The following is a 53043-nucleotide window of genomic DNA, read 5'->3' as shown; positions in this document are numbered from 1 at the left end:
ATCCCTGAATTTTTATCTTGTTCTCAATAATTTTCTCATATCATTATTAGAGTGAATTCTGATTGATTTATGATTTTTAGTGATATGTTTTTGAAGTAAATCATAGGTAATTGTGCATTGATTATTTAAACTTTAAAGACATTAAAGAATCAAGCATGAGAAGTTGACTTTTGAGAATTAAAATTGCTAGGTTATTTCTCTGAATTGAGGTATTATCTTGAAGTTTTGAATTTACAGGATTGACATCAAATACCCATATATTTCGTGAGATTTTGAGCCTTTTAGAGCATATATCTTTCTTGCTCACTAATTTTATTGGTTATGAGTGAGTCAACATTGATTCATTATTCTAGAACTTTCTTCGATTATACATGTCAAGGCCACCTATTTGATTTTATATACGAAAATGATAAAGGCACTTAGGTTTTAACCCATTTACCCCATAAAAGCCTACCCACATAATTGACCCTTAGTGAACCCTTTGGACCTTAACTTTTATTTCTTGATTTTACCCTTAATAATAACCCACAATTTAACCCTTTTTGATTCATTATGAATTTCTCCCTTTTCATTGACTCATTTTTATCGAGATTTGATTTAATTAGTTACCTAACTTTGTTCTTTCATTCCAGTTGCTGAATTATTTCTTTTTATGTATTTTCCATCATTGTACTTGTTCTTATTCTTAAAAAAAAAACCGTATAGTTACAATTATTTATTGAGCTTGGTTAAGTAAAGTTATTATATTGAGAAAAAGCTCTCATCATTTGCTTTAGATAGCCGAATTCTGACACTTTCTTGTAATTTAACAATTTGCTTCATTCTTCTAAGTTTGGTAATTTATTAAATTAATCTCGATTCTAACATTTTTTTGCAGCCTTTATCCATACCTTTAACCCAAGCCCTATTACAACCTTGCTTAAGACCTTTTGATTTGTGTATCATCTCATTCAATGTGGTGGAGATTTGATTTTCATGCAAGCTTATGGTAATAACTTTTCATATTTGGCTAATGAGTGCTTAATCATTGAACCTTAAACACACTAAGTGATTTGAGTGAACCTTTAGTGAGGATATCAATCAATGTCAATTTGAAATTAAAGATAATTACTTAGATAAAGGGGGATGCCTATAATTTTATGATTAAAATGCTCAACTTTGACTATTTGAAACCTTAATGTTCTTTTAGTTAAATTTTCAATGTATGACTGCTTGTGGATTATTTTGAAACATTATTGATGAGAATTATAAGTTGAGAAGAATTTATTTTGATTATGAGTTGAGGATTTTGCTTGAGGACAAGCAAACGCTTAAGTGTGGGGTATTTGATAAGTCATAATTTATACATATTTTTATCCCATGCTTAGCACATTTTGGATGAATTATTATTAGATTTGTGGAATTTGATGCTCTTAATCCTTTAATTTCTTGTTTTATACTTAGGTGAGCATATGAGAGTAAAAAGAGCGAGAACGGGCCGAAAACGGAGAAAATGGGTCAACATGGGAAATCAACATGGCCTGAACTTCCTTACACGGGTAGACCACATGCCCGTGTCTATTTAGCAGACTTTAACACAGCCAAAGCCACCCCACACGGGCGTGGCACATGGCCGTGTCCCTGTCGAGCCCAAGTCTAGTTCTACTCGGAAAAAGCCACTTTTGAGGGTTTTGAAGCATTCTAAAGCCTATATAAACACCTGAGTGAGGCACCTAGAGGGCACACACGGAGTGGGAGGCAAGAAATTACTCGAAGAAAGCTGATTGATTCATCTCAGAAGCCGGATTCTCCTTCAAGACTGAAGATCTCCCTTCAATTTCCTTCAGGGTTTTTGGGTTTCTTTATGTTTTGTTATTATTATTCTTCTAAGATGTTTTCTTTTACACATATGAACTAAATTCCCTAAATACCTAAGGGGGATAAAACCTAAGACGGATCTTGTTACTATTTTCTAAATTATATAATAAATACTTGATTTGTTCTTAATTATGTGTTCTTAATTCTTGCTTTAATATTCTAGGATATTGATTCAAAGTATTGATCTGCTTATTCAGAGGAGCAAAAGTCACTGTCTAAGAGTAGATCTAGCATAATTAAGCGCATTTGATTGCACCCCTAGACATAGGGTGACATAAATCTGCTAGATTAGGGTCAAACCTAATAAGGAAATTCATAGATCGAGTTAATGCAACACTAGGGGTTTTAATTAGAAAGAGATTTCAATTAATCAACCTAGGGTTAGACGTTGTTAGTTTTGAGAGAGATAATAATAAATTATGGATTTCTACGGATCGAGTCAAGTGAATAAATCGTCCAGTTCAGAGTCAAATAACAAGTGAAGTCTAGGTGGATTCTTCCTTGGGTATTGTCTAAATCAATCAGTTTTCCTGAAAGTATTTCCCCAATTTACTTCCTGTGCATTCTTAGTTTAGTTAATTAGTTCAGATAAAGTAAATCCCTTTATTTTTAGGCTAGATAATAAAAAGAAGGTTAATACTAGTACTTTTAGTTCCTGTGGGTTCGACATTCCGGTCTTGCTATAAGCTATACTACTGTTCGATAGGTGCGCTTGCCTTTATCGTGATAATAGTTAGTTTTCAAGTATGATCAATCATAAATATAAAACTTATCACGAACATCACTTGCATATACATATGGCCTCAAATTTGCAACATCTCATGCATTTCAAATACACCAAATTCATCTATACAACTATTCCTTTTTGCCATTACCAAATTACCAATTCTAACTTCCAAAGTTAACAGGTTCATACCACATACAAAACCGACCCAACCTAGGTACATGTCATATAATGAACCAAAAAGAGATTATACAAACATTGTTGAGTCGAGAATCTCTTGTTGGATACTGGAATCACTTCTTAGAACCTTGAAATGTACCTATACCTACGTATGGGAAAACAAAACATACATTGAATTATAATGCTCAATGGTATTTCCATGATTCAAGTTAGTACAATACAAGTTTATATCCATTACATACATTCAATCTCAAATTCAAATATCAAGCAATGCATATACAATTCATGATAATCTGCAATCACATACCAATACGTATATATACCACAAAGAACATAAGTTATGTAAAAGGAAACAACTATACATTGCCTCAATTAATAAAAACTAGATGCACATATCATACCAATGTTATTAGTGTTTACATTTCTATTCAATTTAACACATCCAATCATATCCTATTTTTTATTTCCGATATCGAATCAATTCATTTGCTAACTTTCCAAATCGGCCCTCAAGATCGTTTAACCGATTCGCATGGTCTTTCACATGCTATCGATAATCATATATTTTATATATGTACATGTGGTACAATTTCATAATATTAAATCATTTTGAGTATCATTTAACCAATTCACAATTTATATCATTTATTAAAATGACTTAGACTCGAATAGATACACATATCCTAACCATCACACCAATTTGGCACCCAATGCCTCATTGGAATGTCTGAAGTGAACAGAATGCACCCAATACTCATTGGTATAACCAAAGTAAAAGTTGTGCCTAGTACTTATTGAAACGTCTGAAAGAAAATAAGCCCAACGTTCACCAACATATAGTCGAAATAACTTGTACTTTATCAATCCTATGGCATGCCAACAATATTCGACGAGCAGGTCGGGTATGGGGATGTTACACCTATTTTGAACTTTTAGGTTTGATATTCAGGTGTCTCGAGATAGAGAATTCTTGTCTCGAGACATGTTCAACATCTCTCAACATCACTACTCAGGTACACTTGAAATAGTCATTTTTATTCTTGAGGTCTCGGGACATGACCATAATGTATTGAGACCAACAGATTAAATAACCTAAAATAAGCATTCCCAAACATATAACTTTCAACCAACTACGCACTAGCTTGCACTAACCTATAACCGAACTTATATGCATCAAATTATTCTACCAATCATGATTACACGTTTGCCCCATTTAGCATTAGGTGTACATAACCGATCCAAGCCAATGATATAAAAAATGATCAACCGTTCCTTGTATATATTCAATTCAACATGGTATATCATACTAATACATTAAGTATTAACAATTTCATAAACTATTCTCTAAGTACCTCAAAATTCCCATCCTTACAATTAGGTCTCCAAAAACACTTAGAAGTAAATAAAAAATTCAAGCTTGATTCGAGCTGGTATCAACAATTCCCACTAGATTTCCAACATGATCTAAGCTTAAATCTTCATTAATTATTAAATTCTAAGCTTTATTTGAATGAAACTCAACAATGCCATCTTAAACTAGTTTACATAATGGCTAAAATTAATGAATAGTTTAGTTAAACCAAGGTTTCGAGACAAGAAATGTATAGAAAAATTACTGACCTTAGTAACGGCCTTGGATGAGGGCTCAATTCTTTCTTTCTTCTTATTTACTTTCGGTCCATGGAGATGAATAAACGATGATAATACCCCATTCTTTTTTTTTTTCCCACTTAACATACATCATTAGCAAATAAAGAGATTAATTATAAAATAATTCAATGGTTAAGATCTCACCAATTTAAAGTAACGGAAATGAGTGGCAAAGAAGAAGCGGTGCCACTACTCAATTTCAACTATGATCTAACTACATTTAGGCCCTTGGTATAATTGCATTTTTAGGATTTGATTGAAATTACAAAGTTTATTTCGCTAGGTTGAATATTTTGAACTTTGTGCTATTTAATTATATTTTAAAATAGATTTAGACAGATGTACGCTTACATTTAAATGAATTGTTCAGGTTGAATTAATCCCCACATTAGGGTTCATTAATTAACGAAATAATTTAATTTATTTATTTTTTTGTCACGGATGACTCAATTGCGTGTGCCATTTACCCAATCATAAATAGTTACAAGAAGTTAGCAGCAACCTTTGGGCTTAATTGAATTACAGATATTCCTATTAGATCGGGTCGGGATCAAAATCTGGCCAAATCTAAAACCCTGCCCAAATCTAGAAAATGAAAACCCTTTCCCTCTTTCTCCCAAAACCCTTGGCCTTTTTCTCTACGATGATGTTCTGTCGTCTCCTCACCAGAGCTTCCCATTTCCGTTTTCTGCCTCTTCTTTCCTCCAAATCCCTGCCATGTCCTTCCTTCTCTCAACCCCATCCACTTTCCCTCGTCCGTTTCCTCTCAACCAACAACAATGACAATAGGAAAGATCAGTCATTTTCCAATCCCTGGAATTTTTCCGAAGAAGCTAACGGCAAATTCGGGAATCTTTTCCCCGATGAATCGCAAAAGAAGAGCGGGGAAGGGGATTGGTTCGTTGGAGAGGAAGACAAAGCGTGGAGCTTTGGAGAAGAAGACAAAGATGATGGCGTGTTTGATTTTAAAGAAGAAGCTGTACAAGATGTTGGTCTAACCATTGATGGTACCGATATTGCTTTGGGTGTTGATGAGGTTGAGGACCGGGAGAAGCTTGAAGAAGAAGAGAAACAACTCACTGCCGTACTCAAAGGCTAGCTTTTTTTTTCATCGCTTTTTTTATATAGATTTGATCCCTTTTATTACTATAGTATTGTTTTTTATGGTATTCAAAAAATTAAATTAAGGCTTATTTTGGCCAGTTTTGTATTATTTAGTGCTGCATTTGCTGCTAAATTTAGCTGTGTTGAATGGGTTTTTTTTTTGTCTATTAGAATTAAGAGTAGGATGAGAAGTGAGAAAAAGAAAAAGAAATTATAAATTTAGTGTTTGGCGTTCTTGATTATTTGTCAAGAAGATAATTTCCTTTTTCTCTTTTACTTGAATTATCTTTTTGGGTTAACAGGAAGATTATTCCCTTTTGTAGGCCCGAATCGTGCATTTGGTGACCTTATTGCAGCATCCGGTATCACAGATGCGATGCTTGACAGTTTGATAGCTCTAAAGGATCTGGAAGGGGTTGAGGGGTTGCCACCTTTAAGTGTTATAGAAGACATGCGTTATGGAAAGAATACGAGGAAATCCACAAGAGCTGAAATGGAACGCCAGAAGCTGGAGGAGATGGCCAAAGAAAGGGTAAGACAAGTAGATGATAAAGGAAGGGCTTATGGGACTGGGAGAAGGAAATGTAGTATAGCTCGTGTTTGGGTTGAACCTGGTGATGGGAAGTTCATTATCAATGACAAAGAATTTGATGTCTATTTCCCAATGCTTGATCACCGTGCGGCTCTTCTTCGGCCATTCTCAGAGACCAAGACCTTGGGCCTTTGGGACATCAAATGCACGGTTAAAGGAGGTGGTCTTTCTGGTAAGCTTAAGGCATTGGAGTTGCACTTCCTTTCTTTCTTTCCTTAAGCATTAAAAACACTAACTATAATAGCAATGTCTCTCAATTATTTTGTCTGACATTAAGGTTGAATCTTTTCTCCCATTTTACTTGTAACCTCAATATCATTAATATCAAGCTGACTATACAAATAGAATAAACCGTTCTGGTCGTTAAATTTCACTCCACTTATTATAAATCCTGTCGCTAAAACCTATTTATTATGAGATGTGTGTAGTAAAAAAACGTGCATTGGTATTGAATTCAGCCAGTCATACTGGTAATACTGAAAGCCTTCAGAATAAGAAATAATCTGACGTAATGAAAGATAAAAAAAGGACAGAGAAGGGTTTAGGTTTCTTTATGAAGAATAAGCAAAAAAAAAGTTATGCCTGTAGTGAACGAGCTGTCTGTTGAGCACAGATTAAATACAAGTTATTGAATTTGATTGTCTATGTATTTGCTATGTATGTTAAAGGCTTCTGTTATGATGATATATATTCATGCCACTCTTAAAAATTGTTCAGCCTTTCTATGTCATGCCCTAAGGAGAACATATCTGATATGTACCTCAATTACCTTAGCTCAATCATATTTTAAAACGTGAAAGCCCTTTGCCCAAGTCAAATGTAATGGACTCCTAGTTTTCTTCCTTATATTTAGAGCTGACTATTTGCTCCATCACAGGTCAAGTGGGAGCAATTCAGCTGGGAATCAGTAGGGCCTTGCAAAATTTTGAGCCGGAGCTACGTCCTCCCCTTAGAGCCGGTACTTCCTCTTTTTTTATCTTGCAGTTGTCTATCGTTATATATACAATTATATTCCATTAGACCACCTGTAGGGTTTGGGGAGGTCTTTTATTTGTAATCTTTTTGGGATTATATATAGATCTTATGGTTGTAATATAACTAAAAAGCAATTGTGTCCTACCAGCTGGTTTCTTGACAAGGGATTCACGTGTGGTTGAAAGGAAAAAGCCAGGGAAGGCAAAAGCAAGGAAGAGCTTCCAATGGGTCAAGCGTTGATGGTCAGTTTTGTTGTTGCTCAGATTTTTCCTCAAAGGGGCTTCTTTTCTTTCCTTTTTTTTGCATTGGATGAAAAGCAAACCTTTATTTTGACAATGCTGCAATAATTTCTTTCACAAGGTTTGGTGTTAGTTATGTAGCCAGCAGTGTTAGGAAGATTTTGTTGAGCAAGAATTACTTTTAAGATATTGCCACTATAACAAGGGAGAAATTGGCTCTTTATTTTTATTTTTATTTTTGGTGAAAGAAGGAAAACCGGTTGGCACCTCATTGACTCATATCTTGCTGCACCGTTTTAGGTGTCTGCCATTATTCGGAAGGAAAGTTTAGCAACTATTCATATTATGTTATAATATTGAGTCATAATCATGTTGCCAAGAATTTTGTATTATAAAAAATTTGATATGTTAATATAATTGACATTATATATGATTTTGGACATGTCTTATATATAATGTTGTATTCTTACCTTTGTATTCGTGTATTATATACTTTGCTTCACTTTGGATTAATTATTTTTGGGCAGAATTATAAAGTTCAATTTTTTTAAGGAAAAACTCAAGATAAACAAAGATCAGAAGTTCAACCAAGAGCCAGGACCACTGGCTCGAGCAATATACCTATTTTTATGTCCATTAGCTTTGTTTGATACCATCAAATGACTATTCGAAATACAACTTTAGCACGTAATATAGCTACTTGAGCAAGGTTGTGACTTGTGAGCCACCCTGTACTACGTGTCCATTAAGAAAACAAAGAATCAATAAACAGGGCGAAGTCAGAACAAATTTTTAGGGGGTCGAATGAAATTTTAATTTTTTATAGTTTATATATTTATAATTTTTAAAGGATTAAATAGAATTTTTATAATTTTAGGGGGGCCAAAATATAATTTTACCTTTATTAATTTAAAATTTTAAAAAAAATTTAAGGGCCTAAACATATATTTTCCAATTTAGGGGGGCCAGGGCCACTGCCACCCCCTTGTATTCGCCACTGTCAATAAACTGCCTTGAGTTAAAACAATCATCTAATACCCATTTCAGAGTCCTCTTCTGCCGGATTAGTACAAGCTTCTATAACTGTAGGATAATTCGTTTTCATGATGATAGCAGCGATTATCTTGTCTTTAAGCCATGAAAGGGCTTCACGAAGCGCTAAAGCCTCAACCATGTTGGCCTTCATGCACCCATCCCCAAAACCAAAACAACATCCGACAAAAGAGCGAATCGAATCCCTTAACATCGCAACCCACTTAGGGTCTGTTCTGCAGTGCTTAAAAAAAAATACTTCTAGTTCCAAAAGCACTTTTTGAAGAAAAGCTATGCTAAACAAGTTGCTTTTGGCTGAAATTTTTAGTTTTTTAGAAATATTTTTTAAAAGTATTTTTGAAAAAGAGAAACTAAAATTTTAACTTTTTCGCTCTTAAAAGTACTTTTAACGTTTAATTATTTTTTATCCTCTAATAACATAGTATTTTTCTTTTTCTGTCTTAAAATTATTAATTAAAAATAAATAAAAAAATTAAATACTAATTACAAATAATTAATAGTTATATTTAAATATTTAAAATATAGTTTATATATTCTAATTAAATTTTATAAATAATTAATATTTATTGCTTAAAAATATTTAAAATTTATATTTCATATATTAAAATATTAACAACAAGTTATAATAAGTTTTTTATATTTTTACTAAAATATAATAATATTAACTAATTTAAATATTATTTAAATGCCTATTTGGTACTTAATAATAACATGTCTAAAATGGACATTTTATTTTTCAAAAGTACTTTTTCACAGTAATGCTAAACACTCGAATTTTAAACTAAACTTTTCAAAAACACTTTTTAAAAACAGTTTTCTACAGCACTTTTTTAAAATATTGCGAAACTAGCCTGTAGTCATATTTGCCTCCTGAAAAACAGCTGCATTTGTATTACATTTCAGCGTCCCCTTTGGAGGTTGGATCCATTGGCTACGACCATCAGCTCCATTTGTGTAAACAACCTGCAGTCGAGCAAAGAGACGCGGAGCATAGTTCCAATCGTGCAGCAAAGCGTTTGCAGGCACATCTTTTGATTTCCATACTATCATATTTCTAAAATACTAGAGCGACTACGACAAGGTAAAAAAACGACTAGAACAACCACTATCAGGTCTCAGCGGTGCCGTTTCAATTAGGCTAGGCATCGATCCATGCAACATCCGAAGCTGGCACGATCCTACACCTCACGAACCGTAGCGCAATCACGGAAAACATGTTTGAGACTTTCCTCCTCCCCATACCTGTTGCAGTTCGGATTGAAAACAACTCCCTTAGCAATTGTTAACATCATTATAATTCTTCTATTAAATTTGACATTTTAAAATTAAAAAAAAATCCTCACTTGGTTATATTGTAAAGAATAATAATTAATGGTTTAATGGGTAGAAGCATACGTAAGAACTGTTTCTTAGTTTTAATATATGTGAGCTATTTTCAAATTTATTATGGTTTTTATGATTAATTATGATGGTAATTATTTGAATGTATTGATTGTAAAAATAAAAATAAATTTTAGCTTGAATTCATTTAATACTAAGGATAAGTTTGGTTAGAGAAAATGTATTTTTTGTGTTTTATTTTCATTTAGAAGAAAACAATTCTTAAACCTCAGTGTTTAAGCAACCTTCTCCACACAAAGAGGATATTTGGATTCTAGAACAAAGTCACAATACCTGAAATAAGTTTGATCTCTAAACCGTTGGCCTTTTTGTGCACCAAGAAAACTATTTCCTGGTTGAATATGTCTTCCTAATAATGGAGGAGGTATCATAATTTGGTAGTAGTAAGGGTAATAACAGGGGAAGATGAGTGAGAAGGTTGGGCATCGCGATGGTCCTGCTAACAGTAGCAATAGGAAAAGACCTTGTAGTCTTAGCGCGATTTTGTGACTGCTGCACTGTGAGCTACCTCCTTGCTCTTAGAAACACCACCTTTTTATATTCTTGGTTATATTTTCTTCTTTTCATTCCTTTTCCTTTCCAACAATACTTTTCTATATCTTGCGAGGTTGTGGATGAAGAATCACGCCTCCTATTTCTCCTAAACATCTCACTTATGGAAAGATCTTTGAAGTCCATACTTTCTACTATTGAAACACTTGTAAAATCGAAAATGTGTCCAAACAACACAAAAAGTAAATAAACTGCACAAATCAGAACTATCGCTTGAACTATTAGGGGCAACAAAAATATTGCAATTTGAAAATTCTCCCCTCGAAGGATATTATATTTCAAGCTGAGTAGGATTTTCAGCATCTGATGAAGAAATATTTATCACCGAGGTTTTGGAATTTCCCTCCTTTACTAGTAGTAGTCATTTCTTTGGAGGCTACATAACTGGTGAGAAGAATGTTAGCACTATCATCAACCTCACCCAGTATAATGGAAGTTTCTTTTGAAACTCCATCACTACCTTATCAAACTCCATATTCCAGGTACATCTAGGACACTTACAAAAAAATGCTAAAGAAATCTATCCGAGTAACATTTTACTAATCTCATCAGCTGGCCAAGCTATAGTATTTGCCAGCCTTTTCCCATCGTCGGGATAACCCCGCAACATCTCCTCCACGCCTAAACGGGCTTTTTCCTTTCAAAAAATAAAGGAAAACATTCCTCATAGTCACCGTTCCCTCAAGGTATAATTAAGTAATTAAACCTAGAATCAAAGGGCAATTAATCCAAAATAAAGAATGGATCAGTGGCCATCAACCTTGTCAACCGTTTGAATATCCCACCATAAATTAATCATAAGGCATAATAACCATTGATTTTAGTTAATTAAAAATTTAGTATATTAAGATGTTAGTGGAACGAAAGAGAATAGATGTTTCTCTTTTCTTCTTCTACATCCGACTATGAAAAAAATCAAGAAAGGAAAGTTTAGGTGCTTCCACCATTGTCGAACATTGTTAAGGAAAAAGGTACAGTTCTTTTATAATTTTTGTTGAAATTTTGTTAAAAGATAATAGATATAAATAGCCCAATCGTTAGATTAATTGTGTATTAATATAGTTTTACTTGGTTTATCATTCTTAAATGCTTAAAGAAAATTTGGATGTTAAAACTAACCACCTGACATTTCTATTATGGAATTGCTAAATTGTAACATCGCATAATTCACGTTGCAATTTCACTACTTAATAAATTTTGTCGGAAAGTGGCTTTTATTTTTAGCATTGCACTGTCTAAGTTGCTTTGGTTTTTTGAAACTTATTGCGATTTCACTACTTAATAAATCTTGTCAAGAAGTTGCACTTATTTTTAGCCTTGTACTATTTTAAGTTGTTTTGATTTCTTGAAACTTGTTGCGATTTCACTACTTAACAAATCTTGGCGAGAAGTCGCACTTATTTTTAGCATTGCACTATTTTAAGTTATTTTGATTTTTTGAAACTTGTTTTGGGTTGATTTTAAGTTACTTTTAAATTTGGTTACAACATATTTTTATTAATTTATAAAAATATTTTAAACTTTTCTATCCTTAAATAATTCAAAGATTCTTACTTATACATGTTTTCGGTGGTATCTCTCATATGTACTGTTCGTTTGAAACGGGTGAGAAGTGTTACAAATTCTGTAAAAAAAATATTTAGTGGAAGAGGGCCATAGTTGCTTAGCAACAGGATGAGGGAAGATCTAAAGAAAAGCTGGTATTGATCTATTTTGTACTAAATTCTGAAATTTTTATGATAAAAGGTTCATTGAATCTAGTTTAAAAAACAAGGTATTTTACTTTTGATTTCTGTAGACCAAGATATAAATACTTTAGTGGCTACTCAAGTAGACAACCTTGTTAAGAGTACACTAGCAATTAGTGAAAAAAATAATATTACATATAGGCATGCTCTACTAAAAGCTAAAGATTGTCATATAAATATATGTATATATATGCATGTACATATAGGATGTGGAATAGAGACGAGGAGGAAAAATAATAGAAGAATTCAAATGCTAAGAAGTTGATATAAGAGATGGAATTACTAATATGTATGAGAAGTTAAAATGAAATTGTGAAGATTAGATTGGCCTTTAGTAAAATTTGAAGCTTGAAAAGTGCCCAATAATGTATGAAAATGAAATAAGGATGTTTAGATATTGTTTTTGAAATGTTTACAACTTGATTTGTGGTACCCCTATTCCAGGTCTCGAGACATAAGAGTCACAGTCTCGAGACAAGTCAATTTTGAATCTAAATAATATAGCCCCATGGGCATGTATGCATACATGCATTTTTGTCCTGAGCCAAGTAAATTTTGAACCAAAATTGCTACAATACTAGTGTAATGTCTTGAGATATGTAGATTTTTATCATGAGACATATAGGTCATGACCATAGATTTTCTCATTTTGCTTTAAAAAGGACCCCAAGCAACATCCATTCGAAACCAGGGCATAAGAAAAGTATAGAAATGGTATAAGAACATTTAAATAAACTTAAGTGAATGAAACAGAAATGAATAATTTAAACTTTAGTAAAATAATTGATTTGAAAATATGACATATTTTGCTCAGATTTAATTATAAACTCGAGTAAGGAGTATTACAATGCTATTTATATAACTAAAATGAAATGGCAGTGGACAATATCTCCTTCAATAGGGATATGGACATCTTTGTGTTTCGTCTTCTTTGTTTTCTTTCTCACACTACTTCTAACTCTACCTATCCTACCAACATCTCAGGCTCACTCCTTTTTCCACTAACCGTTTTATGTACAAATTCACAAAGCACTCCCAAACTTGCAAATTTGAAACCCTAAAAATATACTAGAAGCACCAAAAACTAAAAACCCTAAAAACCTAAGCTGCCCTATGTTTCTACTAAATCGCAAGCAAAAGTGACGAGAAAACAAAGACAAATGCAATAGAATACTTAACAAGATCAAATTCCCTGAACTAGTAAATCCTTCAGCAACGCAAAAATGCATCAGAAAAGATTAGTAAAGAAAAAAAAAAAAAAACCTATCAAGAAAAGCCAAGTGAACTTTTTCTCTCAATGCCCCACATACCCATTTATACCCTTTGCATAACGTTTCCTAAACACCACCATCCCGTCTGTTGTTTCATTCGGCTAATCAGAAAATGACACGTGTCCATAGCAATAAATTCAAAGCTGACATAAAAACAACTAAGCAACGCTCTCCTTTCGTACTCACACGTGTGACTTTTTGAAAACCCCAACACTTGTCAGCCACATGTGCAACGCTTCATTAGCCCAACTATTATCTATACAAACACTCAACACACCTTCCTTACAACAAAGCACTGCCAAAAAAAAAAAAAAAAAAAGTAAACTCAAGCCTTTCAAATAATATATATAATGTTGGAGAAGGTGACTTTATAACATTCTCTTCAACTTGAAGGGGGATTTATGTACCCTACATCTCGTTTTGCGTTGCTTCAATAAAAGGAACCTTACCATGTACCATTTGACGCTTGCAAAATACATTGATACATCATCATGCAGATAAGATGGTTTGCGAGAAGACACATGGCTTAGGAATTGAATCTTAGCACATGTGCAAGTACAGTCCTATAACTCATCTATTGAGTGTTGGCTGATCATCACCTGTCTAGAGATCATGTATATATACACTCCCACTTACCAAGAGAAAACAAAAGCCCCTTCTTCCCTTCAACATCCCTCAGATTTTTCTCCTTTCTACAACCCTACATCAACAACTGTATATCTCTATTCCTTATACTTTCATGTAATGATGCGTCAATAGCATCTAGATCTATCCCTTCAACTAAAATTTTCTCTAACTTTGTTAATAGTATACCTTGAAACATTCACTAGAGAAGACTGTATAGTATCTTCAATTATCATGGTAATGTTGTCGGCGGCTTTACACCTAAGAAAAAAAGGCAGCTCTATAGGAGGTTTGAATGGCGAAGCCAAGAAAAACTGTTTTAGGAGCTAAAAATAAATAAAATTTTTAAAGGGATTAAAAGTCTAATTTTATCATTATACTAATATATGACTTTGTAATAAATAGTTAGAAATGTAATAATTAAATGATAAATCGAATTATGAATAATTGATTTTCGTAATATGATTTGATACGCTAAGATGATGTAACTGTTCTATAAAGAGTTATTAGGATTGGTTAAAGAAAAATGTAAAGCAGTGGGGTTTCGAAACATTTGTTAAGAAATTATGGTGCAAAAATTTTGTAAGAGGACAAAGATGTTTTGTGGGTCATTAGTTTAGTTGCTATGTCTGCGTGTTTGTTGGACTGGAACTATGGAAGATTGGTGTTGTCCATCCCTATTGGTTTTGTTTAGGTTTTTTTTTAAAAATATGTTGTGATGTCATTTGGTTTTGTTTTCTAAGTTTTAGTTGCACTTATTTGTTTCTTTAATTAAAAAAAAAACAGATGATGCTTTTCTCCATGTTGAAAATGTATGAAACATATATATCTCCAATTTTCCTTAATAGGTTTTCTTTTTCAATTTTGAAAAAAAAAAGAAGAAAAAACACTTAATAGAGAATAGCCATTGTTATTAAAGACGTGATAATTAATAATGATTGTAAGACAGTAGGTGGAAGCAAATTAAGGTTTTATTATCATGTTAGTTCAACCAACCAACCAGTGCTACAGTAGGTTTAACTTACAGGCTTGTATACTGTCATGGCAGCTGCCTTATTCTCCAAAATATAAACATTATTATATATGGTTTTATTTCAATAATTGCTATCAAACATTTGCATAATAATTGATAACGTCCTAATACCACATTACCTTGTCTTTTACTTCTGTGTATTTGCTGGCCTTCTCTTACCACTTTGTTCATTTTTATACACTAGTTGGTGCTTGTATCATTATTAAACTAGTTTAAATAAAAATAAAAATATTATTTTTGAAAAATAAATTTTGATAATCTATATATATAAATGTTATGCCAACGTGATTCATTTTAGGTAAGAGATTGAAAAGGGACAAGTTTTTCTTTATTTATTAAATGATTTGAAATTTGATAGTTAAGGAAATGAATTGAGTGAAATCTAGTAAAAAGTTTAACATTGACATTCTAACTCTGATTAGAAGTCAATGTAAAGAAAAAGATTAAAGAAGCAAGCACTAAGAAAACGATTTAAAATCTGCCTATTAAATTAATATTTGAAGGTTTCTTATATAAAAGTAATTTAATTAAAATATGCTAAGAAAACAAATGTTGTTTGGTAACCACAAAATGAAAACCTATATTAATTAATTCTACTAATTTGGTTTCTTTTAAAAAATTGAAACTCATTTAATTTCTATTGAGCAACTAAAGACAATTAATCACGATGTTAATGTCTTTCATCAATTATACATGATTTTAATTGATATAATAATAAATTAGCGCTCAGAATTTACACATTCTATCAATTTATCCTAATTTAACAAATTTATCTCATAATATTTGTGTAAGCGTTGAGGCTGAATTTATCGAATTAATGTCAAAATGACAAAATATGTAAATATCAAAGACTAAATATATTTTCATACCAATCAAAATTATGTATAATTGACGAAAGATATTAATGTCATACTTAATTATCCTTAATTACTCACTTTCAAGATTTTTATTACTAATATACTAATCTTACATTAAACCAATAATTTATTATTTGAATGTAAGAATATTTTTAAAAATTAATAAACGTAGCTTCTCAGTCTTAAGGTAGTAAACTGGTGACATAATATAAATATGCAATATGTACTCTCTTTTTCTTTTTTCTTTTTAAATCGATTGAATGTAAAATTATATAAAAATAATATTTTGGGTAATTGAGAGTTAGAATGATGGTTGTCATGTGAGTGTGCATGTTTTGCATATTAAGGTTGTTTGATTAAGATGGATGTTAGGTGTCTGACAAGATAGAATTAAATTTTTATATAAATTTATAATATTTTTCTGATTAATATTTAATGTGTACCATTAATTAATAACGGGGTGAAGTTAAAAAATTGGATTGTGAGTCAACTTTTAAAAATTAAAATGTTTATAAAAGTTATATAAATTAATGTATTAATTATTTTCTTTTTCCATTTTATTAGTAGATTTTTAAAAATATATTTTTAAAATATTTAGAACAAATAAATCTAAACCTTAGACGCATACATGTATTCTTGAAGCTAACATAAAATTAGTAATTTTGGTGGTAAAAATAAAAATCACACTTAAGTGCTTTTTGGTATCATAAGAAATCAATATATCAAATTTTCAAATACAAAATTCACAGTAATTACACTAGCAACAACAAATTCTAATTAAAATGCTAAATTTCTTTTCAATATTCAAGAAATCCAATATTATAAATACAATCAATCCTAATTTTTAAGGATTTGTATTAATCAATCTCTAAAAATTATACTCAATTACAATGTTTTGAATCTCATACAAATCAATATCCCAAAATCATTTGATAAATAAAAACTAAATCTTTCATAATAATCCTAATCATCACAAGAAAAATTAAAATCTTAATTTTCTAGAGATTAATCAATAAAACTTGAAAAGAAAAAATTTGTTACCAAATTTGAGAGACTCATTTAAAAGTATCGAAAGATTGAATATCTATCTTGTAAAAGATTTAGAGAGTATGAGAAAATGAACATAATTTGAGAGAAAAATAATAAATTTTGAAGAAAAAAAAACAAATATGGATTTTGGGGTTTTAGTGTGCAGAGAGATATCCATTTGTTTTCATATAAAATAAATGTTTTAATAAATTAATTATTTTTATAAAAATTTTTAGACTATTTTTCAAATATTTTGTTGGGTCAATACACCAATTTTATAATCTTTTAAAGAAATTATATGTAATTGACCCCACAATAGTTGATGTGGCTCTGCCACTTGTTACTAATAAAATAATACATCATTAGTGATTCTTAGTATAAAAAAATTAAAGCTCTAGAAAATAAATACTATTAACTTTATTTAAACATAATTAAATATTAAGTATAATTATTTTACCTCTTTTTAAGTTTTGGATTTTGAGTTTTGAGTTTCAAATTTTAGGTTTAAGGTTTTACTTTTTGATGTTGGGTTTAGGCCTTCAAATTTTGGATTTGATTTTTTAAAATTTTTATGTTTAATAAGTATGATTAATATTCAATTTTAAATTAAATTTATTTTAAAGCCTTTTGATTTTTATTTTAGTTTACACCAATGACAATGTGACATCTTATTATTAATTGATAGTGCATGAGATTTATACCCCGACAATGTATCAAATATTCATCTTTTTTATTATTATAACAATTAAGTTACACAAGATGTCGAATAATACAATGGGGGTAGTTCATATCATATGAGGTGTGGAGAGCCGCCAAAATGGGAGCGGTTCACACTATAGATGGTGTGAAGAGTCGCTAGATTTGGTGGTTTTAGAAGGTAGAGGTTATACTCGAGCTAGGCTTTCGTACTTTCTTCTTGTTTAGCCCATTTATTTTTAGAGGATGAAGTATTTATAGGTGGAGAAGTGATTGCGAGCAAAATGTTTATAAATAAATATCAATAAAAATAAATATTTTTATTATAACGATAAATAACAATAAATAAATATTCATCTTATTTTTATTATATCAATTAAGTATCACAAGATGTCGAATAATACAATGAGGGTAATTCACATTGTATGAGGTATGGATAGCCATTAAAATAGGAGCAATTCACAACATAGATGGTGTGGAGAGTTACTATACTCAATGGTTTTAGAAGGTCAAGGTTACACTCGAGCTAAGTTTTCGTCATTTGTTCTTGCTTATCTCATTTTTCTTGAAGGATTAGGTACTTATAGATGGAAGAGTGATCATTAGCAATATGTATATAAATAAATTAACAACAATAAAATAAATATTTTTAGCTAAAAAGATTCTTTTGCCACTTCCTTTATGACTCGCTAATATATGAGATCATTGTCCAGTAATAAATTATAACGAAATATTTTCGTTGAAAAAAGTAATCCGAGACTTAAGCCTAAGAGAGATTAGTAACCAACAAATATAAAACTCTAATTAATTAGTTAAATAACTAAATAAAAAATTCAAATATTAACAAGATTAGCTAAATAGATAAAAGAAGAATAATATTAAAACAAATCTAACTAATGATAACAATAAAACTCGCAAGTAATTGCTATGAACAATTGCAAAAAAGCAATATTAAGAAATCTTCGGTTATTGGGATTTAATAATCTATTTTAGTTATTAAAGGGACTTAGAGTTTATAACTAAGATGATTTTAAAATGCAGGCATCTGTGTTGGTGTATAACTTACACGGGTTAAGAGAACCCTCACTGTCTAAGTTAGTGTATATATTATAGGCACTCTAGATAGTTGATGCATATATAAGCAGATTTAGATAACTATTTAACTAGATCACTAGGGTTAAGCAAACACTCTCGTTGTTTAACTCTCCCCCATATTATTATTCAACCTAACTGTCACTTAGGTTAATTATGAAGAACGAATAGAGCAATTAATCTAGTTATAATCTAAACCTATCTTCAACCTATTCTAATTACTAATCCGTTAATATACAATTTCTCAACCATTTAAAAAGAATTAACACATCATGAAGTTCAAATCAAGGCAAAAGATAAACAATAACATAATAAGCACAAAGGAATACATTAAAAAAAAAAAAGAAAAAGAAATCTTGTTCAATTGAAGTGCAAGTATCTTCAATAATCGAATCCATGGGTTGATTGAATCTTCACAAACAATTCTCTAAGCAATCACTCTTGGAAAGAAACAAAAAGCTAAATAGAAAACAAAAGAGTTTTGACGACTTAAAAACTAAAAAGCCTAAAAAGAAAGTAATGCAATTAATCAATCCTCCAAAAACTAACCTAAACTATCCTATTTATAAGTGTTTAGCAGGCTTTCTTAGGCTTACAACTTATACTTGGGTGTGAAGTATCATAAATATCTAAAAACCCCTTTAATTAATGAGAGAATTCTTTCTTCTTTTTTTTTTTGCTTTTTCCCATCAGACTTTAAGGCCGTTTTCAGACCCCTTAGTGTGCAATTTGGGCTGAATTCTAGCACAGACATGTAGAGCACGAAATTACCTATTTTCCAGTATATTATGGTCCCAAAAAGGACATCTATAGCTCAAGTTATCGCTAAAATACGAAAGTGGGAGGGCTTGGTATAGTGGCATACACAATTTGAGCTCTAGCACACCATGGCTTGGAAAATAGCATGCTGTAATACACATTTCATTCGTTACGATAGTTTTTCCTCTTGTTTTGCCTTTGTTTGGGTTCGAGCCTATATCTTAAGCTACTAAAGAGCCGTATAACGCTTATAAAATTTTAATTAAATAAAAACATATAAAATAAACCTAAAAACTACTAAAATTTTATAAAATATAAATATGATGCAAAATATGAAAATTACGCTAAACAACTCTAAATGCATAACTTTTTATTTAAGAAAGTAATAACTTGAAATTCAGTGGTATCGAAAATTATAGTTTCAAAACTTTTTTTCTGTATACTGAGTCTGTAAATATTAAATAGAGATATTTACAGAGCTAGTGTATAGATGAATTGAAATTCAGTTAATTAGTTTAGCCAAAAATGTGATTAACTAAGACCCAGATACTAAATTATAAAAATCCAATCACTATAGAGTTTTAATTAGGAACAGACTTGAGGATTTAGATAACAATTATCCAAAGAACTTAAATAGTTACTAATGTCATGGGGCTAGATCTTTTATCTTACGATCCGTGTGGCCTTAGACAATCCATTCATTCTAAACTTGTTTAAGTTAGCCTAAACACCACAAGTGAAGATTTCTTTAGAATTCCTCCAAGGCACCAATTTGTACAGCGGAAGCAATTGTGCCAAAAGAAGCTATAAAAGAACAACAGAAAGCCACAGAAAGAATGCACGAGAGGTGTTTGAGTAAATGCTCTCCAAGAATTCTATTACTCTTAAAAATTCAAGTTACAATAGATGATTTACAAGTAAGGGGAGGCTCTCTATTTATAGTTGAGCTCCCCTAAAACCTACAGTCTAGATTAAATTACATCGACGGATGAGATTAACATATCCCTTGATTTTAGGGATTTACAATATTACATAATATCAAATCTAATCTAATCTTTACAAGATATGATTCTTATCAATCTTCTAATATTAGTTCCCATATTTACCAAGATAGCCTATGTTGCCATATCTTTATCATTGGGTCACCCAAGCTTTAATCTGACAGGCTTCTCCAACAATTCTTTGAATCAGGCCAGTTCTCGTGGGCTAAATGATCCCCATTTAATCGATAGACCTCCATGGGTGCATCTTGTGCCATGGTCACGGGCTTTGCACTTTGGCTCGTGACACTAAACCATTATTCTTTATGTTAATAGTAGGTAATGATGATGATGATTATTAAATAGTTAAAATTTAAATTAATAAATAAATATAAATTTAATTAATTAACTTAAGTAAATGTTAATTATAATATATATAGTTAATAAGTGGGAAAAGATGAAAACATCAATCTTTTTCCACCGTACACTAAATAGAAAAGAAAGAAAGAAAGAAACTCCATTTTTGTTCTAGCTATCATTCGATCATCTAAAATATACTAAGGTAGCAAAGCTTTTTTCATGTAATTTTTATAGATTTTTTTGTCATGGGAACTTAGTTTAGTTAGCCCAAGTATCAATTTGATCAATTGTTAAAGTTTTAGAAAGTTTCCATTGTTGCTTTCTTCAAGAATTAGGTGTGAAATTGATAGATTTTAAGCTTAGTTTGAGAAAATAACTAAATTGTAAAGCTTAATTGTTAATTTCATACATTAGGGACTAAATTGAATAAAAATGTAAAATTGTCATGAAATTTCAATAGGAATAAAATGTAATGCTTAATTGTTGATTTTGTATATTAGAGACTAAAAGCTCTGGCAACGAATGTAACATCTTGTAGCTTAGACGCAACAATCGAGTCGAGTATAAGGTGTTATAAAGAATCAACCAAAAACTAAGTAAAAAGGGCATAAAAATATAGATATGATGAACACTCATTAATGAGGGCCTAAAGTATGCCCCTTATCTCATGATTACCTTTCTGTACAGTTTAATCTTTGGCCAAGATTAGGGCATGGGTCGAATGTGACCATTTTAAATATTGGTGTGTCTGGGAAGTCAGAATCATTAAATGAGATTAGATTTAATGTGATGTTTGTCCTTGATGGCACCATGACGATGCCCCTTCCACATTTATATCCTTTATGGCGTAGGGTGATTAGGTCATAGGAGGTGTCCAGACGTAGAGGTATAGTAGTTGCTTCTAAGTCGAAGAGAAGAAGTTTATAAAGTGAGCTTCTCTGAGACTATGATTTTATAGTGAAGGGGTACTATTTATTTTTTGTGAAGGTTGTTTATCATTTGGGATACCTTTTTTGAGGTTTAATAATTAATTGTACAGTATTTTCGAAATTTCAAAATGGCACCTTTAATGGAAATGATTGTCCACTTTTGATATAGCACTATTTGATTAGCCAACCATAACGTTGTTTATAAGGTCGTTTTCCCTTTTGTCGTTTTGTTATCTTATTGCTTCCTCATTTATAAATAAGAGACTTAGGGTTCCTTATAAGAAACTTTGCTTTTGTCTTTCTTGAATATTTTTTGTTCTTTAAGTGCCCTTTTTCTCAAGTTTGTTCTCTTTGCTTTAGAAATTTGTCAAAGAAAAAGTCATTTGGTAAGTTTTTGCTTCATTTTTATTATCTTTTTAATATCTTTTGTTTGCCATTTTTTGTGCTTTCATTATATTCATGATATGTTTGTCTATAATATGTAGTAAGGGAAAAATGAAGAGACAAGGGGATGATATTCCTATTATGAGTAATCGGATCCCCTGTATTGCCACAATGGAAGATATGCAACATGTTCTTTGTATGAGGGAGAGTGATTTAGTTGATGTATTTGAGTGAAGTTACAACTTTGTGAAGGAGTTGAACTTATTACATATTGTATTGTATATTAATAGTGATTTACTCTAAGAACAAGCACTGCAAATGTAGAAAAGCTTTCAAACTGCATAACTAACTTCTGTATCTATCTTTTTTATTTTACTTTTCCATGTGTTACTTTAGTTGAATGTGCAACTATCAGAAAAATTCAAGGAACTTTCAGTTGCAAATATTTACTTTACTTGATTGATAAGATTTATGTGAGAAATTGAATGTCGATAATGGTAATATATCGCAAAGAAAAGAAAGAAAAATAGAACACACAAAATTTACGTGGAAACCTTTTCGAGAAAAACCACGGGTAGAGGAAAAGAAAATTCACTATGTCGAATTCGAATGATACAAGAAGAGAGACGATTACGTCTCTTTATAGGTTTAAAACCTTATTCTAATCAAAGTCAAATAGAAGTAATGCAGTAGGGTTAAAACATCTTATGGCATCAAAGAACAGGAATTTGGGTCACGCAACTCTAATAATTAATTAATTATTACTTATGGCATCAAAGAAGAGCTTTATAAGAAAGAAACAAAAGAGGACTGAGTGCGATACTTAATTACCATTTGATCAAATTACCTTCGTTGGTGCAAAATGATTATGGGTATTTGTTTCCATTGGTAAGATTCTTCATTTTTTTTAAAAGAAACGAATATTGTTGTGTACTTGTAATTGTTGATTTGGGGAAATATTTTCTTGATTGATGAGATTTATTAATGCTCATTTAAGGCATAAAAAAAGGCCTTATAAAAAAGAAACAAATGACATTGAGTGCAATATACTCGATTATCATTTGATCAAAATTACCCTTGTTGGTGAAAGAATATTACCGGTATTTGCTCAATTGGTAATATTCTTGCATTTCTTTTTCTTGAGAAACGAGTATTGTTGTGTACTTATTAATAGTTGATTTTGAGAAATATTTGCTTGGTTGATAATATTTTTTAAAGATCACTTATGGCATCAAAGAAGAGTCTTATAACAAAGAAACAAAAGATAATTAAGTGTGATGGTCAATTATCATTTGGTCAACATAAGTTTGTTTCTCCTAACGCTAAAATCAAAATAAGATCATAGAAATGTTGTGTAATATAATCAAAATAAGTTTGATAAATGGTTTTCTTTGAACACATAACATGGTAAATGATGATTATAGTTAAATAGACGAGGATAATATTTATTATGAAGCAATAATTGACTACTTTATAGAAGGTAGAGAGAGAAGGACTACCTTGGATTAAGGTAAACCACTATCTCTTAAACAATTGAGCATGATTGCATTGGCTAAGATGTGGATGTATTTTCTCTCTGTTAGATTAAAACCTTCTATGCATCTGATAAAAGCTACTCGAGCTAGGGTTGTTCTGTATTATATTTTGCTCGACAGAAGGATCAATGTAAGGGAATTGATTCTTAATCAAATGGATGTTTGCAAAGGAAAAGAAAGATGAAGAGTATTTACAAGCGAAGGGCATTATCAACTACTATATTTACTTTTAGTTTGTAGGTATGCATGAATAAATGATTCAAAAGGAAGCTGAAGAGGCTATGTATACTAAAGCAATGGCTGATGGGATGATTTATGCCCATTGGTTTAGCCTTGGGATAACCAACATTTTAGCCAATACCTAAACCACGAGCATTTTAAAGAAGATCGATAATTTGTTTGACCATTATGATCAATGTATGACTATACACCACAAAGCATATTAGAGTGTAATGTACCACCTACATAGCCTCTATTTACATGTGAGGTATTGTCATTATCGGTGTAAGAAGAGTAAAAGTATTATAGAAGCCTTTATACTAAAAGTCAAATTGCATTTTGCCTCCTTTACTAAAAAAAATGGGTAAATTAGTCCATATGCATTAGACCTGTGCATTAGATTAAAGAGCAAGTCAATCATTTCTTTTAAAATTTTCATCTTGTTATACTATTAAAAAGTGTCATGCTTGAAACAATAACCAAACAATAACATGTGGCATGCCACATGTACGTCATGCTAGTGTACAATGATAAGTTTTAATACTAATAAAGGAAAATTTTAATAATAAAATGGATTAAAATTTTAACAAACATCAATTTATTCTCTAATATAATATATAGAAATTAATTTACTTTTTTTTGAGTAAAAAAGAAAGATATATTCTAATTGTTAGTATTAGGGATAACATTCGATTGAGTTGAGTCAATCGAGTAAAATTTTTTTGAGTTAATCGAGTTGACAAATCCTATTTTAGTAACCGAACTCCATTTGAAAATTTCTCGAATCAAATTAAAAAATTTCGAGTGAAATCAAGTTAAGTTAACGAATTCTATTATTTATACTTGTTAGGATTGACCTGATTAAGCAACGAACAAGAAAAATAGGAAATTGAACACACAAATTTAACGTGAAAAAACTCCTCCAAAGAGGATAAAAAATCACGGGCAAATATAATTTTACTCTAATGACAAAAGAATGAAGAGTACAAAAGATGGAGATAAAGACTAAACCCCGAAAAATAAAAAACCCTCAAAACGTAAACACAAAATTCTCTAAATGTGTTATGAGTTCTAATCTCTAAAGGTGTATTTTTCTAAGGTTGTAAAAGAGCCTATTTATAGGCTAAATTCATAGGTCAAATAATAATAAAATAATCTAAACTAATCAGTGTTTGATTGAAACAAGTAAACCGAGTTTAACTGAAAGATTATTTTTCAAATTTGACAAAAAATAAGAGTCATATTTAACAATACTTAATGTTGTATTTATATGCATTGATGATTTAATTAGTAGACGAAATATAATAATTTTAACTAGATAAATAATATAATAGTTTTAGCTTTTAACTTAATGGATAAATATTTATCAAAACCACGTAATATAATTCATATTAGAATTAAACAGAAAAAAATAATTTTTTATTTAAATTAATCTGAATATCTTAAAATATTTAATTCAAAATTTAAAATGTTTATAAAAAATTTTCCAATGGAATCAAATTTTAGTGGAAAAAAGTTATTCCTAAAGATGAACTCATTTACCGAAAGTAGAGTGAGATGGATTACTTTGGTATCGCGCCTATTTCCATCTCTAGACGTGTAAATGTAACAAATGGATCAACTTTTAATTCAACGTGTCGAATGGGATCCAATCAAAATCTTTTTTAACACTGCGGAATGGTTTGGTTGGAAGACTGAAAATTTTGTTAAAAGAGAAGAAGACTGAAAAATGCTCTTGCAAACCTTGATGCCTTTGAAAGGCATCGCTTCCAAGGCAAGCAAAAAAGTTCATTTTTTTTTCAACTTTTTGATCTATAAAAACTCTCTTCTTTTGTTATCCACAATGTTTCTCTGATACTGCCAAGGTGAGCTTTCTTTTAGTCATTTTGTTTGGATTAAAGAGGTGATGTTTTGAGGGAAAAACAAAAATGGGTTTTATTTGCTTTACTTTCATTTTCCCCCTTTCACTCCTCATGTTTTTGTGATTGATTGGTGAGAAAAGTGAAGATATAAAAGTAAAAGAAGTTGAATTTTTTTTTCGCATTATAAAAAGTAACTTAGTTATCTATAAAATTGACTGCAATGTTTGAAACTTGAGAACTTTGAAGCAATTCAAAGTTCTATTTCTGGAAATCAATTTTGTCACAATGTAGCTATTTCGGCAACTACTTTCTACTTACAAAAAAAAAGAAAAAGAATTTTATGTTTTCCACTTTCGAGTTACTTTCCTCATTGATTTTTTTTCCTTGGGTGTAGAAGACAGTGATTTTTTTTTGGTGAGGTGAAAATGTCCTCGAGAAGAGAGTCGAAACCGAAGAAATCAGGTTTAAGCTACTCAAAAGCTGTAAATTCGCCTTCGTCTTCCACAACTTCGTCATCCAAACAATTCCCAGAAATATCTATCGATGGGCAGAGCTCACCGGCATCTTCATCGGCTCGAAGCAAGCCACAATATATTTACTCTGACAATTTGCACGCGGATGCCGACCGATCCAAAGAAAATGTTACTGTCACCGTTCGGTTCCGTCCTCTCAGGCATTTACCTTTTGCTTTCCTCACCTCTGTTTCAGTATTCTGTTTCATGTATCTGTTTGATGACGGCTTTGATTGGCGTCTTTGGATGTAGTCCTAGAGAACTTCGTCAAGGGGAGGAGATTGCTTGGTATGCAGATGGAGAGACTATTGTGAGAAATGAACATAATCAGACTACAGCATATGCATATGGTTAGTTTTGTAGATTCTTCAACCGAATATTTTTTCTTCTGTAAAGAATTTGAATGATCCTGATGCACTTGATTGAAGAAACCTTTAGGTTTTACTCAGTTACATCCACTAAACCCCGACTAATGAAAACTAATAAAATTATGTTGAGGAATTTCCAGTGCCAAAGAGCTGGAGAAATTTAAACCATATATATATTTATAACATTGGTATAGGTCTTTAGGTTGCTTGTAACCCCTAAAACCGTTTTATTCTTTAACCCTTATTTCCTTAATGTCAATTCCCTCGATGATTTACATGTGAACTTGATATTCTTTTCTTGGACACGTTTTTGTTTCATTTTTTTTATTACGTATTGAAACATGTTTCAGCTAAGGTTTATGCGTATGTGTGAAATAGCGCTGTGTTGCTGTATGAAGTTTGTGAAGTATGTGCTGTTTGAGTTGTATATAAAATTAAGAAAAATTTACTTTTTCTGTCATTTTTATCTTAGGCATCTGACCCATTGGCATGAAGTATACATAATATCTAGTCACCTTTTTCTTCTTTTGGTCAATTTTTTTCTTTTAAATCATTCTACATCTCACTTAATTTATGTGTTCCTAGATCGAGTGTTTGGCCCTACAACTACAACACGCCAGGTCTATGATGTTGCTGCTCAGCATGTTGTCAGTGGGGCCATGGAAGGCATCAACGGTATTTTGTAAAGATACCTCTTCTTAGCAAACATGGCCTCTTAATCATGCACCAATTGCTTGAATTTTATATCTGATGGAGTACAGTGTCCTTGTTTTCTTGATGATTCTTTACTTTTCTAGATAGGAAAGGGAATTCATCATTTTTGAATAATCAAAAGGCCCAGAAAAAAGTTAATCTAGTTGATAGCCACATGTTAAGCTAATGTTAAGGCTTTGAAATTTACTAGTTTTGCTATTTTCATGCAACATTGGCTGATAGCATATGAATGTTACAAATTGCTTGCATGTACTTATCCATCAGAAATTAGACTAGGCAAGGCTGTTGCTGGCTTTGGACCTGCCTTTTTGGTGACTCTTTCAGATTCAGAAACTTAACAAGATGTGAGGTATTTGCAAGGCTTCCAACTAAGCAAGAATGATTCTGGCGACTTAGGCATATAAGTTGATTTGTTTAGGCTTTTAGAGTGTAAGGTTTTCAGAGTGCTGGTGCATGTCATTTGCTGGTGACTACTGTTTTATCATGTTCAGAGCACTGGATTGAGGCCTAGTTGTTATTTCGCCCTATTTCAGCACTGTACCCTGTAATTTAACTTTGGAAATGTAGTTTAACTACTATTTCAAGTTAGAAGCCACCTTGCCTTCTCCAAATGGAGGTACTCACAGGGTTGTGTTAGAAGCTGATGGATTGAAACCAAAGTTATGGCTTTTAATTTGTATTTTTTTTGAAGCATTTCTGTTTATATAGCTTACTGCTATGGTGTTAAATTCTGTTTGCAGGCACCATTTTTGCTTATGGCATGACAAGCAGTGGGAAGACTCACACGATGCACGTAAGACTAAATAATTTTCTACATCATTTCCTCATCTTGTCTGCTTATTGTGGATTCCAGGACGGTCTATCCTATTTTAATTTCATATTTATAATTTTATTTTATGTTGGTTTTTCATTTGCATTCTCCTGACCAAATATTTGGCTGTTTTTGTTATCACGTGTCAATGAAGAATTTATTTATTAATTACTCTAACCTTGTAGTAGAGAATTGGGTAATAATTAGTTGCTTTTGGATACAGGAGCAAGAAGGGGTCATTGCAGCAATTTTTTGAATTAAACCAACAATATCTTGCTCTTCTACTAGTGTCATTGCTTCCACACTAGAGTCTAGCTTCCTTTTGTTTCTATTTTTGCAAATTCTGTTTTCTGAGAAGTCTATTACATGGTTCATTCTGAAGGGTTGTGGACTCCTTTATATAACCTTATAAGTTAGTGATCAAGTGTTGAAACTGCTCCCTTAAGTAAAATCTATTTTATTTATCTTCCTCTGTGACATGCTTACAACTATCTGTAACTAAAGCAGCAATTCCTGTTCTTTGTCCGTTAGTATCTCATAAATTTGATTTGTTTCAACAGTTGAGCCTAGCTACTTATTTCAACCTTTGCAAATTATATTTTCAGAGAAGTGGTAACCATGATTAATTGAGAACTATCAATTGGAAACATTTTATATTAACCTTGATGCATTCGAGGATAATGATTATGTTATATTAAGGGTATTTACTATCCTGCATCATCATATCTATCAAATATTTCTGCAGCTATGGAATTTCTTTGACAAATACTCATGTTTCCTTATGGAGCAACTGCAAAATCTTTAAAACTTCAAGACCGTGCATTTCTAATTTAGAATACAAGTAACATGCTTAATTTCATCTGATTGCTGAAATGGCAGGGTGATCAGAGGTCACCTGGAATTATACCATTAGCAGTGAAGGATGCTTTTAGTATTATTCAGGAGGTACCATATGAGATGTTGACTTATTTAACTTCTATTTCTTGTTCCTTTTTATGGATGGTAATGGGCAACTTATGCTGTAGACACCAAGCCGGGAGTTTCTTCTTCGTGTTTCATACCTGGAGATCTATAATGAGGTGAATTTCTTCCACTTTTTTCCTTAGCTATTAGCCTGATATTCTTTCCTCTGTCTTGACAGACTTCCTTTTCCCTTGACAACTTAGGTAAACTATCTTCAAATCTGCATTGGCTTTTATGCAACATCACTATTCTCAAGGTTTTTATCTTTTCAGGTTGTTAATGACTTATTAAATCCAGCAGGACAAAATTTGAGAATTAGAGAAGATGCTCAGGTACCTTTTATTGGTTATGATATCCTTGTTCAGTTGTTTGATATGGTTTCTATGTCATTCTTTACCTTATAACGCTTCAATATCTACTTAGATTGACTTCAGTGAATGTGGAAATTATGTTAATTGGAGATTCATGCTGAGCTTTTGGCATGATAATGTTTCAACATCCAAATGAGGCCAACTATAGTTTATGACCACATAATTTTAGCTTAGTATCATAATGTTTCAGAATGATAATGTAGCAAGTACACATCTATAAAGTTGCCTAGTGGCTTCTTGCCATTTGTGCGTTAAGGAGTTTGCTGTTTTTGCCTTCTCTTAAATTCTGCATGAGTTTCCATTTCTTTTATCTTGGATATTTTTGGTATTTTCTCATAATATAATATATTCCTCTTATGAATAGATTGTTATTGGTGTATGCAATTTTGCTGTTAATATGGGTGCCTAGTGTTTTTTTGCATGTTTGAAAGTGTATTATTTATCTATTGCTTGGTTTATGGCTTTAGGGAACCTTTGTTGAAGGAATAAAGGAAGAAGTTGTACTATCCCCTGCTCACGCCCTCTCACTTATAGCAGCTGGAGAAGGTAAAGCATGCTGGCATGTTTTGCTATATCCAGATCAGATAGAACTCAAGACTGTTTAGAGCCTTTTGAACCCTAGCTTCAGATGATGTGCCTTATCAAAACTAATCTTATCTATGAATTTTTGAGCTGGATAAATGACTAAATAGTATCCTGGCACAGACAATAGGGGGCTCATGCACATCATTTGTTGATGTAGATATGTATATGTCTGTGGCTGTCCTCTTCATTGCACCTCTTGTTAAAGTTTGTTATTTGGGCCAGTGCCTTTCCTTCTGCTAGCTGTAATGGAACTTTTTTCAAGCTATGTGATTAGATTTCGTTCTTTTTAAACAGAGCACAGACATGTTGGATCAACAAATTTCAATCTACTCAGCAGCAGGAGCCATACAATTTTTACACTGGTATTTCACTGTTACTCTGCGTCCTTTAGAAGTTCCTTGTTCCCCGTTTTCTAGTTTTAACACTTTTAAGTGAAAAAAGATGTTTTCAGACACTATTTTAAGTGGTATTAATTGCAATCTTTTCATCTAAGAATTTGTGAGAAAAAATGTTAACCCCTATTTTGAAGTGTGGATATGTTATATGATGTTAATCATTTTTGCTATTGTTCTGATTTTGGATGGTGTATGTGAGTAATTGATGATCATTGACATGTTCACAAATTCACTGCCACAACTGAATATAGTTCCTATGACTACCTTGTCTACAGACAATAGAGAGCAGCCTGTATGGTGAAAATAGTGAAGGTGAAGCAGTAAATCTATCACAGCTGGTAATTTCTACAGCCTTAGTTCTGGGAGCCATTTCAGTTATTTCTTGTTACTTCTTTCTATTTCGAGTTTTGTCTTGTTTTTTATTTTATTTAGATATGTTTATCCTATTTTCTATTTTGGAAGGAGCTAAAGATTTTAGTGTTGACTTATCACACTGTTGATTAAAACATTTTACTTTTTCCTTCTTTTATGCATACATGCAGAATCTCATCGATCTGGCAGGTTCTGAGAGCTCGAAGGTTGAAACAACAGGCATTAGGCGAAAAGAAGGGTCTTATATCAACAAAAGCTTGCTAACTCTAGGAACTGTGAGCCCTAATTTATTGTTCTTTTGTGGTCATAGTCTAAATTGAATTGTTTATTCATTCAGTTTTCTCTTTAATCTCTAACTCAATAGTTGGATCATATGTAGTTCATCATTTCTGGTGTGTGTGAGATCACCGTCTGCAGGGGCGAATCCATAAAATTTTTTGGGGGAGGGGGCACGGAATTGAATTATAAATTTTTAAGGGATCAAAATTTAATTTTATCATTATTGAAGGGACTAGATAGAATTTTTTCATTTTTGAGGGGGGGCAAAGTGCAATTTAACCATATATTAACTTATAATTTAATCATTTATGAGAGGGGCTGAATTCCGATTCTCCCATTTGAGGGGGGGAGGGGCACAAGGCCCTTGCCTGCCCCCTAGATTCACCTCTGACTGTCTGTGAATACAGTTAAGTTATTTAACTATATGATAACTTTAACAAAGCATTTGGAGAGAATATATGCAATTACAAAGCAGAGTAACATCAAACAAACTTCCTATTTAATATTTTTTGTCATGCCTGTTAATCTTTTTCCTGCTCAAAATATTGTTAAATTTTAAAGGGATACACCAAAAGTGTTTTTATTATGTTAATAGTGTAGCTGTTGACTGAAACTAATGTATGGTATGATTTTAAATTTCTTTTGCCAAAATATACTTGCTGAGATGTTGGTTTCTTAAATTGTTAAAACAAGTTTGTAAGAAGCACAATTTTCAAACGCATCATGGATAAACTCACTAGATTTGCCTCTGACTGTCTGTGTATACAGTTAGGTTATTTAACTATATGGTAACTTTAACAAAGTATTTGGAGAGAATTTATGCAATTACAGAGCAGAGTAACATCGAACAAACTTCCTATTTAATATTTTTTGTCATGCCTGTTATCTTTTTCTTTCTCAAAATATTGTTAAATTTTAAAGGGATACACCAAAAGTGTTTTTCTTATGTTACTAGTGTAGCTGTTGTCTGAAACTAGTATAATGTATGGTTTGATTTTAAATTTCTTCTTCCAAAATATGCTTGCTGAGATGTTGGTTTCTTAAATTGTTAAGACAAGTTTGTAAGAAGCACAATTTTCAAACTCATCATGGATAAACTCATGCTTCTGTGTCAAGTACCTTTCCTGTGTTCTGTGTTTTTTTATGGTACTTAGACCAGTAGACATACAAATATAAGACGCTACATGACTGAGCTAAAATTTTTTATTGTCTTACATTTTTAAGTTTTTAATTGGATATGGGTGGTTCTGAGATGTATTCTTTAACATTTTGTTGTATGTTAATCGCTCATGATATTTTAGAGCACATGCTTTGTTCTTATAACAGCTGAAATTTACTGCGTGTTAGAAGTGAGGACATAGAGATGTCATTTACTGGATCTTTGTCGAGCAATAGTACTTTCTCTTTTTTCCTATATATATTTGTCAACACTATCGTAAATGTCTCTCTTATGGGATAAACATTGCTTAAAATATAACCTTTTTGTAGGTTATTTCTAAATTAACAGATGGGAGAGCCACTCATATACCATATAGGGATTCTAAGCTGACCAGGCTGCTTCAGTCTTCATTAAGTGGTCATGGGCGTGTATCTGTAAGCATAATTGGATGCCTCTGTTGAAAAAGATATCTATGTTAACAAAAGATATTAGAAATTTCATGCCATTTGTTTCCATGAATTTGTCATACTTGCTTATTGGTGTTCTTTTTTGTTTCTTTTCTGTCCATAATTTCAGCTCATTTGCACTGTAACTCCTTCATCAAGTAATAGCGAAGAGACACACAATACATTGAAATTTGCCCACCGTGCTAAACACATTGAAATCCAAGCAGAACAGAACAAGGTATGCATGTGTTTCTATTGTATGTATATATTTTTTAATAATTGAAGGGGGTTATGCTAGGGATTGAACCCAACTCTTACGCCACTCAAAATTTGTGCCACTGGGCTAAAGGGTTGTTGGCATATTGTATGTGCTTAATATGGATATATATGTGTGCATGAATTGTTTTGCGTGCCTGTGTGTACACTATGGGTGTTTATACTTGATGCACACACCACACACAAACACTTACAAATATACTTAATCAGGATTTTCTTTTTTGTTATTTACTTTATCAAAAATGCAGATTATTGATGAGAAATCACTGATCAAAAAGTACCAAAATGAGATACGTGCTTTGAAGGAAGAGCTAGAACAATTAAAGCGGGGTATTCTAACCATTCCTCAACTACATGATATTGGAGAAGATGATATTATACTCCTAAAGCAGAAGGTACATTTGTTCTGTTTTGACTACAATAGCTGAAATTTTAATGTTTGATTGTATTTTGGTCTAACTATAAATCTACTCCAGGGCTAAAATTTGTCTTTTTATGTAACTATGTGATTTGAGATTGTAGAGAGATGGGCTGTAGTACAAAACACTGACTCCTTGTAGTAGTTGTGGTTAAAGTTTTGACATATCTTAGCAGTGCTTCTTCTTTCTTAACCAGTAGTGAATATTTATTTGTGGGGCTTGTTGATTGTGAAGTTATGTTTTGTCTAATATTGGTTGTCCTCCTCACCTACTCATTGCTATATTATGGATTATTCTGTCGGTCAAATATCATCCAAGGCTTGTCAGCCATTGATCATATTGTTCCTAGCACATAATCACCCATTTGGTTAGTATAGCTTTATGTGTTTTGAGTAATCTTTTGCATAATAATCAGTCATTTTGATTTTGCTACGTTATTTGATCCTTTTAAGCAAGTTCCAAGGATGCAAAAAGTAATATGTTTGACCCATTAGCTGGAACCCCACTTTTTGGCTTTGTTTGTATGAAGGACTGAAAGGAGTGAGGATGGAAAATTTGTTAAGATCCATACCACTTTCCTACTTTATAGCTTAACCATTAGATTAACAAATTTTCTGTTCTCGCTCCTTTCTATTCATCATACCATGCAGAGCCTTCAAGTATTTTCTAGAGAGGCTTGTAAGCTTATTATAGATCTGGTTACCATAAACTAAGTACTGACCCTGCTTACCTGATTTTCTTTGCAAACTAATAGCAGGTGTTGGCAATGTAAATTAAAGAAGGTTTTTCTTCTACAACATGGTTTTTGTTCAGCAGGCTTTTCCATGATTTCAATAAAATGACTTTTTTGTTGTTGCTAAACATTTTGAACTTCTTTGTAGGTTGCCAATCTGTGGATTTCTACTAATGCAGTCTTCCTAGTCTTTGAATCTTTTGATGACCATAGAATACACGCTTGGGGATAATAAAGTACCAATTATAGGTGCTTTTGGTAGAATGAGAAAATAGTGACTTCCTTTATATGGGGAAAAACCATTTTCTTTTTAATTGCTGACCTTCCTATCCTGCCACTCTTTTGGCACTGCACACAAGATGCTTAGTTGAGATTGAATACTGATGTGAAATCATAGGGGAAAGACAACTTAAAGATATTTATTTATTAAAAAAACCAGATTGATGTTATCTCATGGGCTCCTGTCACGTTAAATTGGATTCATTTACATTAGATTTCTACTCAAAAACATATGATAATAGTATGCTTGGCATATTGCTGGCGTAAGGTGTGAACCTAAAGAACAAGAACCTTGAATTTGTGTTCTATTAAAATGTTTCTTGTACTTCTCCTTTCCATTTCCCTTTTAAATAAAGTAACATACGTTTTTTATGTATCATTTTCATGTCTCATTTTAATCATCTGGTGTCAGATTAATTTATTTGATGTAAAATAGTTCTTGAATCATAGCTGCTAATTTTATCCCAAAGGGGAAAAGAAAGATGAATCACATCTTGACTTTGACAATTCATTTGTTATGATCTGTAAAGCTAGAAGATGGTCAAGTCAAGCTGCAATCAAGGTTGGAGCAGGAAGAAGAAGCGAAAGCAGCTTTATTGAGCAGAATACAGCGATTGACAAAATTGATTCTTGTCTCCACAAATGCTTCACAATCATCAAGGTTACCGCAACGCCCTGGGCCAAGGAGGAGACATTCATTTGGAGAAGAAGAGGTATGATTGTTGATCTTATTTACTTTCTATGTTCATTCTTTATGTTTTTCTTGATGGATGGGAGTTATTTTACACACTAAGTCTTCCACTTTGACTTAATCTGATTGTATCTAATTATACTTACTTATATCTAATGCACAGCTTGCATACCTACCACATCGAAGGCGGGACATGACTCTGGATGGTGAGAATGTTGAATTGTATGTTTCCCTCAAAGGGAATGCTGAAACTGGATGTGATACATTGAAAGAGGAGAAAAAGGCCCGAAAGAATGGCTTGCTAAACTGGCTTAAGCACCGAGTATGTTTGTTTTAGTACTCTGTTCTCCTAATGTTTATGTTTATTGTTTTATATTCAAAATATGAGCTTTGGGGTTCTTGATAAAGTAGCTAGGATAGATTAGTGATGAAAATTTTCTCACCATCTGATCTTACATTCATTTCAGCAACTCAGCACACACCAAAACAAAATTATTTGGAAGAGTCTTACTTCTCTAATGATAAAAGTTGCCATTTGTTTCATTAATTTCAAGTGTTGGCAGTGGTTTCCCATCTATTATCATGGGAGATCTGCATTAAACTGCAATAGTCAACATTTTAAACAAGAGTTCATGATTTTTATTGATATGCTTATTAAGATTATAAAGAAGCCTTAGCTGCATTTTTTTGGCTTTAATATTCTTTTCCTCATTTAGGTTTATTTTTTTAATAATTTATTTTTGCCTTATAAGGTCAGTGGCTTTGCACTTCTCTATTGCTGAACTTTGCTACACCAATATATCCTTTAATTGTGGTAAAAATGTAAAAATTGGTAAAAACCTTAACTAGAAAATGGATAGAATAAAACTTAGTCTAGATGCTTGAAGCAAATGCTCTTTTCTTATTATTATTTTTAAAATTTCACAATTGATGCTCGGTATAAAGGGCTAAAGATAAATAGTTCATGCAAACTAAATAACATCATGCAAGCATTAACACCTACTAGTTGGTTTCAGTTACATGAATAGTTTCTTATGAAGCATGTATAGATGTAGATCTCTTTCCTCAATAGCTTATACTAATTTATGTTTCCTCTGCAGAAACGTGATAGTGGTATGGAGTCAATGATGAGTGCCAGTGATAAGTCAAGTGGAAATAAATCTAATAGTACCCCTTCAACCCCTAAATCAGGAAGTAAAAAATTCAATGTGGAATCTAGGCTTTCCCAATCCTTGCTTACAGAAAGTTCTCTATGCATGGATCTTCTCTCAGATGCTAGACGGCATAGAGAAGTTCCAGAGAACGATTACCTTGGACAAGAGACTCCTTTGGTATGCAAATATATTTTGTTTCCACAACTGTTTTTATTTCTTTTTCTATTGCACATGTTAGTCTTGGATTAATCTCTTTCCTGCTGACTTAATTAAACGTTTCAAATTTACAGCATACCCTTACTGTTGCATAAATGTTTTTTAACCACTGTTGTATTTAGAATTTGCTCTGACCTCAGTTATCTCCCCTTTTTTTTGGTATCATGCATGATTCAGCAAGTATATTTGATGCCTTATTTATTTCAGACAAGCCTAAAAGCAGTTGATCAGATAGATCTACTAAGGGAGCAGCAGAAGATTTTGTCTGGAGAGGTAGCACTTCATTCAAGCACTTTAAAACGATTGTCTGAGGAGGCTGCAAGAAACCCCCAGAATGAACAGATTCATGTAAATACTGGCATCATGCTTTCTGTGTTATTCGCTTTATAGTCTCCCTGGATATTGGTTCTTTCTTTCTTCTTACTTATTATTTTTATTATTTTAATTTTTTCTAGGACAAGATGAAAAGGATAAGTGATGAAATCAGGGGAAAGAATGAACGAATTGCTTTGCTAGAAAAGCAAATTGCTGATTCCATCATGGTTTCAAGCAATATGGAGAAATCAGAAATATCACAAGTAAGTTCAGCTTTTGTTATTGGTTCCATAGGCCATTTGCTGCATCCTGCAACTCCATCTGTACTCTGTTTTATAAATGCTACAGTCTACTGTTGCTGAATTGGTGGCGCAATTAAATGAGAAATCCTTTGAACTTGAGGTAATGTATGCTTCCACATATGTTTCAAATGCTTCGCATGAGTCTCTGTATTGTATGGTAAGGGCAGTTGAGTTAATCACGTTAAATTTGGTTATAGAATGTTCTAGTAACCTAACTGTGGACTCAGCTCACAAGTTCCTACATTTTATAGTATAGGAATCTATAGAACCTGCTTCAGTGACCATGTTGAACTACAGGAGTTGGAGGCAGCAAAGAATTCTTTAAAACATTCCTCAACCTTTTTCCCTTTGTCCCTTTGCTTTGTCTGGTTTTCTCTTATGAGTCTATTATTCTGTTTCCAGGTTAAAGCTGCTGACAATCGGATAATTCAAGAACAGCTTAACCGGAAGGTAGATATACCTACTTAACCTATGGTTTTAAGTAATAATTGTCCCACACTCATGCCTTGCAAGTAACATCTCTTTCTGGGGTTCCATTCTAACTTCACATTTTTACCAGATTTGTGAATGCGAAGGATTGCAAGAAACAGTTGCATCCTTAAAGCAGCAGCTATCTGATGCACTAGAATCACCCAATGTCCATTCTAAAGCCTCCTATTCCCAACAAATCAAAATGAATGGCCTGCAGATGGACAAAGAAGTTGCGGCACCAAAAGAGATTAGTAGAGATTTGCTTATAAAAACACAGGTGCTTTTACATGCTCAGATGTGGTGCTGATATGGTACCGTACTCGAGTGTTGCTATCTTATTAAGGCCAAGTCATGCAAACGCACATAATTCAGTCATTTTCACTTGTCCCCATGCTCTGCTCCTTTTTGATGATTGAATATGTCTACATCTTGTTTTTCTGTGTCTCGGCAAACATACAAGGACGCTATATGCCGTCTTATGTTTTTATTCCCAGATTATACATCACAGCGACATTAGCATTTATGATTAGCCTAGCATCAGTTTTATTCTGGGTTTACTTTTTACTGATTTCACTTTCATTACAGTAAATGGTATAAGCTAATTTCCTTGTTTTGCTCAATCAGGTGACCGAGATTGAGGAACTGAAGCACAAAGTTGTGGGACTAACTGAGTCAAAAGACCAGCTAGAGTCGCAGAACCATAAACTGGCAGAGGAGAGTTCATATGCCAAGGGGCTAGCCTCAGCCGCTGCTGTGGAGCTTAAGGAATTGTCAGAAGAAGTTGCTAAACTAATGAATAAAAACGAGAGACTAATGGCAGAACTCGCTGCAGCAAAGAATCCTCCCACACAACGTCGAACAAGTACAGTACGGAATGGTCGAAGAGAGAGTCTGACCAAACAACATGACCAAGTTGGATCATCCTCTTATTTAAAGAGAGAACTGGCGATGAGCAAAGAGAGAGAACTTTTGTATGAAGCTGCTCTTCTAGAGAAGGATCAACGTGAAGCTGAGCTACAAAGAAAGGTTGAAGAATCAAAGCAAAGAGAAGCTTATCTAGAAAATGAACTTGCAAATATGTGGGTTCTTGTTGCCAAATTAAAAAATCCAATGGAGTTGATACTTAAACTGTAGTTTCCCAATCAACTAAAGGGAAACAGTGAGGTGAGCTTGAAACCTGGAAACGACTGGTTCAGTTCAGGGCACAGTTTATTCACAAACAATAATTCGGCTTCGGCTTTGATTTAGTATTTGGTTTCAGAGAGTAGTGTCCTGAGAATGTTGTGCATTGCATGTAGAGGGGCCATTGTACATTCCATAGGAGTTTTTTCTTATTCATCAAATTTGTTGCATCTTTTGGGTTCTCTTATCCATGGGGGCATTGTATATGAAAAGCTTCAGTTTTTGTACATAAGAGTTTTGAAGCAATGCAGCTCTCAAATGTGTAGTTTTGCTTTTCATCAGTTAATTTTCATCGCTGTTTCGCTGTAAATGTCTTATGCTTTAGATTGATATGGTTGCAGTGAACCATATATACATGTGTGTGTGTGTGTGTGTGTGTGTGTGTGTGTGTGTGTATTCACGTTTCTGATTTAACACCATAATTAGGCTTTGAATGGATTACAACTGCTTCCTCATTTGATTCCTTTAACAACTCTTCGTATGTGGAAACCATCTAACTGTTCAAATAAAAAAAGAAAGCGAAATGAAAAACATTCCCAAAATGAACAAATGAAGAACACCCAAAACCTTCGATTAATATTATCTTATAATTAACCCTTATTTTTTAAATTAAGCTTCATCGCAACTTTTGCGGAATTACATCCGTTTTGAAATCTTTTGGTTGGTGTATATTAAAGTTTGCAAATTTTAAGATTGAATTAACTGTAAGCATATTGTGTCAAACAATTGTATAGTTATTTTTATAATGAAATACTTCGTTTTAGTATTTCAAAGATCGTACCTTCAAGGAGAATCAAAGCAATTAAATTTTTCGACAAATTCAATATTTATAGTTTAATTAAGATTGTGCCATGTTATGTTTAATTCATTAGACATGTTTTTTTTTTTTTTCTGTGTTACCATTAGATCCATTCCTAATAATTTCGTTCATTATTTTATGTTACTTCGGGTTCATAAGTGGTTCTTATTGTGCAGGGGCAACGGGATGAGGAGCGATAGGGATGGAGTAAGGGATGGGCGGTGATGAGGATTGGTGGTACTTTCGGTGGGTGTTGGGCAATGATGATAAATGGTGGTTCTAATTGTCGGTATTTTATCATAAAAGAAAACTAAAATGATGAAGAAAACTGAACTGAGAAGTCAAGTAATTGAAATGGAAAATGTACATTTTATTGAACTGAAACTAGTGTTCATATAGTAAACAAATTAATAGCTACCAATTAAAAGTAGGCTACTAACATAATCATAATCTCAAAAAAAAAAAAAAAAATCAAAAAAATCTAAAACAAGTCAAAGAGTTATGATTATATCTAAAATTAGTTACTTGAGTTATGATTATATCTAAAATTAGTTAGATTATGATAACTAAAGCAAATATTCAACACTCCTTGCTTTAGTTGACGCAAACACCAAGTGTTGTTCTCAAAACTTCAAATTTGCTTACTGGGAGCAGCTTGATGAATATATCTGCAACCTGCTCCTCTGTTTTGCAATAAACCAGTATAACGTTACATTCTTTTTGCACTTCCCTCAAAAAGAAAAGCTTAATGTTGAAATGCTTAGTCTTCCCATGAAATATTAGATTATGAGAAATTGCAATGGCAACTTGATTATCAACGAAAATCTTTGTGCTTTCATTCTGTTCAAGGTTAAGATCACTTAATAATTTTTTCAATCACAAATCTTGATTAACAGCGGTTACTGCAGCAACAAATTTTGCTTCAACAGTGGATTGAGCCACAGTTTCTTGCTTTTTCGAGCTCCATGATAAGACACCAGATCCAAAAGTAAAATAATAGCCTGATGTACTCCTCATGTCATTAATGGAACCTCCCCAATCACTATCAGAGAAGCTAACAAGCTTGAAACTTTTGCTTCTTGTGAATTTAACACCAAAATTACTCGTGCCTTTGATATAATGAACTACTCTCTTGGCAACTCTAAGATGCAATTCACTGGCATAATGCATAAATTGTGACAAAATACTTACAACATTTAAAATATCAAGACGTGTTGCTGTAAGATACATTAAACAACCAATCAAACTTCTAAAATATCCCTCATCAACTTTATTAGCTCCATCTTCTTTACACAACTTCTCCTTTTGATTCATAGGAGTGCTTACTTTCTTGCATTCTTCAAGTTTGAATTTCTTTAAGATTTCCTTGGTATACTTCTTCTGGCAGATGAATACTTCATACTCAGCCTGTTTAATTTCCATTCTAAGAAAAAAGGACATCAATCCGAGATCTGTTATATAAAAAACCTTCATCATCTCCTGCTTGAATTCCTCAACTATGCATCATTTCCCATTAGCAAGAGATCATCAACATAAAGAGAAACTATCAAAATATTATTATTCCGATGTTTGACATAAAGTGTGGTCTTGGACAGATTTTTTTCAAATCCCAACCTCAGCAAATGATCATCTATCTTACTGTACCAAGCTCTTGAAGCTTGTTTTATCCCATAAAGAGTCTTCTTGAAAAGAAATACCTTGTCTTCCTCTCCTTTCTTCACAAAATTTTTAGGCTGCTCAACATAAATTTCTCTTATGTCATAAAACCTTGAGAAGAAAGTAAAAAATATGTTATGTCAGCAATAGGCCTGTCCATTAGCTTGGCCACCCTTGTAGCTTTTAAGGAGTAGTCGTCACGGGTAAGAGGTTGATTTAGAGCAGGTGCAAAAGTCGACGCTATTTTCATGGCATAATGGCTTTCCTTTTTCCCATCTAGTCTACTTCTCCTTTCACCATTATTGCAGCTGTGTTTTTTCTAATAAAAAAGTAAAAGCAAAGTGTTAATATATATGGAGAGAGGGAGAAAGTGTTAATATATATGGAGAGAGGGAGAGAGAGAGAGAGACAGAGAGGGGAAAGGGGGGGGAGAGGGAGGGAGTGTAACACCCCTAACCCATATCCCTCACCGAAAAAAGGTTTTACAAGGCATTACTGATCAATATACATTGTTTACATATATAACATAATCATTCATACTCACAATCCATTCATATCAATCACATTGTCCCTTATAAGGTCGACCTTAAAACATGCTTAAACGAGGTTTGGGACTAAATCGATAACATTTACAAACTTTAAGAAACTTAAAAAAAAAATCTTCTTTGATTTCAGGGTCACACGCCCGTGTCACAGGCCGTGTGAAAACAGCGCATACATACTGGCTTGCACCACACGGTCGAGGACACGCCCGTGTACCAGGTCGTGTGAAAACTAGGGAGGTTATTGACTTGGGTCACACGGCCGACCACACGCCAATGTGTTTAGCCCGTGTACCCTTTGAAATGGCCACACACGCCCGTGTGCTAGGCCATGTGCCATTTAGGAGGTATACTGACTTATGTCACACGATCAATCACACACTCATGTGTAAGCCCATGTGACACACACGCCCGTATGTCCAGGCCGTGTCAAACCTGTAGGGTATACTGACTTAATTCGTAGGGCTACTCTAAGGGGCCCACGGCCGTGTAACATGACCGTGTGTCGCACATGGCTGAGACACATGCCTGTGTCTCTGCCCGTATAGACAAAAATAGAACACAAGCATACAAATCAACCAACATAGTGCTATTCAATACATTTTTAGGCAACCAAAAACATGCCAAATCAATCACATATCAAGTTATATATATATATATATATATATATATATATCATTAACCAATTCAACTACTAAGTTCCATATACTAATATATCAAAACCATCAAAATTTACCATGTAATAGCCCAAATTTGACCGGGCTTAAATAAGGCAAAAGAAAATAGATAAATAAATAAATATTTATTTATTAAACAGTCCATTAAAAGTCCAAGTTACAAAGCCTAAACAGTTGGGGCCCAATGTCTAAGCATAATGGACTGACCCGTGTAACCCAAATACACCCGAAGCCCAACACATACACCAAACCCAATAACCCTATCAGCCCCTAAAACCCCAACACCTTGACCCAGGTTAACACGGGGCCCAAAAGGCCCAAAGCAAAAAAACAGGCTAGGAAACCCTAGGGTTTCCTGAGAACTCAGCGCCGCAATGAAATTCTGGAAGCTTCGGGCACTCTAAGCGACCTGGCCTTTCATCTCGCGCAAATTCGATGGCCCAATCAACACCACCAAGCACGTCGTGATCAGATGTCACGCCACCATCGACGCGCAAGACACGCCAGAATCCGGCGTTGGCTCCATCAGCGCGCAGACATCAGTGATCGAGCGAGATTCTCGTGGATTACCTGCGAACAAAAAAGGAACCAAAGACAGAAAACCATGGCAAAAATGGAAAGAAATCTTTGATTTCTTTCCTAAACATAATGACCTAAGGCTATAAAGCCTTTCTTCAAACTCAGAAACGGGGGAATTTTTTACACACAAACACAGAGAGCAAAAATACACAAGGGATAGAGAGAAACTTCAAACTTGTACACAAGGATTCTACGAACAGTTGTAAAATTTTACTACTGATATATACAAAAAGTAGTTTTCTTTCTGAGAAATGTGATTTTCCTCTTCAGATCTACTCTATTATTTATGATTTTTACATGTAGTTTGCTTAGTTTACAGATAAAAATAAAGAAAGAGAGATGATATACCGAAATCTACATCGAAAAGGGCGAGGGTTTAACCCTCCGATCACGGTGTATGGTGGCGCGTGAGGCACACGAGCCTGAGTTGCTCGGAGGCCGAAGGCCAGAGATCAGAACCCCTCTCTTCCCATCTGCAGAGAGTTTCAAACCCTTTTTTTAAAAAAAAACCGATGTAAAATGAATTTTAGGCTTAAGTTTTGGTTTATATAGCCCTAACGAAATGGTGTCGTTTTGGTTTAACCCAATAAGCTTAAAACGACATCGTTTTTAGATTAAGGATCCACGCGCTGACCCGATTACCTGGGGAGGATCCGCGTGTTTTTGGGGATTGGGTTAATTACTCAATTGGTCCTCTTGCATTTTTTAATATTTATAATTCCATTTTTATTTATTTCAAATTTAGCCCTAAGGATTTAATTTTGTTTCAATTTAGTCTTCACGGTAGTTTTAAAATGGTATTTGAGAAATGGCGTCGTTTTAGGATTAGGGTGAAATTGCCCAATGAGTCCTCTGAATTTAGCGCGCATTTCATTCAGGCCCAGAATATTTATTATTTCTAAAATTAACCCCAGATATCTTAATTAAATTAAATTTTAATCCTTTTTATTTTATATATATATTTTGTTTTTTTTTAAAATTATTAGTAATATAAATAGAATATATATTATTCATTAGATTATTATTATATTTTTTAAAATTTTTTATTTTGTTATATATATATTCATTCCGTTTTTTATATGTTCTATATATTGTTTATATTACTATATTTGTATATGTAAAATACTTATTATTATTTTATATATCCCTCATCATATTATATTCTATTTATATATTCATCACATATTATATTTTACCACATTTCAAGATATTTTTTTATATATTATATTATATACATTGTATTATATATTTTCATAATTTATATCATTATATATTTTTATTTGTAAATTGTGTTATACACTATATGTTATGCTATATTTCTTTACATTACCTTTATTTTATTATAAAGCATGCATTATTATTTATTAATGATATATTTCAAAACCTTATAAATAAATGTAATGTTAATACTTAGAACATTTTATGTATAGCTATTATACCTTATAATATAATCTAAATATAAATATTTTTTAAAAAGGGGTTCTCTTTTATCATTCTTATATTATACTTTTAAATGTCTTATTTCTAATTATTTTTATACATTTTTTGTCTTTGTATTTCTCTTATTTTGATATTGTTTAGTTGATTAAATCTTACATATCATTTATAATTATTATTGAGAGTTGTATTTTAGAATTGACATGTATGTTGGTATTATTTTAGGCATGTCTATGTTAAATTGTATGCCATGCATCATCTCTTGTCTATTATTTTTAAAAAAAAATATATAGAGTATACCTTATATGTTTATATGTGTTTACTTATTCATTTTAATGTATGTCGATATGTTTGTATGTATATTTTACATGCTTTAAATTTGCCATGTTTGTTGTTTAAAATTTGTTTAAGTTCATGCTTTTACTTGCCTATTAAGATAATATGTTATCTTGTATGATGTTCTATAATGTTAATATGCTCCTTCATGCATCGATTAAAAAACAAGATTCCAAAGTTTTTAAAAATAAAAGGCAATGCTTGGTGTTTGGAAGCTTCGAGAAAAGTAGTGCCCTAACTTATTGGGTTTCAATTTTTCTCGTTGAGTTCGAATAGTCAAGTACCCTTCTAAGTTTTTAAAAATTTTCAAAATACGAGCAACTGTCTTGGAATTTCAAAGCGTTGTGTCCTAACTTATTGGATGTGGCGTTTTGTCATTTCGAGATAGGGATTTCCAAAAAGGCTAACTTAGTGTCAAATATCTTAAAAATATTGTGTCCTAACTTATTGGATGTAATATTTTGATTTATTTGATACAAGTGAACCCTAATTTTCAAAAATCAAATATTCTAAAAAGGATTGCATCTTAAAACTTTTAAATTTCCGACCTTAAAGACATTTGATAATTAATTAGGTACCAATTTTTAGGCGTTACGAGGGTGCTAATCCTTCCTCGTACGTAACCGACTCCTGAACCCGTTCTTTTTATTTCGTAGACCAAAACTAATGATTTTAAAACAAAATGTTTTAAAGGTGATCCAATCACACCTAAAAAGATTGGTGGCGACTCCCGTTTTCGTTTTTCTCAAAGTCGATTCCTATTTTCCAAAACTCGATTTTAAAAATGGTTTCGACAGCTTGGCCACTCCGCTGGGGACCAATAAGAGAGTCAAGCCGTGTAATTGATTATCACTTGTCTTAATGTCAGAAATTAAAAATTTTAAAATTTAATCCTCTTTGCACTACATGTGTTTGTATTATTTCATGTGTTGCTATATTCTGATACGCATTGCATTTGCATGACCGTTGTGGTCACACCCTTAAGTGGGAGTGAGAAACTACGCCTTCGTGAGGTTTTCGCCTCCGTGCAGGATAGTGGATCACTTTCGGGATATATCTGTACCTGTGGTTTCGTGAGATTTTCATCTCTGTGTAGCCATAGGGAAATGTATTCCCCTAAACTGAACTCGATTCAAATGAGCCTATAATGGGTGAGAATCGAGGAATTTGCTGGTTCGGGTACCCCAAACTTTAGAACCAACCTCATATAGAAAAACCGTAAGAACCCAACTTAGTTAGAGTTGAACTTTAGATATTACCCTTATAAAATATCGTTGAGATTTATTGATATCATGTGATACTGACTATTTCTTTTCTTGTGTTTGCATGTCATTTTGCATTTACAAAGGTATCGATTCACGGTCAGTTTCTAAATTAGGAAGTTTTATTATGGAGAACGGACTTCTTGATAGAGTGGAGGGCAACGCCGATGTTCATAGATGGTCAGAGCAAACTCAACTAGAAAAGGGAGACATTATAACTATGGGATATGTGTCGGAGTTGCCAGATTATACTCGTATAAGTGTCACACATAATAATCTCCAAGAGCTTAAGGAAATTTGGGATCAGTGGGGCAATGAGACCAAGCAGTTATTCTACGATAATTACGAAGATTTACCTTACTTGCTCGATATTCAGGTAAATGAGCACTCATTCTGAGCCCTTGCTCAGTTTTGGAACCCGGCGTATAGTTGTTTCACCTTTGGGGAAGTAAACTTGGTACCTACCGTGGAGGAGTACACCGCCTTACTTCGTTATCCTAGGTTTCAGAGTGATAGGATCTATTCTCGAGCTGCTTGTGTCCCTACCTTTTGGAAGAAATTAATGGCCATTACAGAGATGAGCGAACAGTAGATCACGGCCAGAATTAAAGAGAAGGGTGAGTGCAAGTGCATTTCGTGGGACGCTTTGAAAGATTTGATTTTGACACACCCTGATGAGACGAAGAAGGTAGACATTTTTGCTTTAAGTTTGTATGGACTGATGGTTTTCCCTAGGGCTTTGGGATATGTGGACGAGGCAACCACGGATCTTTTTCATCGACTCAGCAAAAGGGTCACTTCCATCCCTGCGATTTTAGCAGAAACATTCAGGTCCTTAGGTGCATGTAAGAGGGCTGGTGCAGGCATGTTTATAGGATGTGCTCAGTTACTTTTGGCTTGGTTCTACAGTCACTTCCGGTTGATTGATAGGATTGTTTGTCGAGTTTTCTTTGAGAACTACTCCCCAGTGAAAGATATAGTAGCCTCGTCTAGAAAAGTGGATGTGCCGGAAGAGAATTGGATCATTACTTCGGAATCTTCAATCGGAGGATGTTGAGTGGAGAGCTCCATGGATGGTTCCTGGTGAGATACTTTATCAATGTGGCAGCTTTGATTGGGTTCCCCTGTTAGGAATTTGGGGTGCTATTGGTTATGCCCTTTTGCTCGTGTTGAGGCAGCATGGATTAAGACAATTTGTACCAGTGACTCAGGGGTTAGCTCAAAGTGAGTTTGTATACAGAGGAGCCGATTACAAGAAGAAGGTTAGGGAAGTTTCAAGTACTTGGAACAAGACTTATTAGTTGAAGGGAGTGGCCATTAATCCTGCTACGACACCGGAATATGTCGAGTGGAGGAGTAGAAGGATTAACGATAATGTCCCTATGACAAAAATGGAGGAAGTTCGACCAATAGAGGAATATCTACAAGTGATGCCCTCAGAGCTTGATATCATGAAGCAAGAATTTAAGAGAAAAAATTTGGAACTCGAAAAGAAGATAGAAAAGCTCGAGGAGGAGAAAATGTACCTGAGTCTAGATGTCGACCTGCAAAAGAAAGAGGTTGAAAAGGTTAGGAAGGAAAAGAGGAAGGTTGAGGAAGACTGAGATAATTTAAAAGAGGAGTATAAGAAGGCACAAATATCTTTAAAGCGAGTGGCGTTAGGAAGGTGTTCAGAACAGTGGCAGAAAGAAGTTCAAGAGGAAAAAGCTAGAGTCGAGTGCTGGGAGAAGAAGTGCCAAGAGATGCGGTCGCAGAATTTGGCATTAGAGAAAGAGAATAAAGGGTTGAAGACTAAAGTAACTGAGCTTGGAAGATCCCTTCGTTGGCACTGAAACCATGATCCTACGGTCGAGTTAGAAGAGCTAAAAGGTAAGGTTGAAGATTTGGAAGTGGCATTGCATGATGGTAAACTTCAGATTGAACAGCTCGAGGCGCAAGAAGATTGTCTCAAAGAAGAGCTCCATCAAGTTAAAAGTCAAGTCAGAGATAGGGATTACATTATTGGGGAGGCTATAGCCCAGATCCGAGAGGTTGCTGAATATATTCGAGACTTAGCAGTACGAGCTGACGCTTTGAGTATGATGTATGAGTCAGCATCTGATAAAGGTCGAGAGTTAACCCTTTTATTAGATAAAGTTAAAACTTTGGGCCTTAAGGCAAAGGCGTATATGTAATCCATTTATATGTAAAGATATTCTTTTTCTAAATAAAGTTTTCTAAATGAGATTGAATCAGAATCGATGCCTTTTTGTATCTATGCATTTGCATTACACCACATCATATGCATTCAAAGTTATAGAAAGACCCTAATTAGTTAAAATTTAATTCCAGAGAGGTAGAAAAGAAAATCTGGAAATCACACATCCTTACGACACTCGCACTAAAGCTAAGAGTATGGATCAAATGTTCGAACAATTGCAAAAGGATATGCAAGACCAATTGCAAAACAGGTTGGCCAAAATACGAAATGACATGAGGGAGCAAATGCTAGAGGCTGAGAGGAATATGATGGCTGAAATGGCTCAGCTGTTAAGGGCCACTGATAAAGGAAAAGCTCCCATGGCAATCACTGAAGAGGAGAATAAGGGTCCTCCTCTTGGTTTTACTCTGCCTCATGTGCCACTGCAAACCGAGGCACCTCCTAGAAGGCCATCTGTCACTGTGAGACCTCAACAGGGCTGGTTGATGTTGGAATCCCCGTGAATTTCCCATCTGGGTTGGGAAATAATTTGGGTGATAGCCTGATCAACCCTATCACTCTTGATCTGGATATGATGGAGAGGGAAAGAATGGCAACTGAATCTTCAAAACAGTTGGAGGATCGTTGCAAGTGGTTGGAAGAAAAATTTAGCGTTTTGAAAGGCGCTGGCAATCATCATGGGATCGATGCCAAAGACTTAAGTTTGGTCCCAAACTTGGTACTTCCTTACAAATTCAAGATGCCAGGGTTCAAAAAGTACAAGGGGACTACTTGCCCAGAGGCACACATAACAATGTTTTGTAGGAGAATGACTGGGTATGTGAACAATGATCAACTATTGATCCATTGTTTTCAAGATAGCTTAATAGGAGCAGCGGCTAGGTGGTACAATCAGTTGAGTCGTGCAAGAATCGGTTCATGGAGAGATCTTACACAAGCCTTCATGCAATAGTACAACCATGTGACTGATATGACGTCAGACAGGATCACGCTTTAAAACATGGAGAAAAAGTCTAATGAAAGTTTTAGGCAATATGCACAATGATGGAGGGAGGTGGCAATACAAGTACAACCACCACTGTTAGAAAAGGAGACCACCATGTTATTTATCAACACTTTAAAGATGCCGTTCATCACTCACATGATTGGAAGCACCATGAAGAGTTTCGCGGATATGGTTATGGCAGGAGAGATGATTGAGAACGCCATAAGGGGTAGTAAAATTGAGGGGGGAAACGGCAAAAAGATCAGCCCCAAGGAGAAAGGACAACGAGGTGAATAGCCTCAACTCGAGGATAATCACAGTTGGTCAGCCCAAAGCAGCTGAGGTCGAGCAATAAAGTACTCGAAGACAGGAATCGGGCACAAGACAGAATTCAGAAAGGATACAATTCACGCCTATCCCTGTGACGTATCGTAAGCTTTATCAAAGCTTATACGATGCACATGCCATTGCTCCATTTCACTTAAAACGACTATAGCCGCCGTACCCCAAATGGTATGATGCAAATGCTAAATGCGAATATCACGCGGGAATACCGGGGCATTTGATTGAAAATTGCACCGGATTCAAGAAGGTCGTGGAGAGGCTTATCAAGATGGAGGTTGTGAAATTCGACAGTACCCCTAATACTGAAAATCCGTTAACAGATCATGGCAATCAAGGAGTGAATGCCATCGATGAACAAGGAAAGGAAGAATCAGGGAGGATATTGCTGAGGTGAAGACACCCATGAAAGTAATATGTGAGGAGATAGTGAAGAGAGGTATGTTGACCTCTGGAAAAGGTAGAAGAGGAATAGAGAATTATTGTGAATTCCATGGAGAGGTAGGTCATATGATCCAAAATTGTGAGGAGTTCAAGGCCATGGTGCAAGGTCTTATGTTTAACAAAGAGCTACAGATTTTTGAGGGTAGTTCTTACAAAAGACAAATATGTGTACTGGAAAATGAACGATAAGGAACCAGCCGGCCAAGAATTATTATTTCCTTACCGGGGAATAATAAAGTGAGGGCGCAAACCGGGCCCAGGGTTGTCATCCATAAACCCAATCCTTTCCCTTACAAGGATGACAAGAAGGTACCATGGAGTTATGATTGCAGTGTAACAGTGCCTGAAGGGGAGAGTATAGCCAGTGCATCTAGGGGCGTGCAAAATGAAGGTTTCCATACATGGAGTGGGAAACGTTATGATACAGGGGGCATCAGAGTGGAACCCACAAAGACAAAAGGTGTCGAGGTTGAGAAGGAGAAAGAGACCGAAGTACCCATCAATGATCCGGTGAAGGAGGAGGAGGCTAAGAAGTTTCTAAAGTTCCTTAAGCATAGCGAGTATAGTGTGGTTGAGCAGTTGCGTAAGCAGCCAGTGCGTATATCAGTATTAGCCTTACTTCTGAGTTCTGAGTTACATCAGGATGCATTATTGAAGGTGCTTAACGAAACATATGTCACCCACGACATATCCGTTAACAAGTTAGACCGGTTGGTAAATAACATCAGTGCTGATAATTTCATCTACTTCAATGATGATGAAATTCCACCTGGGGGCATAGGGTCAACCAAAGCCTTACACATCACTACTCGATGCAAAGGGTACACGCTGCCAAGTGTACTTTTTGATAATGGGTCTGCTTTGAACGTCCTTCCATTATCCACATTGAACAGATTACCCATTGGCAGTTCACATATGAAAACATGTCACAACGTGGTAAGAGCTTTTGATGTAACTGAAAGGAAAGTGATGGGATGAATCGACATCCCTTTTGAAATTGGGCCAAATACATATGAAGTTGATTTCTTGGTGATGGATGTCAAGCCCTCCTATAATTGTTTATTGGGGAGACTATGGATACACTCGTCAGGAGCGGTACCCTCCTCATTGCACCAAAAATTGAAGTTAGTGACAGATGGACGGTTAATAACCATCAATGCGGAGGAGGACATTATAGCAGCAGTCTCTAGCAAGGCCCCTTATGTCGAGGTGAATGAAGAGGCTATTGAGTGTTCTTTTCGCTCTTTAGAAATCATCAATGCAACTTTCATTTTGGAAGGAAGTGAGGTGCCGGTACCCAAAATGTCTAGAGAGGTAAGGATGGCTCTGCAAATGATGATGGGGAAGGAAGCATTACCAGGAAAAAGGCTAGGAAGGCAGTTTTAAGGAGGGGTTCAAATTCCAAGACTGATGGAGAAGAAAGATTGCTTTGGTTTGGGCTTCAAGCCGGACCATAAGCACAAGAGGCAAGAGATTGAGAGACGCCAAGCGAGAAGAAAGGCGCGTTTGAACGGAGGAGAAGTGGAGTGGGAACCGATGACATTCCCATTTATATCCAAATCCTTTAGGTCAGGAAGGTTACTGGTAGAAGAAAGTCATCAAATTAATGCTGTACACAATGAGGGATTAGAGCAAGAAAACCTCGAGGGCATTCGCCCTTACGAACCGGGGAGCTCTCTGAACAATTGGACTGCGGAGGATCTTCCTGTAGTCTTTAGGAATTTTTCAAAGTAATTCTCGAAACATGTCTATTACTCTAGGGCCTATGAGTAGTAAGATTACGTTTGTGAAAATAGGCTCATGTTCATCTATTATTATTTAAATAAAACATAACTTTTATCAATTTAAACGAGTATTGTATCATTTTATCAACCAATATTCCTTTAAATTTTGGCAATCCTTATTCTTTTATTCATAACACATAAACAATCATTCTTAGATTCATTCATTCTTTGTATATTCTTTCATACCCCCACAGGTTCCTAGATATCAATGATATGAGCATTGATACTGCAGCTCCTGATTTCTTTTGCGAACAAGACATGTGTTTAGAGAAACCTCAGGATTTTGAAGATGTTCAAGATTGTGACGTATCTCTTGATCTGTTAAGAATGGTAAAGCAGGAGGAGAAACAAATCATGCCACATGAGAAAGAGGCAATAGAGAATATAGCCCTAGAGGAAGGGAAGGAGTTGAAAATTGGAACATTGATTACCGAGGACACAAGGCATGGTCTGGTTGAGTTGCTTCGAGAGTTCAATGATATCTTCACCTGGTCATATCAGGATATGCCCGGATTGAGTACTGTTATTGTAGTACATCGTCTTCCGATAAGACAGGATTGCAAACCAGTCTAACAGAAGTTGTGGAGAATGCGGCCAGACATTGTTCTAAAAATAAAAGATGAGGCCAATAAGTAGTTCAATGCAGATTCTTACAGAGGTCAAGTACTCCGAATGGGTAGCTAATATTGTGCCGGTCCCTAAGAAGGACGGGAAGGTACGAATGTGCGTTGATTACAGAGATTTAAATAAAGCTAGCCCCAAAGATAATTTACCCCTGCCACACATAGACACTTTGGTGGACAACACAGCAGGATATTCGTTGTTCTCTTTCATGGATGGTTTCTTAGGATACAATCAGATAAAGATGCATCCTGAGGACATGGATAAAACCACATTCATAATATTGTGGGGCACTTTTTGTTACAAGGTAATGCCTTTTGGGTTGAAAAATACAGGGGCAACGTACCAACGGGCCATGGTGAACTTGTTTCACGACATGATGCATAAGGATATTGAGGTATATGTTGATGATATGATTGCCAAGTTGCGTACAGAAAAATAGCACATTGAGGTCTTGAGAATATTGTTCTTGAGATTGAGAAAATTCTAGTTGAAGCTCAATCCAGCAAAGTGTACCTTTGGAGCCCGATCGGGAAAGCTATTGGGTTTCGTAGTCAGTGAAAAGGGAATAGAAGTTGATTCAGATAAAGCTAGAGCAATACGAGAATTGCCTCCACCACAAACTCAAAAAGAAGTTCGAGGATTCCTAGGAAGGTTGAAT

At 33.7% G+C, this 53043-nt stretch overlaps 2 protein-coding genes across 18 annotated transcripts; both read left to right on the top strand.

The window, feature by feature from the left end:
• The first annotated feature begins 4865 nt into the window (after positions 1-4865).
• Positions 4866-7777, top strand: LOC108454171 (30S ribosomal protein S9, mitochondrial). The gene is made up of 4 exons (XM_017752521.2): positions 4866-5505; positions 5839-6279; positions 6985-7065; positions 7231-7777. Exons 1-4 carry the CDS (start codon positions 5004-5006, stop codon positions 7320-7322), a joined length of 1116 nt encoding a protein of 371 aa, XP_017608010.1. The 5' UTR covers positions 4866-5003; the 3' UTR covers positions 7323-7777.
• A 17563-nt stretch (positions 7778-25340) lies between these two features.
• On the top strand, positions 25341-39162 carry LOC108456867 (kinesin-like protein KIN-7K, chloroplastic). Of its 17 annotated transcripts, none has more exons than XM_053018517.1 (24): positions 25341-25617; positions 26107-26378; positions 26470-26567; positions 27171-27260; positions 28040-28092; positions 28990-29055; positions 29136-29189; positions 29346-29405; positions 29912-29990; positions 30324-30391; positions 30700-30762; positions 30967-31071; positions 32564-32668; positions 32811-32918; positions 33205-33351; positions 34918-35100; positions 35242-35400; positions 36179-36409; positions 36656-36796; positions 36904-37026; positions 37112-37165; positions 37468-37515; positions 37625-37813; positions 38161-39162. In XM_053018517.1, the coding sequence occupies exons 2-24, from the start codon at positions 26131-26133 to the stop codon at positions 38668-38670; spliced, it is 2982 nt and encodes a 993-aa protein (XP_052874477.1). In that variant the 5' UTR covers positions 25341-25617; positions 26107-26130; the 3' UTR covers positions 38671-39162. The 17 variants fall into 17 exon arrangements, with proteins under 17 accessions (XP_052874477.1, XP_052874472.1, XP_017611080.2 ...); XM_053018512.1 differs by having other exon boundaries at positions 26103-26378; XM_017755591.2 differs by having other exon boundaries at positions 26100-26378.
• The last annotated feature ends 13881 nt before the right edge of the window (positions 39163-53043 follow it).

Source organism: Gossypium arboreum, chromosome 9 (assembly GCF_025698485.1).
Source record: "Gossypium arboreum isolate Shixiya-1 chromosome 9, ASM2569848v2, whole genome shotgun sequence".
Lineage (NCBI taxonomy): Eukaryota > Viridiplantae > Streptophyta > Magnoliopsida > Malvales > Malvaceae > Gossypium > Gossypium arboreum.
This window is presented reverse-complemented; position numbering and strand designations above follow the sequence as displayed.

Bases quoted from the DNA above. Each gene is read 5' to 3' on its own strand.
- LOC108454171 (XM_017752521.2), top strand. From the start codon at position 5,004: ATGAAAACCCTTTCCCTCTTTCTCCCAAAACCCTTGGCCTTTTTCTCT. The intron at 5,506-5,838 runs GCTAGCTTTTTT...TCCCTTTTGTAG, and splicing joins ACTCACTGCCGTACTCAAAG to GCCCGAATCGTGCATTTGGT. The intron at 6,280-6,984 runs GTAAGCTTAAGG...GCTCCATCACAG, and splicing joins TAAAGGAGGTGGTCTTTCTG to GTCAAGTGGGAGCAATTCAG.
- LOC108456867 (XM_053018517.1), top strand. From the start codon at position 26,131: ATGTCCTCGAGAAGAGAGTCGAAACCGAAGAAATCAGGTTTAAGCTAC. The intron at 29,406-29,911 runs GTACCTTTTATT...TTATGGCTTTAG, and splicing joins GAATTAGAGAAGATGCTCAG to GGAACCTTTGTTGAAGGAAT. The intron at 31,072-32,563 runs GTGAGCCCTAAT...ACCTTTTTGTAG, and splicing joins GCTTGCTAACTCTAGGAACT to GTTATTTCTAAATTAACAGA.